At 38.1% G+C, this 72,089-nt stretch overlaps 1 protein-coding gene and 1 non-coding gene across 2 annotated transcripts; both read right to left on the reverse strand.

Annotated features, from left to right (window-relative positions):
* Positions 1 to 6,701: 6,701 nt before the first annotated feature.
* TRNAK-CUU (transfer RNA lysine (anticodon CUU)) lies at positions 6,702 to 6,774 on the reverse strand. Its single transcript has one exon. It is a non-coding gene; the product is annotated as a tRNA-Lys (tRNA).
* Positions 6,775 to 8,908: 2,134 nt separating this feature from the next.
* LOC149840707 (protein PELOTA 1-like) lies at positions 8,909 to 42,328 on the reverse strand. Its single transcript, XM_090004531.1, has 16 exons — positions 42,264 to 42,328; positions 42,091 to 42,173; positions 41,846 to 41,921; positions 41,125 to 41,199; positions 40,984 to 41,040; positions 39,646 to 39,691; positions 39,161 to 39,236; positions 38,504 to 38,579; positions 38,297 to 38,329; positions 38,113 to 38,181; positions 12,745 to 12,851; positions 11,915 to 11,987; positions 11,777 to 11,815; positions 9,518 to 9,612; positions 9,137 to 9,240; positions 8,909 to 9,045 (listed from the first exon to the last, which is right to left on the reverse strand). The coding sequence occupies exons 1-16, from the start codon at positions 42,312 to 42,314 to the stop codon at positions 8,972 to 8,974; spliced, it is 1,134 nt and encodes a 377-aa protein (XP_089860657.1). The 5' UTR covers positions 42,315 to 42,328; the 3' UTR covers positions 8,909 to 8,971.
* Positions 42,329 to 72,089: the final 29,761 nt, after the last annotated feature.

The raw sequence follows: 72,089 nt of genomic DNA on the forward strand, positions 1-72,089 counted from the left end.
GGAAATACCCAATCCCCAAATAGGGTATATACATATGTGCGTGCAAATCCACAATTCTGCATTGGCATAGGATTTGGCCCACTTAGATAGACTGAATAATACTAAGTAGTATACCTGAGACAGGTACACTACAGAATCATAGTAGAACCTACTTCTTTCAAAGCTTTTCTCCCCCTTCTTTTCTTTGCAGAGATGGGATGCAGCTGTGTGCCCTTCTCCAACTCGTGCGACAATGAGAGGAAAGGAGATAAAGAGAAAGTGGGAAAGGGGAAATAATGAAAGAGAGAGTGGGGATGGGTTTTAAAGAGGAGTGTGAGAGAGAGAGGGAAGATGGAAGGAGGTTGCAGAGATCATGGGGAGAGGGAAAGGTAAATCAGTTACCCTTTCCCCGCTGCGTGAATGGCAGTTTCACGCAGCTGCTCATTAGCACCCTTATCTTTATAAAAAAAGCAGTATACCCTACTTAGGGTTTACGTTCATTCTTTTTTTTTCTTCATTTAATGCACATTCATATGCGCATTTGGGTCGACTGTAACCTGCGACCCATATATCTTTTCGGGTCCTCTTTTTGGAACTTGTCCCCGATCCATCATTGGGTCTGAAATATATATATATATATATATATATATATATATATATATATATATATATATATATATATATTAAAGGTATTATTAATAAAATTTCAAATAAGAATCCAACCTATTTTATATGGATTTCAAGTAACTTATTATGGATCCAAGATTCGTTGTGTTGGCCCTATACGAAAAAAAATCCGGATCTAAGGATTCAAACTTTCTTGATTTTATGATTTGGACCCCTGGATCTAAGCAAATTATTCATGTATTCAAATTACACTATCGTGGATTCCAAGCAATTTATTTTGGATCCAAGGAGAATTTTAATTGGACCCTAACCATATTTAGATCTCCAGTGTCCAGGATCCAAATGAAATAATGTGGGTCCAAACATCGCATAGATTGTTACGGATCCCCATAAAGTGTTATAGGTCCAATATAGACATTCTTTTCATTAACATCAGATTGAGACTTCGCTGATCCACCCAATTCATCCTAGGTCAAATATCAGACTTGACCAAGATGTTGAGGATCCAATATCAGAGATTTGATTCATTGACTGACATTCATATTAAATTAAGATGTCCAAGGTTCAAATATTAAAGAATCAAACCAGACAATAAGGATCTGACATTGAATATCCAACCAGACCACTCGAGATCCAAATATGATTTAACTCATAAAATGATAGAATTATCCTTATACTAGCTTAAGGACATGAATTTTAAGTTTATTTAAATCGATAAAATTCATGGTTATTACACCCCAAACATCAGAAAAAAATCAAATCTAAAGGTTTGGCCACTTGATGAGAAGAAGAAACAAAAGGCAAGTTATGACTCTTACTGATTTGGCATGCCTCACAAACTTTATTTTTAAACCATTTATGAAAAAGGTAAATGAAACTGACGAAACACATGATGGACAATCTTAGACAATAGATGACCAAGGCATTGATGTCATTGGTCAAACCGAACACGTTTGCCCACCATTGCTTCTATATGTCGTCCTGCTAGAAGGCAAAAGCGATAGAGGCCTCCATCACTCTTTTTGTTGGCTAGAATTTTCTTCAAAGCCTTGTCCTTAATGTAACAATAATCAGGATGAAACTCAACAAATAAGTTATTATCTTTGGCCAACTTAATAAGTGATATCAAATTCTTCATAATACAAGGAACATATAAAACATCTTTGAGAAGGATAGGAGCTTTATGAAAACAAATCATACCCATATTATAAATTTGCAAACCTGAGCCATTGTCGACTTTAAGAGTGTCATTGCCTTGATATTCAAAGTGCAGGGACATATTGTTAAGATCAATGGTGACGTGATGAGTCACATCAGATTCAAGGTACCAAAAATCATCACCATACATCACAGGAGCAGCATGATAGGCTTGCGGAGAGTTTGATTGATAGAGTAAAGCATATTAAAAGCACTTCCTTGTCGTGTGACCTAGTAAAGCACGCTTGACAAATAATTTTATTTGATGAATTCACAGGGCCTCCATAGTTTTGTTCACTTCGAGGTTGATTGAAATAACCTTTATTTTACCCTCGATGACTACCACGATTTCCATTATTCTTCTCGCAATAGATGCCCCCGCCAATTCGAGTTTTGATTTCAATTTTGGCGGGTAGTGAGATTGACCATGGGCATGGTCATATCAAGGACCAACTTATTTTCACTTAATTGAGCTTCATGAATTAACAAAAGTCCATGAAGTTCATTAAGTGTTATAGGTTCGATGTGAGTAGTAATGGCCGTACAAAATGAATTAAAAATAGAACAGTCATTCTGAAAGCTGCCTATCAGAAGTAGGAGTGCTTAAAAAGATGTCCATGAGAAGTGAGATTTTTGAATAATCTTATCCTATTGCTTTTGCAATCGCGAGTGGCTCAAAATATTTGAGGTGTCATCTCTCACTGCAGGACAGTGAAGGAATTTTTGAAATCCATTAGGGCAAAAATTATTGATTTTATACGAGATTTTATCTCAGGCCATTTGGATAAGAAACTTAATTATGGGTCTTGGTATAGTGAACTCTATTGAGAGGCCATTAAAGATCTTTTGTGATAATGAAGCAGCAGTGTCCTTTTCAAATAACAACAAGAGCTCAACCTTGTATCGATACAGAGTTAAAATATTTTATTGTTAAAGAAAGGACTGAGAATTATCTTGTATGTATTGATATAATTGGAACAAAGGAAATGACTGTGGATCACCTTACTAAAGGGCTAGCACCGGAATTGTATTTTCAACATATAAAGGGGATGGGTCTTTTTTATTCCTTTTGATGTATGACAATACATTATGTGATTACATTTGTGTATATAAATTTGATTCTCTGTGGCTTTGTATATTGTGTATTGTTTATTTTGTATAAAGGATCTCTCATATGTGTTAGAGAGAATAGCAGAATAACAATATTTAAAGGACCAATGAAATAAGTAAGAGACCAACCTATTCATAAAGGTAATTTCAACATGCTTAAGCACTGAAGGTGAATTATAGTGTAGTACATGAGAATATGATATTTCATAAAAGAGTATTCATCTTCATGACTCATATGATTCATCCTTGTGATAAAGGGTAGCATGTGAACCCACATGAAGAATTAAATTGAGATAACGGTTTAAACCTTGATTTAGTGTACTTTTAATGTCAATGGGTCAAGTGAGAGAATGTTAGACATATGGATCGGGTCCAACCCATTGAGTGGCCTGGTTTAACATTAAAAGTTTAGTGGGTTAGTGGGCATGATAGTGGAGGGCAGCTAATGTCATAAGGGAGGTTACGTGATTGTCCACATTCACTGTACCTCCTCTCCCTCTTCCACTATATAAAGAGATAGCTGGCTGCAATGGATGATGAGTAACCATTGTCGTACAGTAAAAGCCTTAGCCTAGCCCACATTCAGTTCATTGAGTTTAGGGTCCTGCTCACCGTCGACCTTAGGTCTGGGCTCATCGTGGGCGTCGACCGGCTGAAAAGAACATTGAATACTCTGCACGCGCACTCTATGGCGACTACAAGAATATTTTTTTGTGTTTGTATTGAATTTTGCAGGAAATGCCAACATGCCAACCTCCATCCCCGATTGCAACGATTCTAATGGAGGATATCCCAGTGAACGGATGGACAAAAGTGAAAGTATTGTGTCACAACTCTAGGTTTGCACATGCATTGATAACAACCTAGAAGTAACATAATATTAAACCATGTCAAGCTAGAACATGTGAATAAGGCATTCTCATTTTCAGCATGTGCTCAACTCAAAATGCACACACTCAATTAAATCTAAAAAAAATTAGATACATCACAAAGAATATATATATATATATATATATATATATATATATATATATATATATATATATATATATATATATATATATATATATATATATATATATATATATATATATATATATATATACACTCTTCCCCCCCCCCCCCCCCCTTTTTTTTGCTGCCCAGCCGAACCACTCGGCTGGGCTCCAACATCATGACAGGTCGGGCCAGCTGAATGGGTTCAGCTGGGCCTGCGGCCTATCAAGGAGTGGCCAAACCTCACCGTGCCTGGCCAACCGAGCTGCACTCGGTTGGTCTGCTGTCCATGCCTGTCGTGCCATCTCTTAAGACTGCAGGGCATTAAAGAAATAATCCATCTCAAAGAACTTAAAAGAAAGAAATCAATCCCATGAAGCCCTTGAATACAAGGCTGATTGAAGTTGTCGTTTGTCCTAAAATCACATCAGATTTATGACCATATTAAAAAGAAACAAAATTTACCTTTACAACCTGAAATCAAGTTTTATTACTATACCTCAGACAAATCCAGATTCATAAGCGAAATCCCAGATTTTATATGTTCAAACGATAACTCAGGTTTATTTAATAAAATCCCAGGTTTACAAATTGAAGAACCTCAGATCTACATGTTTAACAAAAACCCAGATTGATTTAATTACATCCAGATTTAAAATATGTTTTACAGTAACTCAGGTTTAGTTAGTTAAAAACTCAAATTTAACGTGTATTTCAAGTTCCAGTTCAAATAAATAAAATCTCATGTATACTCATGCACCATACAAAAACTTGATACATAGGCATGTCACATTCCACCAAGGCTCATGAAGATTATGTTCATAATCAAAGCTAAAATCTATATACACATTCAATTCGATTCCTGAGGTTAAAAAAACACACGGATACTGTGTTATCTTCATATATACCCATATATGTGTGTATATAAAGATTTTTTTTTTCTCTAAAGGGATTTACGCCGGTTGGGGTTTCCAGACAGGCCCAGTCGGCTGGGTCTAGTCATAAAAGACCCCAGGCCGGGCCTGGCAGTGGACTGTCTGGCCTGTCCCAGTCCTGCCCAGGTCTAGACTAGGTCTGGCCAGTCCCTGCCAGCCCGGGCTAGCCGAGCTAGCCCAGCCAAACCCATCGGCTGGGCCTGACAGCTTATGCACAGGCCCATCCCGGGCTTGTGCGTGTGCTGTCAAGGCTGGACAGACCTCCCAGTAGAACACTATATGTTTATAAAATCTCTCTCTTTTTTTAAGATACTCCCAGCAACTACACTGTATGTGAGTACTTCTAGATGGCGAGTCTGAAAATAGTTTTGATTTTCATCATAATAATGGGCAGCCTCCTATCACTGTTATGAGGATTGACATGTGCAACCTCAATCTGTTTGCTGAGAACACTCGACCCACAAATAACACACTAACTAGTTTTTTTTTTCTTTTCAATATTCCTCATAATCCATCACAACTAAAATACACAAGAAACACAGAAATAAAACCTAGTATGGATCGTGAACACCATTAGAGATACTCCATTGTCCAAACTTTAATAAAGATTACATGTATGCAAAAACGTGTTTCATCACATGTTTATATACGTCTAAAAGATCCCTAACGCGATATCATCACAATGTAGACCCATAACAAACTATTTTTTTGTCATAAAAGAAATTCTGTTTTAGCACAGAAATAGATACGTACAAAATTTTAATTTAAAAACGAATGAAAAGAACCATCAATGCACCCATGGAATCCTCTTCCATGTATGCAAGGGTATCCATCCGTGAAAATCTCACTCATATTCAATACCTCACTCGATTCAAGAGAGGAGACCCATACCTTTGTGTGAAAACAAAAAAATCAATAAAAATCATCGATGAAAGATATTGGATGGCCGGAGAAGAATGTCCTCATTATTCTTCTTCCTCCTTTCACTCCTCTTTCTTCTTCTTCTTCTTCTTCCTCCTTCTTTCACTCCTCTTTCTTCTTCTCTCTCTGGGCCAAACCCAAACTCAAAAATATCGCTCAAACGATATTTCTTTCAAACTTAGCCAAATTTTTGAAAAAACAAAAAAATAACTAAGTATAAAAATGCGTGATATTACATGGCTCGGGTCAATAAACAAGAAACACAAATAATAAAGGAAACCAAAACATGATCATCATGCTCATCACCTACCATTCCAAAATAGACAATGAACTTTTCCACTCTCCCATTTTTTTTGGCAGCCAAGTTATCTAAATTGCCCTCACATGATTAACTAGAACTAAAGATCATTTGCTTAGGACCATAGTTGCATTGGTACTCGATACACCCTTGTCTTAACACAAGATACTTTTGAGAGGTAGGCAACCCACTCAGGAAGAAGCCAGAAGTGACCCAAGCAAAATAGGGGTATGTTGCATAAGAAGGAAGGCCATATCGAGGTCCGCCAGGACGTACAGGGTGGGCCGGGCTTACCGGTCACAATTCCATCGACCACGAAGATCAACAATGCTCGAGAGTAGACAACTCGCTTCGCATTGCGAAGCGAGCAAGTTTGCGCAGCTGTAACCCATTTCTTATGAACCTGGTGCCGCAAAGATAAGATCAAATTGGGATCCAAGCCCCTGTTCTAAGATTTTTGTCCACAGTTGGAATGCGGAAACAGAACCATCCTTGAAAAGTCAGATACTGGACGAGTAAAAAGGAATCGCAAGAGAAGCTACCGGATGGTCTATCTGCTCAACCTTGAACTTTGAAAAGGGGAATTGGGGGTGGGGTGGGGTAATGGAGCAAAAAAAGAAAAAAGAGAATAATAAAAGCGCCCACCGTGGGGTTCGAACCCACGACCACAAGGTTAAGAGCCTTGCGCTCTACCAACTGAGCTAGACGGGCTGTTTGTTGAATTTCCAAATTAAATATATTTAACTAATTATATTTGGTCCTTGAGATAAAATCAGATGCGATCAACTACTAGATCCGACTAATCGGATTGGATTTATGTTTGGATGGTGAAAACTCATACGAGTCTGTTTTTTTACATGTAACCAGATTGAGGTTTCTTGAATCTATCAAATTTGGTAGCACAAAATCAAAACCATATCCAATTCCTATTATCATTGGATATGGTTTTGGCTTACTAAATCCAATAAAAATATCTGGATTCGATCGAATATCAGTTAAAATCTAATCCACTGACAGCCCTACTCAATTTCATCATCTTTTACCAAATATGTGGATCAAGAAACGATACCGTATCCAAAACCAATTACTAGAAGGCCCATCACATGTTCATTTTTTTTTTTGGACTTCCGTTAAGCTGGTCAACAAGCTTATATAAATAGAACACCCTCTGTTCATGCTCGACTCGGTATGCTAATATGAGCTGCTCATGGCTCGGCTCACCAAGCCCAAGGAAGCTTCATTCAAGACAAGCCACCAAGTGCTCACCCTACTTCCTAGACATACTTGCAAAGGACACCCATGCTTGACATCAGATCATTAGGGGGATATCTTTGATGGCAGAAGCCAAAGGTCCCTTGGATGTTGTTCATCTATAAACAACATCAACCACCATGCACGGGTTTTGATTTTAACCTTCCTCCATCCCGGTCCAAACGGGACAAGGCGGGGCAGGACCCGGGGGCGGAGGGTGCATTAATTTTGGCCACCCCGCTTTTAGGGATGACTGTGGATCAGGGCAGGGGCGAGAAACAAGGTCTTCGCCCCTGCCCCATCTCAAAATCCTACTCTCCATCCCCGCACGGGTTTTGATTTTAACCTTCATCCCCACGTCAATCCCCATTTCATGTCCTCCATCCCCAGTCCAAATGGGGCAAGGCGGGGCAGGACCCCATTTCTCCTAGATCCACTGCCATCTCTAAAGAAGGATCAAGGATAGGGCGGGGCGGGGCAAGGATCGGGGATGGGACGGGGAAAAGCGCAAGTCCATCCCTGCCTCCATCCTCGCACGGGTTTTGATTTTAACCTCCATCCCCGTTTTATGTTATCTATCCTCAGTCCAAACGGGGCGAGGCGGGTGGGCCCCCGTTTCTCCTCCGTTCCACTGACATCTCTACCCCTTGTTTGCATACATCTGTGAGCCTCACAGAAAAGGTGGGGGTTTCATGCCAATCCGCTGAAACACCGCTTTTTCCGTGACATGCAAACGGGCCCATAGAATAGATGGCTGAGAGCAAAACAGAAAGGAAAGGTCTTTGCGTGTTGTCCACTGCATGTATGAAGCATGGACTATGAACTGCAGAGTTGAATACAAGACCACAAGTACGTAACAAAGTTGACCCATTAGGCCCAGGATAGCTACATCTGTTCTTCTTGCCCATTCGGGTCTCTACGTAGCACATTGACATATCGTTCTCGAGAATTTCTCAGCAAAGAAAACTTCATGGGACTTTGGTTCGTTTGTTGCACCGTGCAGCGTGCGAAACGGCTTTTGCGTGACACTCCCTTCGGGGATGCGTCCCTAATTTCATAGGAAACACGTTCATGTTTTCCACCTGATGATTGCTTCACTGCTCAGGGGAAACATGCCTTTTTTCATAGGAAGGGCTATCTGTTATTCTGTTTCCCACGTTTTGTGGTGAAACAAACACCCCTTAATGCCTTTTTTCACCAGAAAAAAACAACTTTCACACGAAAAATGGCATGTCTTCCCATGAGGCATGAAACAGATACTCCCACACGAAAATGGTCAGCCTATGTGGCACAACATGGGCCTCATGTTTTTCTTGCATGGGTAGCATTCTACTATGAAAACATAAGATTGCTTTCATACCAAAATTTCAGGCATCAGGACTTCTCCTACAACTTTTAAGGAAAAAAAAAGATGCATATCAAGCATCAATTACACATAAAAGATCAGGCTTGAATAATAAAATTAATTATATTACTGAAGCCATTACTGCAATCTTACAGCAATTGACATGTTTCTGAAATCCAGACTGCATCCCAAACAGGAAGTATACAATCCTTCAGAAACTAGAAACCAAGCTCAAGCATATATAAGGACAAGAGAAGTTGGGCTTCAAATTAGGATCTCTCGTGATGAAAGAATAGGAGATAATTATCAACTTCACATCTCTATGTCTTCAAGGTCAGGCATTGGAAATCTTAAAATAGCTGCAATTCCAGTGAGTTGTGCTAATTCTGCATACGCAACACAGCAGAAACACTGTTAACAAGACTCAATGGGGAGAAAGAAAAAAGACTAGGGAATGAACATGAATTTTAGCCTTACGTTCACCAGAGACATGCATAGAAGAGAACACATGCGCTGTGCCCCCCAAATTCTTGACAGAGTCTATCAAGTTGACATATTTTTTCCTTGTCTTGATACTAGTTCTGTGGATACAAGTACTGAATTGTTACAGCTGATCAAGTTTAGTAGCAGAAATTATGATTTCATGTAGATATCATTTAAAAAACAGCTTTATTCAAGTCAGCTGCTTGGAGAAAAAGAACTTCAGAACTAACTTGAGGGTGCCTACATATGTCAAGGCTAGTAGCTCTTTAAAGAAGACAAATTAACTTCACCAATTCAAACTTTCTGAGGTAACATCCAATAATTTCTACTACATGGAGGTGAGGTGAAAACAAGCATTTCATGTCAAATTATTACCTAAAAAGATTATCAATGATAAGAAGTGTCTGAATAGCCTTTCTCTCATGGGCAACCTCAACATGCTTAGGGCCATAGCAAGCACGATCAGGATCCTAGCAAAAAAAAAAAGAGTTTAAGTGCATTATGCAAACAAGAATAAGCACACAAAAACAAAGTCATGTAACAAAAGGCCTGAACTGTACTAAGAGGAACAATTGGAGGATACATAAATGTTTTAAAGACATGAAAACCCATCTTATAAAGATAACTGACGTGTCTAAAATTTAATGATGCAGCTATTTCCCAGAGATGCCCCACAACTACTAGGATAACCAATAGGATAGTTCTTGCTCCCATAAAAAAGAACAAAACAGTACAGAAATCACGCACTTCTGAAGACGTATTTCATTGAACAAGAATGAAAAGCTATCCATCAATATACAATAGTGAGGATGAAGTTCAAAATGGTAATCAGGCAGGAATAAGAATGGTTCATCGAATAGCAGGTCCTGAGTCCTGACACATACAAGTTACAATAATACTGGTCTAGTAATTCTCATTTTCCTTCTAGCCAGAGCAAAGATCATCTTCTTTCAAAGATGATGGTCTCCAAATAATGTGACTTAGAGGCTTAGATCAAATGATCAGGCAAGAGAAGCGATAAGTTATCTAGAAACCGTAATTTTGTTATTACAGTTTTTGTTCTAGAATATTTTGATCTAGCTAGTTTATCAGCCGAGTATGTGATTCAATGAAATAAATTATATCAGCCAATATTCCATGTTACCCAAGCAAAACTACCTGAATGGATTGATATCATGATTGCAACAGAGGTATTAAGGCAATATCAACTGAAGCTGCCAAATGAACAGAAGCGTTCATCTTCATGCATATTCTAGAAAGTAAGGCTAAGTTTCTTAAAGTGTAATAAATATAACAGTGGATTAAGGCCTGTTAAGAAAATTAGAAGTCTAGAAAGCATCCAAAAGAAGTTTCAACAGTGTAGCTGAGATCATTTAGTCAAAAGAAGCCCAAGATTATCTTTAAAATTAAATCCCTAATAGAATCACATGAATTATGAAAATCAGATTCCAAACTTATCCTAAAGAACTTTGGATCTAATTATTGTAGCAGGATTTTCTCAAAAAGAAAAAATTGTAACAGGAGAATGGAGTTCATAAGCTCCTAAGTCACCAAACAGAAAAAAGCTCTCATTGCTTGACCCCTGCCCTTAAGGTGTACCATGAAGGCTAGAACATGTGTACCCACACACATAAACAAGAAAACTTGGAGAAAAGAGGAAATGAAACATGAGTTAAGATGAAATGGACTTGCACACAAAAACACATCATCATGCACAAGTACACACGGGCACACACCCACACATGCATATGCATTAACCCCATCATTAGTGGGATTTGATCCTACTAATGCCAAATCCAAGCCTGCATAAAGGAGGATGGTGGCATCATTAGCAAACGGTCATGAAAACTGTAGCCACATCTGTTAAATAAAGGCTTCACAATATTGATGATGATGATGAGCCACCAGCACACACGTGCATGCATGTGCACAGACACATGCACACAATTAATGTACTATAGTACCAGTATCAATAATTGTGATTTGTGATAATATTGGTAAGGCACTTTGTCAATAAAACTTGAAGGAAAAAAAGAAAGAAAAAAGAAGATTACATGAAGTGAAATCTAAATAAATTTTAAGCAAAGAAAATAGTTATAAATTTTCAATTTGTAGTACTTTATGAATGAAGCATGAACCGATAAGCTATCAATTATGATGCATGAAGTCATGAACCATGTAAAAACTAACAAGTTAACAAGTAACGAATAAAGCAGACAACGGCTAGAAACCAAGTTATTATAATACACAAAGATGATATAGAAACGAGCAAGAGAAATGTTGTCATATTGATGCTCTTGTTCATAACATATCAATCATGCAAAACCCTTCTCCGTAACAAGAATCATGTGTTTGATACATCCAAGACGATATACCAATCCTGACAAAAAGGATGCATGAATTCTATCATAAATATGATGAAAGGCACGAGTTACATTATTTAACAGACATGAAACTAAAGTTTCCATAACAATTCATCTTCAACAAACTGCAAAAGAAAAAAAAATCATATTGGACATTGTTGATAAGAAAATGTTGCTTAACAGATTATGCAAATGAAATATATCAATGATATTCTAATAAAGACTGTCAAATTAAAAGATAAACCACAAGTATCTAAAGTTCAGAACTAACATTTGAAAGCATATTGAAGAAATCCTTGAGCGCTCGAACCTAGAAAAATAAAGGTCAAAACAACCACAAGGTCAACGATGAATCAGCCAAATAATCCAAAGCAAACAGTAACTTCTGGTAAGATCTCTTCTCCAGTACCTCCTGGGCAGCCTTTGTATTCTTGATCATTGACATAACATTTGGGGCATCCAGAACTTCTCTCAAACTATGCCTATTAATATAAAAACGAAATTAAGAACAAGAGAATTTATTTGTCGCTTGAATTGTTAGTTCTCATGGAAATCTACAAACATCAAAAAGTTGTCATGAACAATGGATATAAAGATCATAGAAAAGAGATTTGATTGATTGGACCTGTGAATAGCATTGAATGTTCATTTTTTCTAAACATGAACAAACCAATTTATTGAAAAATACATATTATTTATATGAATAAAAGCACTAAATGAAAGACAAGTGTACACACAGAGCACTATAAAAGACGAGCTTTAACACTCATGGGGCTGCTTATCTTTTATTCACTTATGTATCCTGGCCAGCTGTACATCAACACAATCACAGACACTGTCCATGTGATATTAAAATCACATGATCATTTATGAGACTCTAGCGACCAATCATCACAACAGAACTGATCTGACCTTGTCCAATTTGGAGACATGATGTGGTGGATAGAACTGGATTGGACTCAATCAGATACAGTCACTTGACAGCCTTATTTGATTTGTAGAATAAGATTTGGCAACTCTATTTATGGTGTTGTATATGGAAGCTTAAGGTTTTAACTTATCAACTCCTACACGTGAATGCATAGAACCACATGGTGTTTCAGTAAATGAACAAGAAAAATATGACACAAAGGAGTAAAACTTAACCTAGAAAGACAAATCTAAACTAGAAGTAAACAAAACATCAATTTGTTCACAAACATAACTAGAAGTAAATAAAGCATCAATTTGTTCACAAACATGTAGCCAGAAGTTGAATGCGCTAGAAGAATGCGGGACTTGTTGTCAGTTATCGACCTCAGCTGTTGTCTTTCAGCCTCTAATAGTAAGAAATTATGAAATTGATCCTGAGATAGCAAAGTGTAAGTTTTACATGCACATAAAAAGAAAAGGATAAATTTGCCATGATATTTGACAAGATGCAAATTAAGTTTTTTAATTATTCAACAAGAGGCATTTGAATTGCATGACAATGGGGGAGAAAAAAAGATCAAAGCAATCAATGACAATTTTCACGAGTGCACTATTCATTCAACAAAGCATTAAAAGAAAGCAAGCATGCATCAACAAAAAAAAAACCATGGAAAAAGAAAAAGAAAACATGTCCCAAGGGTAAAGTCATGTCAACTTTAACCCTAACATGATCTAGTAAAATAGCCTAACCAAAACCAGCACTTTCTAAGTAATTGATGGTCACTTTGCCATATGATACAACAAGGATAATGGAATATTTTGACCAATTCTCGTCAAAAGTTTTCTACTTTTCACTGAAATTTATTGACTTGCTCCTTTCTTTTACCAGTGCTCAGTATGTCAAGATTCCAAGCCAACAATCGGATGTCTTAGAAATTTTCCACTAAATAAAGGAACTTTATTTTGCACAGTCGAGAGTATACAAGAGCCAATTAAAACTAATATATTTCCTGCTTTTAACTCTTGTATAATGCCGTATGCATACTTTTGTTTCTAGTCTTTAGTTAATTTGTCAAACCACCCGTTTGTTAGAGAGAATTGCACTAATGATAACTAAGGAACAAGTGTTTTTACTATTAAGAATCAGATATATTAATCTCCTATCAGAGTGTTGATCTTGATTGAGTTTTAAAATAGATAATTAGACAATGAAATAGATCAGAGTTTTAACTAATGTTGTTCATACAGATAAACTGATAAAGTAAATGTCAGATGTCATATGCTGCAATTTACTAAAAATTCATTAAAATAACGGTTTGTGCACTAAAAGAAATTTTTTGTTGATGTTTTTCTTTTATGGAGATGAAGGAAAACGCTCACCGAGAACTGGGACACTTAAAGGGCCAGCCTCCATGAGGCAAAACTCCTGATTAAGGACACAGCCACCCAGCCTTACGTGCACCAACCATGGTAAAGCAATGGCAGCACCCATGCGCCAACAGGATTCAATCCTGGGCCTTTAGCTTGACACAGGACCCCACTGACCACATGGGTAACCACCGGGCCACCTACATTGTTAAAGGTAATTTCTCAGCAAGGGTATTTCTTGGAGAGATTTTCAAAAGTTGATAAATCTCAGGAATATCTTGGGAGTTAGAAAAATTGAAAAATTATAAATAACAACAAAAAAGCTAAGAAAATAATAAGTTTTGCATTATTTTTCTTCCAAAAATATAAAGAAACATGTTTTAAAGGTTTTAAAATATAACAACAACAACAACAATTACGCCTTCATCCCAAAACAATTGGGGTCGGCGATATGAACCAAAAAAAAAAATCATTCTGGGTCTTCCACATGAATCCTTCTCCTCCAATCATTTTTATCCAATGCCATGTCCTCGGTGAGGTTCAAAGCATTCATATCCTTTCCTATCACCTCCATCCATGTCTTCCTAGGCCTACCCTGACCTCTTTTAACTAATATATTTTCCCATTTCTCCATCCTTCTAACTGGAGCATCATTAGGCCTTCGCCGAATATGTCCAAACCACCGTAAACGATTCTCTCTCATCTTATTTTCAATGGGTGCAACGCCTACCTTCTTACGTATCTCCTCGTTCTGAATCTTATCTTTTATTGTATTTCCACACATCCATCTCAGCATACGCATCTCAGCTACACTCATTTTTTGAATATGATGTCTCTTGGCAGCCCAACATTCTGTACCATATAGTAAAGTGGGCCTAATAGTCGTCCTATAAAACTTTCCCTTCAACCGCAATGGCATTCTACGATCGCACAACACTTCAGTTGCACTCTACCATTTCATCCACCCAACCTTTATCCTATGATTTACATCTCCATCAATTTCTCCATACTTTTGAATGATAGATCCCAAATATTTGAAACAATCATCCACCGGTATTTCTTGCTCACCAAGCTTCACTACACTCCCATCACTACTTCATTGCTTACTAAACCGACATTCCATGTATTCTGTCTTACTCTTACTCAACTTAAAACCTCTTGCTTCTAATGTCTGTCTCCATAATTCTAACTTAGCATTAACCCCAACTCTAGACTCATCAATCAAAACAATATCATCAGCAAACAACATACACCACGGCACATTTTCTTGAATTGATCTCGTAAGCTCATCCATCACTATAGCAAATAGGAAAGGGCTTAAAGCAGATCCTTGATGTAACCCAACCGTTATAGGAAAATTGGTTGTCACCCCTCCACAAGTGCGGACATTGGTTACTACTCCTTCATACATATCTTTAATTATACTAATGTACTTGAGAGAAACACCTTTCTTCATCATTGTCCACCAGAGATCGTCCCTAGGTACTCTATCGTATGCCTTCTCCAAATCAATAAAAACCATATGCAAATCTTTGTTCCTCTCTCTATTCCTCTCAATAAGTTGTCTAAGAAGATGTATAGCTTCCATAGTTGATCTTCCAGACATAAAACCAAATTGATTCTCCGATATCATGACAACCTTCCTCAACCTAGACTCAATCACCCTCTCCCAAAGTTTCATAGTATAACTCATGAGTTTTATACCACGATAGTTTTTGCAATCTTGTATATTACCCTTATTCTTATATAGAGGCACCAAAGTACTCTTCCTCCGCTCATTAGGCATCTTATTTGTCCGCCAAATCTTGTTAAAAAGATTTGTCAACCATTCTAAACCTTTCTCTCCCAAGCATTTCCAAGCCTCGATAGGTATACCATCTAGGCCAACTGCCCTTCCTGATTTCATTTTCTTCAAAGCCTCTGCAATTTCTTTCTTTTGAATCTTGCGCATGAAGTCACGATTCATCTCATGAAAAGGAATGGAGAAGTCTCCAAGATCCTGAGCATGACTTTCATTAAATAACTTATCAAAATAATATTTCCATCTCTCCTTGATCTCCTCATCTTTGACTAAAACCCTTTGCGTTTCATCTTTGATACATCTAACCATACCCAGATCCCTCGATTTCCTATCTCTCATTTTTGCAAGCCTATAAATATCCTTCTCGCCCTCTTTGGTATCCAAATTGTCATAAACCTCCTTATATACCTTATCCATCGCGTTCCGAACTACTTTTTTAGCTTCCTTCTTTACTATCATATACTTCTCCAAATTCTCATTATCACGATTCTTACTTAGATTTCTATAACACTCTATCCTCGTTCCACCACGATGTATCCTTACCTAGCGGTGCACCACCTTTAGACTCACCCAATACCTCCTTAGCCACCTTTCTCATGCCACCCGCTATCTTATTCCACATTGATTCTGAATCCTCCTCGAGACATCAATCAACTTCCTTAACTACCTGCTCTACAAACATTCCTTGTTTAGCTCCTTTCAGTGCCCACCACTTAATTCTAGGATCTATCCTATGTCTATCCTTTTTGCGACATTGTTTAATTCTAAGATCTAAAATTACGATCTAAAATATAAAGGAAACAAAAAAATAGGAAATGAAAACTTAAAATTAAAAAAAGGAGTTTTCTCCCAAAATATCGTGATATTACTGCATAATATCATGATATTTTGTCCCTGTGATATTTTGAAAATATCGCGATATATTCCTGATATTATCGACTACCCTGAAATAGCCAATAATATCATGATATTTTCAATATATCGGCGATATCGATGACAGTGATATTATATAACCTCCTACAGAAAACCTTTTAGCCAACCTTTGAGCAAAATAATTTCAAATACATGTGGTTGAATCAAGAAACTGCTCTACCAGTTCAGAATCTCGAGTTTTCATACATCTCCATCTGTGATATATGGCCCTACCATAATTGTTCTCATGGACCTGTTAACCACACATAAACCACTTTTACAACAATAACCCTCCTAAGTCCTAACAATCATTTTAATAATTGTTATAGTTTTCCTCATATAACCAATTAAAATCCAATATTAGTTTGGAATTAGAAATTAGATCATTTGTTATATATTGGCAGGCCTGCCTTGTTGCAACATCTTTTAGCATAAAATTGAGAGAGAGAGAGAGAGACTCAAACTTCAATAGTTAACGTGAAAGTTGGGAATATTTTCAAAGTATTAATGGTTTCCAATGTGGATATCTATTTCATCAAACAAGCAATGGATAAAAACCACGTTTCATCTGCGCTTTCAGGTTCAAAATGCATGCACCCACATGTATGCAGATGTTAACCACATGAAGGACCTCGCCAAATTCCTCGACAGATTAAAAAGAGTACATCCATCTGTTCTTAGGTTCAACGGATTAAAATTTAAAATCAAACACAACGAAATTGAAGTATTCATGTCCCTGCAAATTAAGACTACCTTCAAAAGTGGATATACCAAATGGAGAACTGTTAAAATTCGTCCACCAATGTTCGGTTGATGCCAAGGATGGAGATGATTGTGAGAGAGAGAGAGGCGGCTGCAACAGATGGTATGATCCTTCATACTGGGATCGTGCCCTATATGTTATATTTATATTGTAAACTGGATTGGGTCTGAATATTACACTATATTACATCAATTCCAGACCCAATATAAACAATACAGAGAAGTTTGGATTAATATATAGGTTTTGGGTCTAAATCCAAACCCATAATGGGTAAAACAACCCAGTCTCAATACCCTCCCTCAAGTTGTGGATGGTCGTGCACCATGGACAACTTGCTCTTCAAGAACCAAAATTGTTAGTTGGTAAGATCTTTAGTAAACAAATTCGCCACCTGATCAGCCGTTCGAATATAGGCTGGTTCAACTTCCCTGTCTTCTACTTTTTGCTGAATAAAATGTTGATCAATCTCTATATGTTTTGTACGGCTGTGATGAACGGGGTTGAAAGAAATCTGGATGGCACTCTGATTATCACATAAAAGAGTAGTGGGTAGAATAGTTTCTCTTAATTCTACCAAAAGATGCCTCAGCCATGTAACCTCTGTTGTAGCTGCTGCCATAGACTGATACTCGGCCTCAGTATTGGATCGTGCAACTGCACGTTGTTTCTTGCTACTCCATGCTATTAAGTTTCCATCAATAAAAACACAATACCTAGAAACTGACCTTCTGTCATCTGGATCTCCAGCCCAATCAGCATCTGCATATACAATTAGTCGATGTTGCTCTCCTTTAGTCTTAGATTGATGATAGACTAAGCCATCCCCAAGTGTTCCCTTTAAGTATCGAAGGATTCACTTGACAGCATTCATATGCTCTGTGTGTGGATCATGCATGAATTGCGAGACTTGATTTACTGCATACACAATGTCTGGTCTAGTGAAAGTGAGATATTGAAGCATACACAAGGCTACGATATTGTCTGGGATCTTCATATGCCTCCCCATCCTGAGCACTGAGCTTATGATTCAATACACTGGGAGTGGATAGAGGTTTACAATCCTTCATACCTGCCTTATCCAAGATATCTATCCTGCCGGTCTATCTCAGCCCCTAAGAAATAACGTAGAACCCCCAAATCTTTCATCTTAAACTTTCGACTCAGGAGAGCTTTTGTAGCTTATATATGTTCATCAAAATTCCTAGTAATGATAATATCATCTACATATATGAGAAATAAAATACTGACCTAACGATCTCGAAAGATAAATAGAGAATAATCGAGGTGAGATCGAATGAACCCATGTCGTTGAACTTCGACAGAGAGGCTATCAAACCAAGAACGAGAGGCCTGCTTTAGCCCATAGATGGTTGTTCGTAATTTACAAACATGGGTGTTGGGACTGTGTTCTGCATAACCAGGGGAGTGCTCCATATACACTTCTTCTTTCAGACTGCCATGCAAAAAATACATTTTTGACATCAAGCTGACTGAGAGTCCATTCATACTGAACCGACAAAGATAAAATTAATCGAATGGTTTTCATTTTGACCACAGGGCTAAAAGTCTCATCATAGTCTTTCCCGTATTCTTGAGTAAAGCCTTTGGCTACAAGTCTCGCCTTGTAGTGTTCAATGGATCCATCAGGTTTATAATTGATCTTATAGACCCATTTAGAACCTACAACATTTTTGTCTGAGGGTCTAGGAACAATCTCCCAAGTTCCACATTCATGCAAAGCTTTCATCTCCTCATTCATAGCCTCAATCCACTTGATTGACATGTATGCCTGCGAGAAATTGCCGGGTTCATCTTGCTTTTCAATCTGAGAAACTAATAATTGCAGGTCCATAGAGAAGTTGTTATAACTGACCCATCTCTCAATAGGGTGGCGAATTCTTCCATTCCGCCTGGGGTGCACATCAATTTGCTGAGCATTATTCTTGTTTCGTCGTACATAGACGACTCTTTGAAATTTTGCGGCATCTGAAGTAGGCATGCTAGGAGCCTGCGCATTTCTCAACCCTTCCATCTGAGGCTCTACATCGGTCTCACTCTGTTCAACAGGTGATGTGTGGCATGAGGGAACATCATGCGTCTCTATCTGGTTAAGTAACTCAGTAGCAAGCCATGGCTAATACCACTCAACGACCCTGTTGTGCCCATCTATACTCCCTGAGTCCTCAACAATGGTTTCATCAAACACAACATTTCGTGAGACTCTGATGCGATGAGTGGTGGGTATTAAGTATAGTGTAGTGCTGGACCCAGTTTGGGTCTGACCTAGACCCAAACTGGGATTGTGCATTGACGTGTTTACTGGGGTACGGATGTAATATTGGAATTTGTTGTAGGACAATCATGTCCATAAATGTAACCTAATGCTTAAATACATTAAACCAGGTCATGATTAAGTTAAGTGAAATATCGTGAACCTGTGCAGCCCCAATGACTCTAAGTTTTCTTCTTCTTCTACCTTTCTTCTTCTCTTTCTTTTCTCTGTTGATGATCAGGTTTGGTGCAAACACAACTTCTAACATGGTATCAGAGAAAGGTTGGATCTAGGGCTTGGTATTGTTCCCAAAAGGTACAACCATAGAGAAAATCTGCTTTTGGTCAGGAAAATATTCTTCTCTCTGTTTTATTTTTTTCTCTCTCTTACACAACCTATACTATCGTATTTTCTTCCAAAAAGGACAAACCATTTTTTTCTCGTCTCTATCCCTTAAAATTGTTTTCGTGTTTTCATCTGAAACATGTGTTTCCCCTTTTAAAGACCTGTTTGAAACCCTATTCGTGACCTATCTTAAAGCTTGTAAATTTTGTTTCCTCTTTGAAACCCTAATTATAACCCATCTGTTCCTTGTGATTCTCCTTTTTAGAATCAAAACTCGTGATCGATACTATATCCCAATCAAAACTCGTGATTCTCCTCTTTTAGAATCTGTTCCTGTGTCACCTCAGCTCAAAACTTATCGCTGATTCATCTGAAATCACGATTTATCGTGATCTTGGTTCACATTAATCGAATAAGGCAAAAACTTTTTTTTAGCCTATTAATGCTAATCAAACACTGCATGATCAGGTGGCTTGATTTATTAATATCGGATTGATATTTTGAATATTTACGTGATCTGATATATGTCAAAAAAAAAGGCAGCAGATCCGAATTCTGTTGTAATCAGTTCTCTTCTAGACTGAACTTAGACAGTCACGTTATCTTGCAGTTTGATTAGTCATTTCATTGATCTCCTCTTAGAGTATTTTCTACCTTATATTCACGTGTCTCATAATCATGGATTCTTCTTCAACCCAGTCCGGTTTGTCATCAAGCTTTCTTAGCCAACTCGTTTATGAAAAGTTAAATAATTCTAATTTCCTGACTTGGAAGAGACAGATAGTTCCTTTTATCAGGAGCCAATATTTCTTTGGTCATCTGGATAGATCAATACCTGCCCCACCAGAGTTCATTGCAAAAGAGGAAATAGACGCACAAGGGGTTGCTTCTACTAAGCTTGTACGCAACTCGGATTATGTCTCTTGGATGAGAAAGGATCAGGCATTAATTGCCTACAACACATCTACCCTGTCTCAGGAAGTACTAGTTGCTATCCCCGACGACTGCACAACGATAGAATTATGGAACAGGTTGACACAGACATACTGTCAGATATCTGAATCAAGAGTTTTATTTCGCAAGCGTGAATTCCAGCTTCTCAAGAAAGGTGGTCTATCTATCATGGATTACTTGAATAAGATGAAAACTATTACAGATCAACTAGCCATTATTGGATGTAAAGTGCCGGACAAGGATAAAGTACGACAGGCATTGAACGGTTTAGGCCCAGATTATCATGTATTGGTGATATCGTTGTTGTGCTTGCCCGTGCTTCCCACATTTGAGGACCTCTGGGCAAAACTTCTACAATACGAAATGTCATTAAAAGGCATCGTTGCAGATTCTGGTGCTCAATCTGACTCCCAAGATGTCTTAGCCACTGGGTTGTCCTTCAGTCGTGGTCGTGGAGGAAATGGCTTCAGAGGAGGAAGAGGTCGTGGTAGATTTGCAGGTCCAGGTTTGCTTCCCACACCCAATATGTCGTTCAACTCTAATGCGAAGAGCCAAACTCAAAGAGTTGTCCCGACATGTTACCTGTGCAATAAAAAGGGGCATATTAAGGCAAATTGTTGGTTTAATCCTCAAAATAAAGGCAAATTGCAAAACACTGAGAGCAAGAAGGAAGATAATGTTACCAAGTCTGATGGGGAGGTGAAACAACTTTTGCTGGCAGCATTGCCTGGATTACACTTAAAACAGAATGATCAAGGATCATGGTATGTTGATTCAGGAGCAACGACCTGATAGAAATCGTGGTTCTCTGCTTCATACACAAGAGGAGGCACCGAATGAGAGAGAGACAAGAAAGCTGCATAATTTCCCAATGGCCGACTGTGGTATTGGGCTTCCCATTAAATACATGTTACAATTGCTAGGGTACGAAAATACCCATCATACAACAAATGTAAATTACAATATGCCTTTAATGAACATGTGCTAATTAGCTTAACTCGAATTGCATTTGGATAAGATCCAAACCCATTCGTGAGTACACGCTTCTTTTCATCCTCCCTCAAGTTGTACATGGTTTTAAACCATGAACAACTTGCCTTTCAACATCCAGAATCGGTCCTTGATAAGCCCTTTGGTAAACAAGTCAGCAACTTGATCAGTAGTCCAAACAAATTCTGGTTCAATTTCCTTCTCTTCGACTTTCTGTCTTACAAAATGTTGATCAATTTCAATATGCTTAGCACAGCTGTGGTAAGTAGGATTCAATGACATGTTGATGGCACTTTGATTGTCACATAGGAGAATACATTTAGATATTGATTCACCTACTTCTGTCAACAAATGTCTAATTCATGTTACTTCAGCTGTAGCAGCCGCCATTGATCTATATTCACCTTCTGTGCTTGATCTGGCAATAGCCCTTTGTTTTCTACTGCTCCAAGAGATAAGATTTAGGCCAGCGAAAATACAATATCCCGACACTGACCTACGCTCATCTGGATCTCCTGCCCAGTCTGCATCTGTGTAAACAAGAAGTTCATGCATGTTATATTCATTCATACTCTTTCTGTACAAAAGACCATCCCCAATAGTTCCCTTCAAATATCAAAGAATACGTTTAACAGCTTTCATATGTTCAATACACGATTTATGCATGAACTGAATAGACAATATCAGGGTGAGTAAAAGTGAGCTGAATAGACAATATCAGGGCGAGTAAAAGTGAGATATTGAAGCATCCCCACTATCCTGTGATATCCTGTAGGATCTTCATACAAATCGCCATCTCTAGAACTGAGTTTCGGATGAAGTACACTGGGTGTGCTTAGAGGCTTGCAATCTTTCATACCTGCTTTGCTGAGAACATCAATAGTATAATTATGTTGGGTAAGTGTCATGCCTTCAATAGTTCTGTCAACTTCTACTCCAAGAAAATATCGTTGTTTACCAAGGTCTTTCATCTTGAACCTGTGGTTCAGGAGTTCTTTGACCTGCTCAATGTGTTCACCAGAGTTACCTGTAATGATTATGTCATCTACATATATCAATAATAAGGTAATTGTGTCGTTACATTTGAATATGAAAAGAGAATGATCAAGAAGCGAACGACTAAAACCATATTTCTCTATTTCAAGAGAAAAAATGTCAAACCAAGATCGAGACGCTTGCTTCAAACTATATATAGCTCTCTTTAATCGACACACATAATCTCTGGAGTTCCCTTCTGCATACCTAGTGGGTTATTCCATGTACACTTCTTCCTTTAGAGTTCCATGTAAAAATGCATTTTTTACATCCAGTTGACTGATAATCCACTGATGTTCAATAGCCAATGATAGTATGATTCGAATAGTACCCATTTTCACAACCGGACTGAAGGTCTCATCATAATCTTGTCCTTGCTCCTGGGTGAATTCCTTGGCAACTAGCCTAGCCTTATATCGCTCAATAGTATCATCTGGCTTATACTTTATTTTGTACACCCACTTGGACCCAACTACATTTCGATCATGTGGTCTGGGAACAATCTCCCAAGTGCCACATTCATGAAGAGCCTCCATTTCTTCATTCATAGCTTCAATCCATCGCTTAGAATTTGCTGCTTGATAGAAAGTCGTGGGCTGATCTTCCTTACCTAGAAAGGTTAAGAAGAGTTGAAAATCCACAGTGAAATTCTCATAACTTACCCATCTATCAATAGGATGTCGGGGTCGAGTGGATCTTCTGGGAGCAGAGGATGAAACAAAGGCAGAAGACGAATTCATCTCTTGATTAGAATTAGGAAGAATCCCCTTCTCACGTCTAGAGTAAACAATGCCTTTATACCTTTCGGGGGGCAAGAGTGGATCTGAAATGACACTTTCCTGAGTCGTCTGTACAACATTAGACATGTTTCCCTCATCTCTTTTATTACATTCTGAAGGACAAACATCATCAACACTAGAGAAGAGGTCAGAGTTCAACCAGGGGTGATAAACTTCAATTTCAGGAAGGGTGTCAATCTTGTGATCAAAATTCAATTCATCAAATACAACATTCCTGGATATTTTGATACGCTTGCTCACGGGATCATAGCATCTGTACCCTTTATAATCATCAGCATACCCCACAAATCTGCACTTCAAGGCTTTATCCTGAAACTTGTGTCGCATTGAACTGTCAACATGAACATAACATACACACCTGAATACTCGCAAATCATGATAATTTGGATGAACACCATGTAAAGAAAGGTAGGGTGATTTGTTTTCCAAAATATTCATGGGCAATCGATTTATGATATGAACGACTGAATGAAAGGCCTCTGCCCAGAAGGTAACTGGAAGGTTACTATCATGCATCATGCTCATGGCACTTTCGACAATATGGCGGTGCTTGTGCTCAGCAATCCCATTATGTTGAGGTGTATGAGGGCAAGACACCTGCCTACGTATTCCATTTGTCTGGAGAAATTTAATAAAGTCATTTGAGGATAATTCACCCCCTCCATCACATTGGAAACAAAGGATATTATCAGGGAATTGATTTTGAACAAAGGAATGAAAATTCTGAAATAACTTGAATGCTTCAGACTTACATTTCATAAAGAAAATCCATGTATACTGAGAATAGCTATCAACAAAAATGAGATAATACCTTAAACCCGACATGGAGGGAACTGGAGCCGGACCCCAAACATCAGAACAAATAATTTCAAAAGGCTTTAAAGCTCTTTTATTAATAGAATGAAATGGAAGGACATGACTCTTACATTGAAGACAACTAGAACATTTTTTATCATCGACATTTAAACCTATACTTGACTTGGGAATAAGACCGCTAGAAACAAGCTTTTCAATAAAACGACTACTATAATGACCCAAACGACCATGCCAAAGATTTGGCTTATTACACTCAGAAAGACAAAACATTTTTAAAAGAAACTAAAGAAGATGATGATGCGAGCTTCAAAGTGGAAGGATTCTCTTGAAACACGTACATATTCCCTTGTCGCTTTCCTTCAGCGAACATTTCCCTCGTGTGGAGATCCTTGACACGAACAGAAAAAAGGAGTAAACTCAACTAAGGCATTGATGTCATCAAAAAGCTTAGAAACAGAAACAATATTTTTCTTAATATTCGGAGCATAAATGACATTTGAGAGAGCAAGAGAAGAAGTAGACATAGGAATGACAGAGTTTCCAATGTGAGAAATACAATGGTGAGACCCATCTCCAGTGACTATACTATTTTTACTAGCATAGGGAACACGAGTTAGGAGCTTACCAACATCACTAGTGACATGAGTGACTCCACCAGAATCGACATACCAAGTGCCCTGATTATTTTGCTTTAAGTTCAATTCAGCTAGAGCAGAGAGTAACAACTCCTTGACTTCGTCACTGTTCTTCAATTTATCTGACCCCTTGCTTGTCTCTGACTGTTTACCTTTATTTTGAGGATTGAACCAACAATTTGCTTTGATATGCCCCCTTTTATTGCATAGAAAACAGGTCGGTATTGATCTTCGCCTTTGCCCACTGGGAGGAATATTAGGTGTAGGTAATATTCCACGACTTGTCCATTTCTTTCTTGACTCCTTCAATCTCGAAAATCATATCTACCACGTCCTTGCCCATAGGCAATTCCTGTGGCAAGAACAGTGTGTGCTCCACCTTGAGAATGAGTATCTTCAGAAAATTTCTTTAAGATCATCTCATACTGCAAAAGCTTGGCACGAAGATCTTCAAAAGTAGGTAAATCTGGCAAACACAGTAAGGAAGTAACCATCATATGATAATCTGATCCCAACCCACTCAAAGTTTGTTGCACCATATCTTTGTCACTAACTGCACATCCAACGATTGCTAACTGATCTGTAATGGTCTTCATTTTGTTCAAGTACTCCATGATGGTCATGGAGTCCTTTCTCAACATTTGAAACTCTCTCTTCAAAAATAATATTCTGGTATGAGAAACTTGAGAATATGTCTGAACCATTCGATGTCATAATTGCATTGCGGAGCTGTCATTTGGAATTGCCACAAGCACTTCCTGTGATAATGTAGAAGTGATATAGGCAACCAACGCCTGATCTCGCTTCATCCAGGATACGTATTCTGGATTTCTGACATAGGTAATAGAAAGATCTCTCTCACCATTCTTTTCTTCTTGTGGTATGAATTCTGGAGGAACAAGAACAGAACCATCCAAATGTCCGGAAAGGTCTTGACTTCTTATGAATGGTATGATTTGTCGTTTTCAAGTTAGAAAATTGAAATTGTTCAGTTTCTTAGACACGAGTTGACTAAGAAAGTTTGAGGAAAGGCCGGGTTGACAATGAGAAAATGAGTCCATATTCTATTGAAACCGAAAACAAGAAGGAATAAGAAATAGGAAACAAGAAAATGGCTTTATGGCAAGGACCCAACTACTATTGAATTCTAATGTAATTCAGAACAGAAATTTAATATCAATGAATTCTGCCTTTTTTTTTTTACAGTGAAAACCCGAGGTAGAAAATCGGAACTGTGCAGTAAAGAATCTATTCTGAATAAAACCCAATCAGTAAGAGAAACGTTATTTAGAAAATAACTCGTTTTCCTTTCACAGTTATGATGAAATAGGCAAACAGAACAAAAAAAGGGGACCCGAAACTGTATTGAGAAAAGAGAAAGATCAAAAACATATGAAACTGGTCTGGGATCTCGTCCAGATCAGAAACTGATCTTACGTTAATATGCAAAAGAGTTTCACGTGATCCTTTTCAACCTTTGAAATCACGCATAGATCAAAATTTGATCTTGCGTGATTGCTTTAGCAATGGATGGGTAAGATCACGTGCAACAATGTGAAAGAAAGAGTGATAGACAGGCAGAAAAATAATAGACAATGAGAGAAGAAAATATTGCAACATGAAGTTTCAGATTTTAGGAAATAGGAGAAAGAGGTTGGCTTGAGAGAGGAGCAGTAAGAAAGAGGGACAACAGAGATCTCAGATGAATCGAAGATTTAAAGATAAAAGGAATAAGAGAAACCGATACCTTAGAATAAGACGACAAGACAGTCATAAAAAGATCCTTAAGCTTGGATCTATTGCTCTGATACCATGATAGAAATCGTGGTTCCCTGCTTCGTACACAAGAGGAGGCACCGAATGGGAGAGAGACAAGAAAGCTGCAGAATTTCCCAATGGCCGACTGTGGTATTGGGCTTCCCATTAAATACATGTTGTTATAATTGCTAGGGTACGAAAATACCCATCATACAAAAAATGTAAATTACAATATGCCATTAATGCCTTTAATGAACATGTGCTAATTAGCTGAACTCAAATTGGGTTTGGATAAGATCCAAACTCAGTCGTGAATACACGCTTCTTTTCACGACCCATGTTATGGGCGATGTTGGTAAGCTCTCAAACTTGGTTCCTTACTTTGGTAAAAATAGTATTGTTACTGGAGATGGATCTCACCATCACATTTCTCACATTGGTAATGCAACCATTCCTCTGTCAAAATCGTCTCTCAATTTGTCAAATGTTATTCATGCTCCTAACATAAAAAAGAACATCATCTCTGTGTCCAAACTTGTTGATGATACACATTCTTATGTTGAATCCACTCTCTTTTTTGTGTATGTCAAGGATCTTCAAACAAGGGAGACATTCGCTGAAGGAGAGCGAAAAGAAAATAAGTACATCTTCAAGGAAGATTCATTTACGCGTACCAGTTCTGTCTTGAAGCCCTTATTGAAGTCTAAGTCCTTTCAGTCTGAGTCATCTAAGTCAGGTCCTGAGTTTTTTTTAGTCTTTCCAAATGTAATAAGCCAAGTCTTTGGCATGATCGTCTTGGTCATTGCAGTTATTCTTTTCTTGAGAAAATTGTATCAAGAAAATTAATTCCTAAATCAAGTTTAACTCTTGAGGATAGTAATAAAAAGTATCCCAATTGTCAGATGCGTAAGTCATGTACTTCCTTTTGATTCTATAAATAAAAGAGCTTCAAGATCCTTTGAAATTGTTTATTCAGATGTTTGGGGTCCTGCGCCCGTATGCTCTTCTTCTGGCAGTAGATATTATTTCATCTTTATTGACAACTACTCTCGTTATACTTGGATATTCTTTATGAAGCATAAGTCTGAAACTTTTTCCATATTTCGCAACTTTCATACCTTTGTTTGAAACCATTTCTCTACCAATATTCTGCATTTTCATTGTGATGGAGGTGGTGAGTATACATCGAAGGATTTTACTGATTTTCTCCAAAGTAATGGAATAAAGCGTAGAGTGTCTTGTCCACATACGCCACAACAAAATGGGATTGCTGAGAGAAAGTATAGACATATTGATGAAACGGCTATGAGCATGATGCATGATAGTAATCTTTCCATTAGCCTGTAGACAGAAACATTCCATTCAGCTGTCTATATTATAAATCGTCTGCCTATGACAGTTTTACAAAATAGTTCACCATTCTCTTCTCTTTTTTACATTCAACCTGATTATAATGCTCTGTGTGTGTTTGGATGCATTTGTTATGTTCATATTGATGATTCTCTTAGGAATAAATTCCAACCAAAGGCTTTCAAGTGTAGATTTGTGGGATATGCTGATGATTATAAAGGTTATCGGTGTTATGACCCTATGACTAAGCGTGTTAAGATTTCCAGGAATGTTGTGTTTGATGAGAATAATCTTGGAAATGTATCGTTTAATACATGTCCAGGGTTTCCCAGAGAAGAGGTTTATCATCCGTGGATGAATGCAGAATTGTTTGCAGATGCTTATGGTGATTGCTCACCTCAGTGTACTCAAGAAATAAATTCGGCTGACCAAAATGATATTGACTCAGGTCAAGCATGCATAACTCAATCTGGTGATTAGGTTGGTGGAGCTTCACACACTAAAGAAGGGGTAGATCCACAATCGCATCCTATCGACAAATCTAAAGGGTATGTGTATGTGCGAAGAGAAAAAGGTACTCCCCCTGCTCCTCACATTGGATCAGATACTTATGTGCCTGTTGGAAACCTGAGAAGTTCGAATAGAATCAGACATCCTATTGACAGGTGGTCAGCTACAATAATTTTTCTATGGATCTTCAACTTTTTCTGTCTCAGGTATGGGAAATTGTTGCCAGACCTCCTAACAAAAATGTTATTGATTCCAAGTGGGTTTATAAAATCAAATACAAACCCGATGGTACTATAGAACGATACAAAGCAAGACTTGTTGCAAAGGAGTTTACACAGGAATATGGTCAAGATTATGACGAGACTTTCAGTCCCGTGGTCAAAATGGGGACAATAAGAATTATACTGTCTTTAGCCGTCAAACATGGATGGACATTAAGTCAGTTAGACGTCAAAAATGCATTTCTTCATGGAGACTTGAAGGAAGAAGTTTACATGGAACAACCTCTAGGATATGTTGAGGGAGATCCAAGCACATATCTATGCAGACTAAAAAGAGTCATATATGGTTTGAAGCAGGCTTCACGCTCGTAGTTTGAGAGTTTCTCCTTAGAAACACAGAGGCATGGGTTCTGTAGATCTCTCTTAGACCACTCATTGTTTATATTCAAGGATAAAGGCATAACCACCATGTTGTTGATATACGTTGATGATATTATAGTTACAGGGAATTCAATGAATCACATTGAAGAAATAAAGGGACTATTAAGTCAAAGGTTTAAGATGAAAGATTTGAGAGATTTGCGTTATTTCCTTGGCGTCGAGGTAGACAGGAAGGATGGTTACCTGACCTTGACACAACATAAATACACACTAGATTTATTAAAGAAATTTGGTATGCAAGATTGCAAGCCTTTGTCTACACCGAGTGTCTTACATCAAAAGCTCAGTTCACAGGATAGGGATTTATACCCAGAGCCTACAAGATATCGAAGTGTAGTTGGTATGCTTCAATATCTTACCTTTACTCGCCCTGACATTGTTTATTCTGTCAATCAAGTGTCGCAGTCAGTGTTATTAAAAATGCACCACAAGGCGCAAAAAGCGCATCCCGCCTTAAGGCGAGGGGCTTTATGCCTTGAGGCGCATGTGTAAAGAGCAAAAGCCTCGAAGCGTGCGCCTCATAGGCCTTGAGGCGCACGCCTCAAGATGAGGCGTACACGCCTCGAAGCATTTGGTCAAATGAGGGTCAAAACCCATATTTGACCAAAAAATAGGGCTTAAACAAAGCACCCCCGACCCTTTATGTTGTGATTTTGGTTTTTTTTTCTCACCCCTCTCTATCTATTTTTTCTCACAGCAATCTCTCCCTCTTGGTTCATATTCATAGAGGGAGAGACTGCTGTGAGAAAAAAAATAGATAGAGAGGGGTGAGAAAAAAATGTTTTTCTTTGTTGGTTCATATCGCCGACCCCAATTGTTTTGGGATGAAGGCGTAGTTGTTGTTGTTGTTGTAGTCTCTCCCTCTTGGCTCTCACAGCATACTTGCTCTCTCGTGGTGGAGCCTCAAAACAGGTACACTCTCTCTCATCTCTGGTTTTTTCTCTTTTTCTCTGGTTCTCTTCTTCTTCTTATCCCTTCTCCTTCTCTTTATTCCTCTAGATTGTATAACTGTTAGGGGTCGGACCAGTGTTGTGAAAAGCGTTGAGGCATAGCGAGGCGCTCCACCAAAATCTGAGGCGAGGCGTAAGCCTCGAGGCGTAAGCCTCGAGGCGTAAGCCTCGAGGCGTAAAGCGTAAGCCTCAAAAAAAATTTTGAACTTAAAAAAGACTAAAAAATATCTAAAATTATGAATAAAAAAGTTTTAAATGTGTTGGGATCCAGTAATAGGTCCAAAATTGTGAAACATCATAACAAGGACTTGGATCCTGTCAATGAACCCTATCCGGGTTTAGAAGAATATATATAGCGAGATCTCTTAAGATACCTGAACCGCTCAAAAAAACTTTAATGTCATAAAACCATATCCATTTGATAGATCCAATCTCTAAAACAGGTTGGATCCAAGCTAGGTCCATATTGATAAGAACTATGGGTCTAGAATTGGATATGGACTCATTGTCAAGACATGCAAAGACCTAACTGTAGATGATATATATATATATATAGTGTAGGTGTGGTTTTGGATTTGGATACAAATCCAAATCCATTTTAAAAATCTATCTCTACGTTATATTGCATTGGATTGAGATTGGATTGGATCTAATTCCAATTCAATGCAATTGTGTTGTATTTAGAATTTGGCTGGGTCCGTTTGGACCCAAACCCAAAGCTATTCAATGTGAGACTCATTTTTGGCTGGGTCCGTTGTATTTAGAATTTGGCTGGATCTTGGATCCAACATGACCAATCCAATCTGAAATAACAACACAATTGCATTAACCGATTGAGTTGGGTCCAAATGGGCCCAACCCAATCCGACCTCATTAACCGATTTCCCCTCTCTTAAGATGGTTTGGATCAAGGTTCGACCCACTTAAATTCAACCCAGATCCAAACACTCTAACCGACCCTCTTAAAACAAATGGGCTCAACCCAATCCTCTCTCTCATTCACTCCTCTCTATGTTTACCCCTACGCTCCCTCTCAGATCCCTCTCTCTGCTCTGCCTACTCCACTACCACCACCAAGAAAGTCGACGTCGCCGCCCACTGCGCAGGTGAGTGCCCTCCTCCCCTTCTTCTTCTTCTTCTTCTTCTTCTTCTTCTTCTTCTTCTTCTTCTTCTTCTTCTTCTTCTTCTTCTTTTCTTTTTTTTTGCCGCTGGCAACAACTGCAGCAACCCTATTGTTGCTGCCACAAGCCAGGTCGAAGGGATTGGCTAAATGCCCCCTTGTTGGGTGAGCTTACGCAGACTGTTTGCCTCACAGAGAAACGAACAGAGAATGAGGGCCCTCGATATATTAACCCTAATTTTCAGTCAAATGGGTGCTTTGACCCCCATTTGACCAAAAATTTGAGGCGTCTACGCCTCACTTTGAGGCGCGCCTCACCCTGAGGCGTACGCCTTAAGGCGTATGAGGCATACGCCTTAGGGTATTTACGCTTTTATGCTGCGCCTCAAGGCACAAAGGCCCTCGCCTTGAGGCGAGGCGCGCTTTTTGCGCCTTGAGGCGCATTTTTAATAACACTGGGTCGGACTAACCCCAACTTGCCTTTCAAAAAAAAAAGAATTTAAGCCCTCGGTGGCTGCTTCCTAACTCGGTATCAAGTTGAATGCATCTCAGAAGGGTAAAGGGCGACCCAATTTTCATTTTACTAACTGAGATGCAGTGTGTTATTTTTTCATATATAAATTCCAAAGTTTACATTCAAAGAAAATTTATTCTTTCACATATTCCTGTGTAATTTATGTCTAAAGTCTGTATGTTCTGCATGCTAGAGATTAGTCGATTCAGCTTGTTAGAGATTATCCATGACTGAACCCTTTACGTATGACATGATATTTTGCCTTTCGAGGGGTGCAAAAAACATTGTTTTCTTGACAGGCATGATGAGATATTTGAGTGCAACATACTTGAGTTCATGCTAAATTGGCAGTGTAGTTTGAACAAAATGAACAAAGCGTCATTGGAGGCAGTGTTGCTTTATTAACATCTGAATGCTTGTGGAATGTGTTCAAGTGCACCATACACCCCCATGGTTCACAAATTAGAGGAAACATTTTCCTCATAATTTTGAGAACTTCCTGTTGAATCCAATGACAACAGTCATATTATCGAGTTGACAGAAACTACACTACACTGACAAAGTTCATGGTAAATTAGCAAGTACTCTCTTTACAGTCATGATGATCTTGAAAACAAGTTGGCTTCCTTGACTGAATTTTAGAAAAGAAGAACGAGAACAAAAAGGTTTATGTGAATGGCTTTCTGCCAGCATCCACTGCCTTTGAATACATTCAATACTCAATGTAAGTATACCTCACACACACACACATGCCAGCATTTGTTAGGGACTACCATTCTTTGGTGGAGAACCCAATGGCAAAGTTCAAGTATGTTTTGATCATTCATTACTTAGTGGCAAAGTTCAAGTATGTTTTTTCAGTATTTATTTGAGATTTTTTATTTTTTGTTGGTTGTTGCTTCATCAATAAAGAATTTTTTATTTATTTATGATTTTAGATATTTTTTATAGTTTTTTTTAAGTTTTTTTTTTTTAAATTGAAGCTTACGCTTTACACCTCGAGGCTTACGCCTCGCCTCAGATTTTGGTGGAGCGCCTCGCTACGCCTCAACCCTTTTCACAACATTGGTGGCAGTTCATGCATGAGCCACGAACATGGCATATGGATGCAGTCAAGAGACTGTTGAGGTACTTAAAAGGTACCATTGGAGATGGGTTGGTATATAAGAAAAGTTGGAAAAGAGGAAGCATGCATGATGTCACGATCTACAGTAATGCGGACTGGGCAGGAGATCCTGATGAAATGAAGTCGGTTTCCGAATATTGCATCTTTCTTGGGGAAAACCTAGTATCCTGGAGCAGTAGAAAACAAAAAACAGTAGCTAGATTAAGTACTGAGGCTGAATATCGCTCAATGGCTGCTGCAACTGCTGAAGCTACTTGAACAAGACATTTGTTGAATGAATTGGAGGAACAGATCTCCAAATCTATCTTATTGTGTGACAATCAAAGTGACATTAATATATCTTTTAATCCTATTTTTCACAGCAAGACAAAACATATTGAGATAGATCAGCATTTAATTTGACAGAAGGTTGAAGACAAAGAGATTGAGCCTTATTTCATTCCTACAGAAGACCAGGTGGCAGATTTATTTACAAAGGGTTTGACGAAAAACAGATTTTGGTTCTTGAAGAACAAGTTGTCCATGGTTCAAGATCATGCACAACTTGAGGGAGGATATTAAGTATAGTGTAGTGCTGGACCCAGTTTGGGTTTGACCCAGACCCAAACTGGGATTGCGCATTGACGTGTTTACTGGGGTACGGATGTAATATTATAATTTGTTGTAGGACAATCATGTCCATAAATGTACTGCCTTGTAACCTAATGCTTAAATACATTAAACCAGGTCACGATTAAGTTAAGTGAAATATCGTGAACCTGTGCAGCCCCAATGACTCTAAGTTTTCTTCTTCTTCTACCTTTCTTCTTCTCTTTCTTTTCTCTGTTGATGATCAGGTTTGGTGCAAACATAGCTTCTAACAGTGGGGTCATAGCATTGATACCCTTTGTATTGATCAGCATATCCAACAAATTTGCACATGCATGCTTTGTCCTGAAACTTATCACGTTGAGAGCTATCAATATGAACATAACATATACAACCAAACACTCGTAATTCATTATAATCAGGTTGAATCTCGAAAAGTGCAAAATAAGGAGATTGGTTCTCTAGCAATCTCATGGGTAGACGATTTATGATATACACAGTTGAGTGGAAAGCTTCCGTCCATAAACTCACGGAAATGTGAGTGTCATGCAACATACTCAAGGCACTTTCTACAATGTGCCGATGTTTTCTTTTCGCCACACCATTTTGTTGTGGTGTATGTGGGCAAGATATACGACGACTTATTCCATTATCTTAGAGAAATTCGGTAAATTCCTTTGATAAATACTCGCATCCTCCATCACATTGGAAATGTTGAATTTTAGACGAGAATTGATCATAGACTAAAGCGAAAAATGAGCAAAAGAGTTTGAACACCTCAGATTTATGTTTCATAAAATAAATCCAAGTATATCTGGAATAGCTATCAATAAAGGTTAACGTAATAGCGACTACCAGATAAAGAAGATTGTAGGACAGGTCCCCAAACATCAGAATAGACAATTTTAAATGGCACTGAAGCTCTTTGATTTATTGAATTAAAAGGAAGAATGACTCTTACATAGTTGACAACTGAAACAAAGTGAAGTATCATACTCAACACTCAGACTAGACTCTGGAACAAGTTCACTCAACACAAGTTTCTTAATAAATAAACTATTACAATGACCCAAACGACAATGCCAAATCTCTGGCTTATTACACTGAGATAAACTAAAACAATCTTTGGACGATACTAGCTGGACTGGCTGAATGACCGACGAATTTGATGAAGCACCACGAACATAAGAAGAAGATTCCTTGAGGACATACATGTTTCCCTATCGTTCTCCTTCAACGAGCGTCTTCTTCGTGAGAAGATCCTTGACACATACAGAAGTAGTAAATTCAACGAAAGAATTAGTATCATCAACAAGTTTAGAGACAAACAATATTCTTGATAATACTGGGAGAATGATAGACATTAGACAAATTTAAGGAAGAATTAGGGAGTGAAAGGTTAACATTTCCAGTATAAGATATAGAGTGAAGGGTACCATCTCCAATTTTAATAGGAAATTTTCCACGATAAGGAATAGGTTTTGAAATCTTACCGACATCACCTGTCATATGTGTTGCAACCCCAGAATCAATGTACGAGGTTCCTTGCTCATTCTACTTGAAGCTTAAACCTGAAAGAGCAGATATCAAAAGATTCTTCACATTATCCTTTTCATCATCCTTCGAGTCTTCTCCTATTCTTCCTCTGTGAGATGATCCTGCACCATTAAATTTTCCTTTATTCTGTGAGTTGTACCAACAATTGGCTTTGATGTGCCCCCCTTTGTTGCATTGAAAACATGTCAGTATATTCCTAGAGCTCTGGTTCCCTGGGAAGGAGCTAGGTGACATGTTGGGCATGGGCAACAATCCTCGTCCTCCTTGACTATTCCTTCTCTGTCCACGTCCACCTCGAAAGCCTCCACGTCCTCTTCCTGACATCATCCTTATAACCAATACATCATGGTTACTGGAGTTCAGGGTCATTTCCTCTCCTCTAATGGTAACTTCATATTGCAATAACTTCGCGCGAAGATCTTCAAAACTTGGCAATGAAGGGAGACATAGGAGGGAGGTGACCAGCATGTGATAATTGGATCCAAGACCATTCAATGCCTATTGAACCTTTTCTTTGTCAGGAATTTCGCAACCCACCATAGCCAGTTGATCAGTGATGGTCTTGACTTTGTTCATGTACTCTATAAGTGACAAGTTTTCTATCTTCAAGAGCTGGAATTATTTCTTTAAATATAGGATTCTGGCCTCTGAAATCTGTGAATAAGTTTGCGTCAACCTCTGCCATAACTCCATAGTTGAGCATTCATCGAAAATGCCCACTAAGACCTCTTGAGAAAGAGTAGAGGTGATGTAAGCAACGACTACTTGATCTTTTCTCCTCCATGTCCCAAATTCTGGATTGTAAATCAATTTGTCGGAAACTTCCCCTTTATCATCTCGCTCCTCCTGCATCACAAACTCTAGCAGTGCATAAAGTGTCCCATCGAGGTGTCCAGAGAGATCCAGGCTCTTGATAAAAGGCAAAATCTGCCTCTTAGGTCAACTAATTCGAGTTGTTCAGTTTTTCAGAGATGAGTTGACCAAGAAAACTTGATGGTAGAGAAGGAGAATCCATGAGGAAAGGAGAGGGCACGAAGAAAGATCAATACAAAACAACAAGTGCAGCAATATCAGAGATTTCAGCAAGCTCGTCCTTTTTTTTTAAAGGAGGACAAGCTAGTTGCAGATAATCAAAAATTCCCAAATGTGTTGATGCTGCCTAGAATTCTGGAAAGGCCAAACAAGACAGCAGTCTGATTTAATTAAAATCGAAACAGATGTGCTGCTGACGTCAAGATTGGTTAGGCATCCAGGAATAGAAGTAACGTCAAAAAAAACTAGGGTAAAGAATTCAGTTTGGGCAAAGGACAAACCAGATCTGATAATCAAAACAGATCTGACATTAATAAAAGGGGTTGATGCAGCGTGAACAGGTTTCAATCTGTTTCACGCGTGCTCATCCAATAATGAAAACCTACAACGTGGACAGATTTCAATCTGTTTCACGTGTGCATAGGTATTGTAAAGAGATGACGTGTAGATATGGAGGAGAAGAACGACGTCAAGAAATAAAAATCGGGTGTGGTAATGCTAGATCTGATGCAGTGCGAAACAGACTTCAACCTGTTTCACATGTGCACAGATGTTAAAAAAAAGGATTGACGTTCAGATATAGAGGAAAAGAACGACTTCAAGAAATAAGATTCTGCCCTTTTTTTTAGTTTGAGTCTGAAGAGAAAAGAACGTCAACAAGGAAGAAGAGAGGGATTTGAAATCAGAACCAAAAAAAAAAAACTCGATTCACAATCAGAGATCAAGACAGTGAAGGATTGAAGTTGAGAGATAGGGAAGAATCACGGTGACCTGTTAAAGTGTTGGATCTCGTAGGGCACACCTTCTGGAACCAGTTTCGTGCACATCGGGCGGTGATCAGAATCGAGCCCGCTCTGATACCATGTTAGAATTCGTTCACCAATGTTCGGTTAATGCTGAGGAAGGAGATGATTGTGAGAGAGAGGGGCGGCTGCAACAGATGTTATGATCCTTCATATTGGGATCGTGCCCTATATGTTATATTTATATTGTAAACTAGATTGGGTCTGGATATTACACTATATTACATCAGTTCCAGACCCAATATAAACAATACAGAGAAGTTTGGATTAATACATAGGTTTTGGGTCCAGATCCAAACCCGTAATGGGTAAAACGACCCAGTCTCAGTAAGAACATCCATGCATATGTAACCTAGTAGTCAAAAGCACCGAGTGATGCCTAGGTGTTGAGCCTTACCTAGTCCACTGGCTTGTCTGGGCACACCTAGGCATCAACTAAAACTATAATGCAATAAAAATAATTCTAAATATTATAAAAGCAGAAGTAAGGGAAATAGGTGTCAAACATTAGATGCTTCATTACTTTTTCTAAACTGACATCCTTGCCATGCTTTTTGACAATGTCATTAAAATTTTGTTTGCCCTTCTTTATATAGTTTTCCAAAAAAAAAGGTCTTACCTTTTGACTTACCATATATAACTCTCTCTCTCTCTCCATTATGTTTTAATTTAAATATATATTAAGACATTTAAAAGGGTATTTATTTTCTTTAGTTATTTAGTTGTATATTTTAAAAATAAATTATAATGTGTTTTAAACATATAAATATTTGTATGTCTTTATTTATTTATTTGTCATAAAAGAATTAATGAACATGATTGATCTAGGCCTGGCCATATGGACGGGCGGTTAAATATCTAGTTATGAATAATAATAATAATGCCTCAGTTGTGCACCCGACCCTCCTAGACCACCCACTTAGGTCCCCTCGGTTCCTTAACCCTTCTCATAGCTTCAAGTGACTCACCAGCAATGCCTTGGTAGTTGGCCTAGTCGTACATAGTATCAAGAAACATGTGAAGGGTGCACACACCTTTGTGAATCCAGGACTTGCAATCACAAGACAGCGAACAACTTTGAAGTCAACATTCTTTACGACTGCCTACAAGTGACAAAGTTGTTAGGTGCAACAAGATTCATCTGTAAGCAAGAAAATTAAAGATACTACTTAAACAATAAAAATGCAATAAAAGGTATTCCTATAAATATGAACTAACCTGAAAAACGCCCCTGAAGAACTTATCCAATGCCTGTCAAGTAAAGAGAACCAGTTTATTGACCCTCTTAAATTGAAAGTAAATTTTACGTGGTCAGACAAAATTGTTCCCATTTCATGCAAACTAAGCAGCACTTTAGGAAGAGAAATTTCAGATTATCAAATAAGGAAATGCCTATCAAAAACAGGATAACAGCATTAACAGTACCTTCTCATAACCAGCAATAGCAGGGCCATGCTTCCGAGGAATTGATAGATGTATCCTGGAACGGCTTCTTGTTATGCTGTCAAAGTATTGGCCCTCATTAATAACCATGGAGTGAAATATATGTATTAACGAATAACAAATTTCATTGTTTTGATAAGGAATGAGCACGATGAATAAGAAAGAATGAAACCATTGTTACTGCAAAATTATAAATATTATAATACCAATCTCACTTTACAATCCCATGACATTAGCTTTTTATTGGACTCTTAGCAATGTTTTTTCAATGAAACTTAAACAAAAAAAGCTCCAGTTCTTCTGAAATATGCAATGAAAAACTGACAACAAGAATTAAACTTGAGGATGGCATGACTAGTGAAAAACTGATCTTATATCAGAAAAGAAGGATAACAATTTTCAGAAACAAAGGAAGAAGATAAAACTCAAGAAGTCGTCCTTTCCTAAATATAAAAGCTTGAAAAAAAAATGGCAGGTAACAGATTTTATTGCCTCCTATAGTTGAACAAGCATGATCATTCTTTGAAGCATTTGCTAATTCATATACAGTAGAGCTTGTAAAAAGTTGACATTATACAGTTGGATAAGCTAGATCATGATGATTAGATAACATAATTTTCATGGAAGAGTTACACCTACCTTTTACCAACTAACAAGATGTGAGCTAAACCTTCCTGCATCAAGACAACTGCCAAGTCTGCCCTTGCTGCAGGATCTGGTATTTGATAAGTTGAATAAGTACAGGATAATAGAAAAAAATAAGAAAAATAACTATTCAATCCGTTACTCAGAGCCAAAAGAGATTTAAAAGAAGCACAAAAACTATTCTTAACAATGTGGTTTATCCAGCACGTGACACCCGGATGTGCAACTCTTAAGAGAGAAGGCCATCTGATTTCAACCGTAACTTGAGACAGGACCCACACATGGGTGATTTTTTGTAACAAGTGATATTGATCCCAGAAATATGTTCCTTTCCCTTTTTCTTTCTTTTTTTCTTTTACAGTTCACAAATCCCAATGGTAGTCAGTCTAAGTCATGATACTTCTCAAAGTTCTAGCTGTAGCACTGAATTATGAAAAGTGCAAAATAATTTCAGTATCTAGACCCTAAAGAGGTCATACCACAAGCTTGCTGCAGTACTTCAAGAGCCATTGAATCCCAAATGTCCTAAAATAACAAAAATCATATCTTGAGTGATACCATATAGTAGAAGATGCACTCAATACATAAAAGAGGAAAACAAAAGTAGTTTGAGCAAGCCAAACATCACATGTTTTAAAAAGAAAAACAGAAGGTAGAACATATCACCACAAAAAGAAAAAGAGGATGGTAAAATGGCACTACATATATCTATATAAAGTAAGAATTATCAAACTAATCCAATGTAACCAACATACAAGTTTTAGTAATGTATACTGCTTGGATAACTGAAAACTAAGATTGCGTTAAGACTCAAGATGCAAGTAATATAAAGTATCAATTGCACATGAATTATTTGTCAGTCCGCTAAAAATATGCCTTTAGGCAACAAGTTTAAAACCTTCTACGAAAAGGTTTACGACTTCAGAAAGAATCCATGTGAGTTCAAGACCATTTGTCAAATATGAGGCCCATCTGAGATCCAATGGATCCAATTCAAACCGGACAACCTCTATAGTTCATAATTTCCTCCACATCCAAGTTGTTATTGTTCTTGCACATACAAACCGCGTCTGCTATATCACAATTTCTTTGGTAGGGTCAGACATTGTCTAAGCTGGGCTGCGTTCAGTTTGGAACTGCAAGGCCCCCCAGGCCTAGGAAAAAGAAAGTCCCACCTAGGCAGTCCCTGATGTTATTGGACTCAAGCTTGTTCTTGGCAGGCCCAAGGAGGAGAAAAGAAAAGAAATTTGGTATCCGCAGATCGTCTCTATCACTGTATCAGTGAAGATTGAGAAGGTAGCTGCTACTAGCGGAAGGAATGCGACTCAGGGATAGATGGACCTACGGAAGCTGGAACATGACCAAGCATAAGAGGTTCTTTACCTTCTGAGCGAGCCAAAAGTTAAGTAGGTGATATAAGTGTGGGAGGTAGCAATCTGGGAACATGCAGTAAATGACTAAAGTTTTGATGCACATAATGACTGTTTAATTTAGGAACTGAGACATAACGGTGAGGGATCACAAAAGTCATTAAATCCCATATAGCAATAAAATTCAATCACTAATCACTATTTAATTTCTTTTATTTGCTACAATTACATAATTGCATATAATCTTTTATTAAGCATAATAACTCAACTAACTCAACAAATAAGTTATGTATATATCATTTTCTTCCATTAGGCCTAAAAAAATATGCATAGCTGTCATGACAACGAGTTACTTCAAAGTTAACAAGAACTAAATGCATATGCGCATAAAGTGTGCACAATTGATATCAACAATAAAGATGAACCAAAAAGTTCAAGAATACATGCCTTCTTCAAAACAAGGGGTCGATGCTGCTCGATTTCTATCGTATGATAGGCCCCAATCTGCAACCACATAACACAAAATCTTCTTAGTGGCAAATCATAAAAACACATAACATCCCCAGAATCAATTTCAGATGATCTCACCATGACATGCTCGTTCTCCATAATGTTCTTCCCGCGTAACCGCAGGACCGAAGCCACATTGTCATAATCAATATCCTAAAGAAACGCACCCACATCATTCTTTCCATGAATTTGCACTCCAATGCGAAAACCAAAACAGATAAAATACCTGATTTTCATTCTCTTCCGGGGCAGGGACAGGGGACAAGGTCTCCACCCTGGCCCCGATTCAAAATCCTGCCCTCCATCCCTACACGGGTTTTGATTTTAACCTCCATCCCCCCCTCCATCTCAGTTTCATGGCTTCCATCCCCAGTCTAAATGAGGCTAGGTGGGGCCCATTTCTCTCAGTCAACTGCCATCCCTAAAGAAGAATCTAAGACGGGGTGAGGCAGGGCAGGGCAAGGATCAGGGCAGGGAAAAGCGTAAGTCCATCTCCGCCTCCATCCCTGCATGGGTTTTGATTTTAACCTTTATGCCCGCCTCCAACCGTTTCATGTGCTCCATCCCCGGTCCAAACAGGCCGAGGCGGTGTAGGGTCCATTCCCAAGTCCACTGCCATCCCTACTTCTATAATAAACTAAAAAATTCATAAAGAAAACTGTTTCATAACATGCAATATTAACAAAATAAATAATTATCGTCAAACTTAGCCTCAAGTTGACATGCATAAAATCTCAAATAAACTAGCCAAAAACAAAGCTAAATACAAATTAATACCAACAAAAAGAAAAAAAACTACCTCAATTCGAATTTTCAGCTTGAGCCTCGCGCGCTCGGAGTCTCTCCCGCCCGAAGCATTCTCCCGTTTAACTTTCCTAAAAAATTTAGAAAAAACAATCAAGCAACTAATTCAACCTCTATTCTCAAAAAACACAAACTACACCTCCAAAAAAAAAACTTTAAAATTATACATAAAACTACTAAACAGATGGATTTCTAAAGAAAAACTCCAAAAAAAAAATAAAAAATAAACAAAATAAATACCTGACGGTATAAGCTAAAACCCTGTCCCGCACCGCGAGCATATTATAAATATGCCACATATCATCAGATTCTTCCGGAACAATCTGAATAAAAAGAAGAAAAACAATCGTTAATGGTACGATTCTAATTATCTACGGCTAAAAATCAAACAAAAAAAAAGAAAAAAAAATCACCTTGATGCTGCCGGATCCGCCTGGAACGATCGACTTGCCAAGAATTCTCATGGTGGCGATGATTTCAGTCAAAAAACGATGCACCAACGAACTTGAAGATGCAAGAAAACACTTAGGTTAATTACCTATGAAGAAATCTACGATTGAGTGGACGACCAAGAAATCGATTCCCACTTGTGGGGAAATCACAAAACACAAGCTCACACAAACGAAGACGTTTTAACGTGGCCTACGTTGACGATGCCTCCATCTTCTCACACTCAACGTTGGATAGCGGGTTTACTATTTATTATGAAAGAGTTACAAGTAGTATGGGAGACTCTCACTGGCGGGCAGAGTCCATTACGTAAGCACTTGTACTAAACTTACACTCTCTCTAAAAGAGTTTATCTGGTCATGAGATTCGGATCTTGACCCAAATTTAAACCTTGATTCAATCTCTGGAATCTTTGGGATCGTGATCTTGATTGTGATTCTGGATCTGGGCCATAATCTTTGGATCGTGATCTTGATTGTGATTTTGGATCTGGATCACTTGCCTTAACAACCTACTCTTATGCACGGAAATCGAAAGAAAACAGAAAAATAACGAGAATTGAATAAAATTCAAAAAAATAACAATATTCAATCATTCATCTCCTTGATACTTCACATAGCATGTATTTATAGAAAAATAAGACCTTAATTTTAAATTGGATCTGAGATAGATCCATTATATGAAAATAAAAATCCAAAACTAAAGTTGGATCCAATGAACCTTTTGAACCCGAATATCATAGAGACCGCTGCGGCATAAAAAAATCTTAAAGAATCAACAACAACAAAAAAAAGGTATATGTGAGAGGAAATCAAAAGAAAAGAGTGCAAAGAAACAAAGAATTCTGGGTTGTGTGGGTTCTATTGTCGCGCTTTACTCCTTTTCTCATCATTTTGGTTTCCTGCGAATGGGAAACGTATTTCATAGGAAAACTTCCATTTAGAGGTCCAACCTTTTGCCTCTAATTCAAAATATGGGCTTCGAGATTCTAAAATTTCAAATTTGGCCATTGTTGTTTTTCGGAAACTGCCAAACAAAGACTTGCATTTATTATAAATCTTTTAACTGAGGTTAAATCACGAGTGAAATTACAACAGTGACCATCATTGAGAGTTCAAACTTCTTACGTTTTTACTTTTTTATGAGTTTGAATGGGTACTTTTCAATTTTCGAGGGGCAACACGAGAAACCAAAAAGGAATCACCTTTTTCCCTTGATAGATGTTGACTTCATGTCCTTATTGGACTGCCTTCAAGAATAGATTGGCCTACATTTAAAATTTTAGAAAAGTGTGGTCCATGTTGGAAATTATAGTCAAAAGATTGGCCTACATTTAAAATTTTAGAAAAGTGTGGTCCATGATGGAAATTATAGGCAAAAGGTTGGCCTCGAATGAAATTTTCATATCTTCTTATCATAGTGACAAATATCGAGAGAATTTATGAAAAACTCGCGATAATATTGCGAGAACTTGCCTGAAAGTTTAAAACGGTAATTTCTTGGGAGATTTTTAAAATATAATGAGATTTATGAAAAAGACATAAACACCGCGATTTAAATGCAATATTTATATTTTAAACTGCTATTCCTCATGAAAAAATCATGTATTTTTATTTTAAATAATTTTTATTAATATTTTATTATAAAAATATTTTTTATATTTATTTATTTATTTATTGTCGAGATTTTGCAGAAAAGTGTGAGATTTATGAAAATTTTCATTTTCTCACAAGTTTTTGAAAAATGAGATTTTGCTAAAAAAAAAATATTTTGTCACTATGCTTATGACCACCTAATGAGGCGAACCCGATATGGTCTCTTTCGATCAACGCCTAACCAATTCTCTAGTAGATTATGGGCTTTCTTTTTTGTGCAAGTGATCTCCGAGTCGCACAAGGAAACCATATCGGATACATGCTTTGCGTTGCAGGGCTGCACAATGAGCTGAGCTAGCTCAAGCTCGGATAGTTTAAGCTTGGCTTGGACTTGTTCAAGTAAATAAACAAGCCCAGCTTGAACACAAGCTCAAGTTGATTAAATATAAATGATTCTCTCTTGATCAATCATTGGAACTTGGTTAAGCTCGATTAAGGCCCCATAAGGGTTTGGCGCAGTAGGATGAGCCTAGGACACTAGGCAGGTGGTCTAGGTTCAAATTTCATGGGTGTCACTCCTTGCGCAAGCTGAAGCGTGGCGGCTAGCTACCGGGTGGCAAGGGGCAAGTCCACAAAGTTTTACGTTGCGAGGACAATGATCGTAAGATAGGCAGAACCAGTGTGGCTAGGTCTCTGATCCTGAGGGCTGTTTCTCCATGTAAACATAAAAAAAAGCTTAATTAAGCTCGGTTACTGTACCTAGTTTTAGGACATGTATAATTGTTTTCAATAAAAAAAATAAAGAAAATGGTTTCATCCAAGTGAGTAATTTATTTGACTTTTGTGTGAGAAGTTGGTGTTTCAAATCCTACCATTACACTTTCTTTAAAAAAGTTTTTTTTTCAAAACATCAACTGGACTCAAGCCAAGAAGAGCCAGACTCGAGCTTGGCTCGAGCAGATTTTGTACACAAGCTATTCAAGCTCGAGCCGAGCTTGAACATGACTTTTTCTAAACAAGCCGAGCTTTTTTTAGCCTAAGCTCCAAGCGTGTGCACCCCTACTTGTGTAGTCGACAGGTTGGGTTGGGTTTGGTTTGGACTTAGGTGGAAGCAGACCCAAACTTGATGTGAGATAATAATATCCGTTTTGGACTTGGTTCAATCGAACTCACCATAAGAAAAACCATACCCAGACCATATAAAGATTACATGAACCACACTCAGCCCACAACCAATATTTTTATTTTTTTACATTGAAAAATTGAGGATCGGGCCCAAGTTTGTCATGAAATGTCACAAACCATGTCCTGATAAATATACTAATTAAACCTTTCGACTCTGACCCAAATTCTTATCAGACCTTCTTATTTATCACCAAACCATGACCCTATAGGGTTTGGTACAGGTTGGGTCCATATCAAACCAGACCCATTGACACCCCTAGTTTTGTGTTAGGAAACCGGTTTCTTAGTGTATCGTGTCTGAGGACCGATGTGGAAACTTGCATTATCAACTTTGCCTTTTTTAATTAGTGGTGGCACAGATGGATCAGATATGGATCGGAGCATACTTGAGACCTGAATCTGAGTCTCAAACCGAACAAGATCCAACGACCAAGAGTTGAATAGGGACCTAAAATTGAATGGTAGTACTGAATCATTAAAAAGAACACTAGAAACAATGGGGTGTAACTAAGGGTTCAAACGGGTTAAATTTGGCCTGGTTCTTGCTAGATCCAATTCTGATTCCAAAATTTAAATAGTAGGTCCATATATGAATTAGGATTCCAAAAACAGATCCGATGAAGTAAGATTGAATCCATATCCAAAATGCACGTGGTAATATTGGATCTGAAAAAAATAAAACATAAGCAAGCTATTTACATGTAAAAATGCAATGGCTCATATTTTGATTTGAATCAACTCCAAATCCAATTAAAAATGTTGATTCTAATCCAAAAGTAATTATATTGAACTAAATGCACATTCTACTTTACTTAAAAGGATTTTATATCCATAAATATCATGTCAGATTCAAATCAGATATCTAACCATATCCGGTCTGTTTGCAAGGTGCAACTGGGTCGAGTATACACCTGAATGGCCAAATCAATCCTTATGTTCTGAACAGATTAAACACGAACCGACCTGATTTTAATAAACTCATGGGTTGGGATAAGGTGCAAAATCTAGACTGATTATAAAATTGAATTGGATTTTGGGTTGAGAATGTAGACAAGAACCTGTTTGAATCTGACATGTTCATACCTGAACCCAATTGATTTCAAGCTATCGGAACCCCAATATACCCAAACTGGGACCGTTTATACACAATGTCATACCTGACCCAAACTCCAACCCATTTGTTACTATAACCAGTCCCAAACCCAAACCCAAACCCATTTATTACCCATCTTGTTATAGAAACAAACACTAGCTCTAATAGGATGGGTTTCCCTTTTTCAATGGATCCTTTTTTTATAGCTTTTCTACGTTCAAAAAGATATAAAATGCCTAGTAAAAGTCAAAATTGCCTAACACCTGAATATGGTGAATTAATGATCGCACTGTAATATTACTTTTTTTCGACAGAGTACTTTCATATTACTTAAAAAAAAAACGATATGATACTTTATAAGTGGTACATGCGAGCGAACTGGATCAAACACAAGCTGCTGTTAAGATGTCATGCATTGAGGGATGCAAAGGGTTGTCATATTAGTATCAAATACAAATTTAAGGATTCTAATGAGAATGAATGCAACTCTTAATATCTTGATAGTGGGGCTAGCAATCACATTAGCAAAAAGAAGATGTTTCGGATCCCAAAAGACAGCCAAATTTTGCATTTCTCTTTCTAGATCCGATCCATTTGCAACCCTACATATGCATTCATTCAGGTAAATGTACTTTTTTTACATTTTCTTGATGTGACTGAAACCAAATAAGGGTGTAATGAAAACCATAAAAGAAAATTGAAATTCAACTTGTTTATACCCAACCCACGTTGTAACTGAACCTATCAACCCATATGAGTTCACATGTTTAAGACTAAGAATCAAATCAAATTGGATCGAGCTAGGTCTATTTTTTATTCTCAATTTGACAAGTAGGTCCATTAAAATCTACTCAAAAAATGATTGCACTGTTCTCTAAAAATGGTGCTATCGCAAAAAACCATAAACATGTCAAATTTTTGCATGTCTTTAGAATCATTTTACTCTTCACAATATATTTGTGCAGAACTCTTGACGTTTTCACAAAGACGTGAACCTCCTAACAATAGCATGCAAACCTCTTGATATTCACATGAGAACTTTTAGATGTTCACACAAATATGTTGCAAACTTTCAAATATAGTTAAAATTCAAGCTATAAATATTTACATGATATTTATAGGACCTTACCACATAAAATATCTTATGAACTTCAAGTTTATGGTGGAATGATTTCAAACTCATATAAATCCGGTTGCATGATTTCAAACTCATATAAATCCATATTTCTTTTTTCTGCAACTCGCTTTGACTGTTAACCTTGACTGTGTTATCCTTCAACTTTATGTGATTCTTGGGTGATTTATGATAATGTTGGCAGGTCTGTGCAACTATTGTGCGAATCTTCTCATTCCCATATTTAGATGTTGGCATGATAACTGAATGTAGAAAGATTCGCACAAATGAAAATGAAAAGTTGTAGCAATTGTGAATCTTCACATGGTGGCTATCATTTCAGGAGAAAAATATCTAAGAATTAACAAAGAAGAGGCTGAAGAAGAAAGAGGTCTATGTTAGAGGAAATCAAAGGGAAATAGTGCACATAATCAAAGAATTCTGGGTGGTATTGGAACTGCTGTTGCGCTTCCCTCCTTTCCTCATCGTTTGAGGTCTGTGCTTTGGTATGAGAGTAAGAAGCATATTTCTTAGGGAAACTTTCAATTTTGGGCCATTATTTTTTTTTAAACTGCCAAACAATGACTTGCATTTATTATAAATCCTTTAACTCAAGTTAAATTATGGGTGGGCAACGGGCTGGGCGGCCCAATGGGCCAAGCCGACCCAGCCTGCCATGGGCTAGGTTGGGTCATGGTTTTAGGCCCTGGCCAAAACCCAGCCTGTTATATACATCGGCCGACCCACGGGCTATTGGATCGGCCTAACGGGCCTGAGCTATCTAATTATTCTTTTAATAATCTAAAAATTAAAAAATTTAATTAATTACATAGTAATTTGATAACTATTACTATTTACTTAATTAATTGTATTAATTTTATGAAAACCTGAAAGATAATTGATTGAGTACATGAAAACTTGTTAATTATTATTATTTACCTAATTAGTTGTACTGATTTTATGAGAAAGAGAAAGATAATTTTATGGGCCTGGGTTTATTTAGAAATTAAGTATTCTGAAATTTTTTCTCCATCATCTTAATCGTGCAAACTACAAGTCCTGCATCAAGTAACCAGCAGGGCAGTGCAAACTACAAGTCTCCATCATCTTCTTGTTTAGTTTCTTGCTGGTGTTGTTCAAGTCTTAAAGATTCATCATGGGTGGTGCAAAATCACTGATATTGATCGATGCTGATTTTTGTTTGTTTTTTATGTTTGTTTTTCTTGTCTTTTGTTTAATGAGGCATAGAGATAGAGAGAGCATCTTTTGTTTAGTTTCTTGCTAGTGTTAGTTGTTCAAGTCTTCACAATTCATCATGTCCTATGCCCACCCCTAGACATACGTTAAGAAATAAAGAAAAAACAGTTTTAAAAAGTTATATGGAGGTTTTTTAATTAGGCAAGGAAAAACTGGTGGCATAGGGTGATTGATGAACATTATTTTTGCTTTGTGTGGGTCAAAAATCATATCAGTGGATTAAAGAAACCATGTTGTGTTGCAACAAAGTAGTGATGGGAGTGTAGTGAAGCTTGGTGAGCAAGAAATACCGGTGGATGATTGTTTCAAATATTTGGGATCTATCATTCAAAAGTATGAAAATATTGATGAAAATGTAAAATATAGGATAAAGGTTTGGTGGATGAAATGGAAAAGTGCAACTGAAGTGTTGTGCGATCGTAGAATGCCATTGCAGTTAAAGGGAAAATTTTATAGGACGACTATTAGGCCCGCTTTACTATATGGTATGGAATGTTGGGCTGCCAAGAGACATCATATTCAAAAAATGAGTGTAGCTGAGATGCGTATGCTGAGATGGATGTGTGAAAATACAATAAAAGATAAGATTCAGAACGAGGAGATACGTAAGAAGGTAGGTATTGCACCCATTGAAAATAAGATGAGAGATAATCGTTTACGGTGGTTTGGACATATTCGGCGAAAGCCTAATGATGCTCCAGTTAGAAGGATGGAGAAATGGGAAAATATATTATTTAAAAGAGGTCGGAGTAGGCCTAGGAAGACATGGATGGAGGTGATAGGAAAGAATATGAATGCTTTGAACCTCACCGAGGACATGGCATTGGATAGAAATGATTGGAGGAGAAGGATTCATGTGAAAGACCCAGAATGATTTTCTTTTTTAGTTCATATCGCCGACCCCAATTGTTTTGGGATGAAGGCATAGTTGTTGTTGTTGTTGTTGATGATGATGTTGATTTATTAGTTCAAATGATATGTTGTGGCCGAAATATGAGCTTTTGATTTAGATACTTTGAATATTATTAAATGTGAAATTTTGAATTTCATGTTTTTTTATTTAATTCATTTTTTGGTATTTTAAGAATTAATTTATTAATTTTATTCAAAATCACCTACAAATGATTTTGGGCCAAACCGGGTCAGACCCAATCCGACCCGCTTTACATTGGCTCATTGGCCGGGCCAATGGGCTGCCCTTCAAACCTGAGCTCATTAAGAATCAGGTCAAAATCTGATCCTTTAAGTAAATGGGTGGGGTGGGTCCCATGCTCACCCCTAAGCTAAATCACAAAGTTCAAAACGATTTACTATTTTTAATGAGTTTGAATAAGTACTTTTCAATTTTAAAGAGGCAATAGAAGAAACCAAAAAGGAATCATAGTTTCCCACTTCAGATTTCAAGAAAAGTTTGGCCTACATTTAAAATTGAAAAAAAAAAGTGTGGTTATATTTGAAATTATAGGCAAAAGGTTAGCCCTAAATGAAAATTTTCATATTTTCTTACGACCAAATGCGACAAACTCGATACGGTCTCTTGAGACTCGGTTAGCTCATACCCGATTCTAAAGTGGATTATGCGCTTTCTTTTTTGGGGAAGTGGTCTCTGAGATGGATGAGGAAACCACATCGGATACAAATAGACATGGTTTCGTGTAGGGGTGTCAACAGGTAGGGTTTGGTTTGAACCTAGGTAGAATCACACCCAAACTTGCAGAGTTCAGACCTAGGTCCAAGCAGACACACTATAAAAAAACCATACCCAGACCCTATAAAGATTACATGAACCAGACTCAAACCATAACCAATACAATAATATTTTATATTTTTTTCAATTAAAAAATTATGGATCTTAATTAGTTGAAACTCTGGTTGAACTCGGGTTTGGTATGAAATTTCACAAACCATATTCGATTGAACCGACTTCATATATTAGTCGGGCCCTTCAAGTTCGACACAGATTTTAATTGGACCTTCTTCTTTATCACCAAACCCATACCATATAGGATTTGGTACGGGTCGGGTCCGGGTCAAACCTGACCCATTGACACCCCTAGTTTCGTGAAACTTGTTTCTTACGTGTCGATCGTGTCTGAGGACCGTTGTACTTTTCGAACCGTTTCATTGTTTTCTAACTTGGTACAAGATGTTATCAACTTTGCCTTTTTTAATTAGTTTTCTAAAACCAACTGACTCGTGGGCACAGGTACAGACCAGAGCATATTTGATTCGAACTGTATGCAACAGACCTGAATCTGAGTCTCACACTGAATAAGATCCAACGACCAAGAGTTTAATATGGACCTGAAATTGAATGGTAGTGGGTGCATTTGGTTTCAAGAGGTGGGTTGCTCCCATTGCAATCGAGAGTGAGGTGACCAAGGCAACCCTCGTCCGCGGGTGCAGATTCCTGCGAGCTCGGTGGAGCAGTTGAGGCACGCCAAATGCAAAAGGGCATGGAGAGTGGCCGGTTGGACCCTTGTCCCTATCCAGTGGAGGCCAGGAATGCGTATTAAATTTGAAGTTTTGATATGGATTCGCCAGTTGAATTTTTTAAATCCATTGAAAAACTTAATAGATTGTTAACTTGTTTGTGCTAAATCATTGAATGAACAGAATCTAAAACTTGATGTTGTAGCGTACCTGAATTCTTTTGTACTTTAGTAGATCTTCACAGATATGATCTTTCATAATCTCTATATATGGCTTTGCCTTCTTCTCTAAACTTAATAAGAGATGAAAAATTTTCTCTTGATGATGATGGGGAGCCTGAAGAGAATCACCACTATATATGATTTGGGGACCATAACCTAATTGTAATCAAATTATAGTTTATTTTTAATTCAGCCTATCATAAAATTGAAAATTAGCAGATAAGGGCACATGAGGTCTCTACACATAATAAGACCATATCATATGAGATACCATATGACCCAACCGTATGTGATCACTTTATATGGGTCTTAACCTTAGGCAACATATAATGTGTGATTAAACATATGTAGGCCTATATGATTTATCTAACAATCTCTCACTTGGGCTACATATGTCATTTTACAATCACATATTATAACCTTATGAGCTCAAAAACATTGTCTTATCAAACGATATCTCTAACAATTTGGTTTATTGATCATGTCAACATAGAACCAAAGTAGTCTTCATTACAAATATCATAATTAGACTCATAAATGATCACATATATTAACATAACCAAACAACATACATCGAGTATGGATGTGAAGCATGAAAATTACATGTAATATGATTCAAACATGCCTATTTCCAACTGGTCCTTATTCAATAGTGAGATCACAACAAATGAGTACAAAACAAAACTGAAACCTGAACTTTATACTGATGTGGTAAAATAAAATTTTATTATATCATAGAATGTCCAAATACAAACTTTCACTAAACGAGCATATCATTAAATGATATAACACCCATTGGAGCAGTATGCCCATGAAAGACCTTGGGTGGCAAACCTTTGGTAAGCAGATCCGCAATCATGGAGTTTGTGCCAATATGTTCTATAGATATCTGATCATTTTGTACTCTTTCTTTGACAATAAGGAACTTAATGACAATATGTTTTGACTTCGATGAGCTGCTATTGTTATTAGAATATAGTACTGCCGAATTATTGTCACAAAATAATTTTAGCGGTCTCTCAACATTATCCAAAATCTGCAACCATATGACAAAATTATGTAACCATATTTCATGATTGAATGCCCCATAACAGGCTACAAACTCTACTGTCGTGAAAAAAGATATGAGTTTCTTCTTGGCACTCCTCCAAGAAATAGCTCTCTCGACCAACAGAAAAATATAACCTGATGTATAAATGTGACTATCTTGGCATCCAGCAAAGTCAGAATCAGAATACTCATTGATGTTCAATTAATCTGACTTCATGTATATGAGCATATGACATTTTATTCTTTGCAAGTACAACATAACCTATTTAGCTGTTTTCTAATGATCCATACCTGAGTTACTAAGATATATGCCTAACATCCCAACAATGTTTGTTATATTCGGATATGTACACACTTGAGCATACATAAAACTCCATACAACAAATGCATAGTGAATCTTTTCTATATCCTTAATTTCAAACTGGTGTTTGGGGCACCGAGCGAGACTAAACTTATCTTCCTTAGCAACAGGGGTGTCACATGGTTTACAATTCTTCATGCCAAATCTACCAAGAATCCTTTCGACATAGCTCTTTTGTGATAACCCAATAATACCCCAAGAACGGTCTCAATATATCCGAATTCCTAATATAAAAGAGGTGTCACCAAGATCTTTCATTTCGAAATTCTTTGTCAGAAATCTCTTGGTTTCGTGCAATATACCTATATCATTACTGGTAAGTAATATGTCATCGACATATAAAACTAGGAAAATATACTTACCCTAACAAAACTTATCGTATATGCATTCATCAACCATATTTATCTTCAAAACAAATGAGAGGACAACTTGATGACATTTAAGATACCATTGACGAGAATCCTGCTTAAGACCATAGATGAATTTCTTTAATTTGTAAACAATTGCTTTTGCATTGCTTAACATAAAATATTCTGGTTGCACCATATATAGTGTCTTATTAATGTCACCATTAAGGAATGCAGTCTTTACATCCATCTGATGCAACTTTAAATCATAATGAGGCACAAGTGCCAACATAATTCTAAAAGTGTCTTTCGTAGAAACTGAAGAGAAAGTCTTTGTATAGTTAATGCATACCCTTTGAGTAAACCCTTTTGCAACATGACCTGCCTTATATTTTTTCACATTACCCATCGAATCTCATGATTTTAAATATACATTTGCAACCAATGAGCTTTACACCTTCAGGTAATGGGATAAGATCTCATACGTCATTGTCTTTCATGTATTTAATCTCCTCATGTATTGCATCAATCCACTTTTGAGAGTTAGAAATCTTTATAGCTTGATGGAAGTTGATTGAATCATCTTCCCTTAAGCCAATATCACCCTCATGTTCTTAGAGAAAAATGATATAATCATATGAAATTGCTCTTCTCCTCTCTCTAGTAGATTTTCTTAATGTTACTTGTTCTTGTGTTACTTGAGGTGTTTCTTGAGGTTGTTGAGTTTGTACTTCAGGAGTAAAAGTATGATTTTGAATAGGGAGATTTAAAGAATTGTCGTGTTCTGGATTTGTTGGAACAATGTCAGGAATAGAAATCTAGTTATTGTCAACAATAACTATATGAAGAGAAACAAATTCTTATTCAAAAGCAATGTCTTTTACCTTATCACTCTCTCCAAACTTAGCATTCTCGAATAAACAAATGTTTCTCGTCTCAAAAAATGACTTATTCATAGAGTCATAAAATTTATTACTCGTAGATCTTTCAGAATCCCAACAAAATAGAAGTTAACCCTTCTTAAATCTAGTTTTTTTTATGTGTCCTGTAGGGCTTAGTCTCAGCTGGACATCCCCAAATATGAAAATGCTTCATATTAGGCTTTTTACATGTTCACATTTCACATGAGGTCTTAGTTATTGTTTTAGATGGTACCATGTTCAGCATATAAGTTGTAGTCTTTAATGTCTCTCCCAAGAGAGACTCTGGTAAAGTAGAATGAGAAATCATACTTCTTACCATATCCTTTAAGATCTTGTTTTGTCTTTCAGAAACACCATCCATGCTAGAAGTGTTTGACATGGTGTACTGAGGGACGATACCACATTCCTCTAAGAATTTAGCAAAGGGCCATGGACGTTGTTTACCTGATCCATCATATCTATCATAGTATTCACCACCACAGTCAGATCTGACGGCCTTAATCATTTTGCCAAGTTAGTTTTCAACTTTAGCCTTAAATGATTTGAACATATCCAAGGAATGAGACTTTTCATGAATTAAATACAGGTACCCATAACGAGAATAATCATTTATGAACCTAATAAAATATTATTGACCATTCCAAGAAGCTGTAGGAAATGTCTCATAAATTTCTGTATAAATTAATTCTAAGATGTTTATTCTCCTTTCAACATTTAATTTTATTATATTTGTTCATTTTCCATTTATAAACTCAACACAAACCTGAAAGTCAGTTAAATCAAGAGAATCAAGAATTTCACTTGTCACAAGCCTTTCAATTCTTTGTTTAGAAATATAACCTAAGTGTTTGTGCCATAATAAAGCAGAATTCTCATTTGTTAATTTTTGTTTTGTACCACAGAAACTAGAATACAAGGTTTTCTTATATGAGACAACAATATTAAGCAAATAAAGGTTGTCAACCATATATAAAGAACTGATCCCAATAAGATTTGAATCACGAAACAATTTAAATTGGCTATTTTCAAATAAACAAGAATAATCAGATTTATCTAATACAAAAATAAAAACCAAATATCATCTAAAAGATGGTACAATGAATGTTTCTTTTAAATCTAAATAACTATCAGTCTTTAAAATTAACCTAAAGGTCCCTATTGCTTCAACTTGAACTAATTTGTCATCGCCCACATAGATGAATCTTTCAGCAATAATTGGTGTTCAGCAACTCAGGCAGCCCTACATAGACACATTTATGTGAGTGGTAGCACTAGAATTCATCCATCAAGTATGTTTGGGTAGAGAAGTTAAATTAACCTTAGAACAAACCAAAGTAAGGAACGTACATTTCTTTTTATGCCAAGCATGATATTTGGTACAGTCCTTCTTTATGTGATCCTCCCCTTTGCAAAAGAAACAACTGGACTTTGGATCCTGATGTCTCTTCTGTTTTTTCTGGAATTGAGGGTCCACTTCAGCTTATTCCTTTTCTTTTTCTTAAATTTTTCCTAAGAGGCTACTGCCAAGTGAGCACTTTCTATTTTTTCTTACTTTATCCTATTCTCTTTTTGCACACAGTTTGAAATGAGCCCATTAAGAGTCTATTTATCCTTCTAACAATTATAATTGACCTTAAAATGACTGTATTATATAGGAAGAGATATAAAAAATAAGTACATGAGTAAGTCCTCAGACAACTCTAACTTTAGTGCCTTTAGTTTCGAAGCAAGATGTGACATTTTCATAATGTACTCCCTGATGTTTTTGTTATCCTTATACCTCATTGAAACAAGACTTAAAAGGAGAGTACTTATCTCAACCTTTTCATTTTTAGCATAATGCTTTTCGATTTCCTTAAAGAACCTATTGGCATTAACCTCTTCAAACATAGTACCCCTAAAGGATTCCAGAATTGCATATTACATGATCATAAGACTCATGTGATTATATCGATCCCACCACTTAGAGTTTCTTTTATCCTCAGTGAAACTCTTATCTGTAAGAACATGTGGTTGATCCTCTCAAAGTGCAAGATTCAAATTCATACATCCGAGAATAATCATAACAGTTTCTTTTCAGTTTTTGAAGTTAAAACCACTCAAAACAAAGACCAAATTTATATTTGCAAATATCGTAGAAGCAAAAGTATTAACTGAATCAAAAATAAAATAAGCTCACAATTAACATATATTTTCATATGCATTTAACATAAAATAATATATTTAAACTGTGGTGAACCCCATCACAAGATACCCAACACAATATTTATATTTAGTCTTTGGACAAAAATATCAACTTACAAGTGGTACTCTTATTACAATAATTAAACATTAACAATTAATCCTAACAAACAATGAGCCTTTCTTTGGACCGACTCGTTATTCACATGAAAAACCATATAATTGTCTCATATTTATTACTGAAAAATATATATTTGAGATCGTCCAAATAGTAATCTTTCTTTGGGCCGATCACTATTGGCATGGACCCCAAATATATAAACATCTCAATATTAGAAATGAGTCAATCTACGCAAGAGAGGTTACTTTGATAACATATTGTTTCAATAAACTCAATTAGAATATCGAGCCCTTATTTTGAAAAAAATATCATGATTCAAATATTTAAATACATGTATATGAACAAAATCAAAACATATCTGTAATCCATTTAGGGTTGAAAAGTAATCGAAGACAACCCTCCAAAGAGACCCAAAAGCATACTTAATGGCCCTAAATCTCATAAAAAAATTCTTTATAAAAAAATTTATGTCCCCTCCTTTTTTTTATAAGTTTCAAAGCACATGCGAGGGTCCGGCCCACGGGGATCATGCCAGACCTAACTGGTGGGTCAAAACAAGCCTGACCCAGCATGGGTCATACCTCAACACTATAGTTGGGTACAAGGTTTGGGCCTATCGGTAGGAGCTGGCAATCGGGTCGGGTTGGCGGGTCGGGTCGGCGGGTCAACATACCTCAACACGAACCCAAGCCGTTTATTAAACAGGTCGGCTATGGCAAACACGAACCCAACCCATTTATTAAACGGGTAACCCGACATGACACGGTTAACCCCTTTAATACACGGGTCGGGTCGGGTAAACGAGTTGGTGGGTTGGCGGGTCAGGTTAGGGTAAACGGGTTGGCGGGTGTGTTGGTGAGTCAGGTACGAGTAAACGGGTTGGCAGGCGGGTCAGAGTCGGGTAAACGGGTTGGCAGGTCGAGTTTGGGTAAATGGGTTGACCCGCCCACCTAACCCATTTATTAAACGGGTCAGCCGGGTTGGCGGGTTGGCATACCCCTAACACGAACCCGACCCGTTTAATAAAGGGGTTAGGCAGGTCAACCCGTTTATGGAACGAACCCGTTTAAGCCAAACCCGAACCCAGCTAAGAAGCAGGTTGGCGGGTCGTGTCAGATTTTGCCACCCCTACCTATCAGGTCGGGTGCATGTCAGGTCAAGCCTGACTAGACACGGGTCTGGCCATGCCCCACCCGAGCCAGTTCAGTCCCCTTTGCTAATGGGGATAGAACCGATCAACCCATAAGGCCTAACCGGCCAGGCCCGACTCAAGTTGGCTAAAGGGCGCCAAATCGGCCTAAAGCAGTTGGTTGAACCAGCCACAACTCAGTCGGCTGGAGGACGAATCAACCTTGGTTTGGTCGGTTGATAATCGAACCGAAACTAGACCTAATGGTCGAATCGGCCCAGCCGACTGAATCGACTGAGTGCTGATTCGTCCTGAGTCGCTGGTATAACTGAAGGTTAAATCGACCCTGCGTTTCAAACAGCCAAACCAAGCTTTGACTGTCGCCAGCTCTGAACCACCCGATGATAGTGGTTGGGGCGAACCGAATGCCTCACCGCCATCATCAGACGTAGCCAGCTATGGATACTGGACGACGGGTGGGGCAAACTGGATGCACCATTCGCCGACATCCTTTATCCGGTCACCCATCTGTGGCTAGGGAAAACTGAAAGCCCAAGCCACCATCGTCGAGCCCCATCCAGCATCCAGCATGGATGATCAGTCAAGGTCGGGCTTGCCAGCACCCCTGCCCCAGTCGCCTGAAAAGTGGAAGGGTCGATCGACCCTTCCCCTGACCAAAAATGAAATGGGGAGGGACTGATCGACCCCTCCAATATTCGAATCTTGAGTGGGAGGGCCGAATCGGCCCTCCCTCTATCCGGGCACCATCCGAACGACGTGAGGAGAGCTGATCAACCCTCCTCCGCCTGCACTGTGATGAACAAATAAAAAACCGAGGATGGTTCAGGCCTCACCGAACCGACAAGAGGTCAGTGAGGACCATCCAGTCCTCCCTCCTCCTCAATGACTGTGCAGGCTTCCGATGATGCCTGCGCGAAAAGTCGGTCGACATCCAACAAACTGTCTGACGTTGTTCAGTGGCCTGCGGCCATAGAAGAGGGCGAGCCATTGGTCCCCTTAGTCTTCCAGCGATGTTGTCGACCGCGGCAAATAAATGGAAAAAGACTGGTCCCGATGTAGTCTTCCAGCCATTGGTCCCGTTAGCCCCTAATGCTGATAATCAAAAAAAGGAAAAAGACTGAATCTGACGGGATACTGGTGACCCAATAAAGAACATACAATGGCAAAATCATATTTCAACGATTCAATAGGAACAAGGTGATCTAATAGCAATTGTTGGATTTTTTAAATCCACTAAAACAACTTAATAGATCGTTAACTTGTTCATGCTAAATCATTGAAAGAATAAAATCTAAAACTTGATGTATAAGCGTACTAGAATCCATTGGTGCTCCAATAGATCTTCACGGGTATGATCTTTCAGAACCTCTATATGTGGTTTTGCTTTCGTCTCTAAACCTAATGAGAGAGAGACCGTTTTCTCTTGATGATGATTGGGAGTTTGAAGAGAATAACTATTATATATGGTTTGAAGACCATAACCTAATTGTAACCACCTTATGGTCTATTTCTAAATCAGCTTATTGTAAAATTGAAAATTAATAGATAAGGGCACATTAAGGTCTCCACATAAGAAGATCTCATATAGCCCAACCATATCGGATCACTTTATACGGTCCTTAACCTTAGACAACATTTAATGTGTGATTAAACATATATAGGCCCACACTATTTATCTATCATCGTCTGTCCAACCATTTTGTCGAGTTGTGGTTTATGAACATATTCACCAAATCGAGAAGGCCTTTTGGGGTGGAGAACTCATGGAAAACGACTACACCCAAACCAAAGGAGAGGTTGCAGTTCGCACGACTGAAGATCGAGGTTCCATTGGATTCTTAGCTGGCCCCTTTCATTGTCATTGCGATCGAGATTGGTCTGATTTCTCACTAGAAAGTGATGTATGAGAACATTAAATATTGTGCACACTATGGGGGGCGATAACGCACTCATTGTATTGGTTTAGGATCAAACCGGATACGATAGAGGCAACTCCAGCAGTCAGGAAAGAAGGTTGGTAGTCGATTAAAGTCACCCACAAACCCCTCAAACAGACAATGAAGAGCATAAAGGAGGTGTGGGAGAACCAGATCTCAGCACTGATGGAGGTTGTTCACACAACGAAGGAGGTGAAAGAAGAGGGCCTTTCAACGGCCAGAACCCAGCAACGTGAGATAGGTGTGGACCATAGAAAGCAGGAGGCAATCAGTGAGGGCACAACGGCCATGGACGATGTCCCTACCCGATCAGATGAGGTCGCTGAAAACTCACAAACATAGGATACTTCCAACGCCATGGAGGAGGAAGACAAAAGTCATGTCCTCGGTATGGAGGTTGAGACGAAACTAAGGTTGAGACACACAACATGAGGGACAACGACCAAGAAGTGATAATAGGAAGTACAGGCGTCGACTCAGATGACCAGGACCTCATTATCGATCCCCAAACCCCAATCCAAAAGGGAATGTCTTGGAAGGTTAGAGACCAAAATTTTGGTAGGAAAATTGGAGGAATGAGAATGGTGTGCTTGGTTAGACACCATTAAGGCTTCAAGTACTTAAGGGAAGGTGATCCTCGAGATGGGTAGAGTGGATGTGGCAGGGAGTATAGCCCTCAGCCTAGAAGGGAGGGGACCTATGATGAGTGTCCCTTCACCACTTGTTAACACCTTGAAAGACTACAGGTTAGACTCAATTATCATAAATCTGATATTTTTGGGACACTTAGTTAAGTTAGCTAGAGGGAATGCACAAATCATGGAAAAAGATTGCCCCAAGATCAGCACAAAGGGTGATTTTGTAAATAAATTATAGTTTTTACTTCATTCAATAAACTGGTAGGGGTCTGCTACTCGCTGGAGACGTCCAAGGAGTTGTTGTACACCAGGTAGGATACCAAGACCATCCAGGTCTGCAAGAACCAACAGCGAGCTGGTGAAGTCCATTATCATTGTCGGGAAGAAGATTTTTATGGGGTAGCAGGATGGGAGGATCCGCGTGTGGAAGTCCCAATCGTGGAGCCCTAGTGTCCCCAAGAGTGCGAGCACCCTCCCCACGCTGAGGGACCTCCTTAAGGTGTTCACTCAACCCCAGCAACTATGTCTAGATTCAACACCACTGCAGTGCATTGTGGATCAAGCACCAAGACACCATCTCTTGCCTCAGCCTCAACAAGGTTGTGATACCACTGCTGGAACCCTGCAGGTTCCTGAATATGGTTTAGGGTGTGCTTATGGACGGTGAGGCAGGAGAAGGAGAAATCAATGTTGGAATATAAATCTATCGAAAACTAAAAGAAGGATTGAATCCATGTTCTCGTTAAACCATTAAAACAAAAATGGAAACCAAAATTGAAGCGGAAGTGTACTTGAATCTAATGGCGCACTGGTAGATCATTGAAGGTATGATCTTCCAGAACCTATATATCTGGCCCTTTTTCTTTCTCTCGATCTAATGAGAGATGGACTGAATTCTCTTTCTGACTTATGAAGAGCCTGGAGAGAGGGCCATTATATAAGGTTTGAGGATCATAACTTAATGTATTTAGGAGTCTGTCTCCAATTCAACCCATTACAGAATTGTAGACAGGGCAGGTCTCTCCACATAGTGTACCATACCATATGAGACATCACAGGGCCCAACCGAATTAGATCACAAAAATCAGGACTGAACCTAAGACAGTTTTACGATATATGGTTCAACGTATGTAGGCCCACATGATTTTTTAAAAATCTCCCACTTGGGCCACATACGTAACCTTATAATCACACATTGTAACCTTATGAGCTCAAAAATATTGTCATATCAATTGATATCTCTAACAATTTCATCCATTGATCATGTCAACGTAAAACCAAAGCGATCTTTATTACAAATAACGTAATTGGACTCATCAATGATCATATATATCGACATAACCAAATGACATGGATCAAGTATAGATGTGAAGCATGAAAATTACATGCAATGTGATCAAACATGCCTATTTCCAACCGGTCCTTCCTGAAACTTTAGTGAGATCACAACATAATGAGTACAAAATGAAACTGAAACTTTAACTTTATACCAAAGTGGCAAAAAAAACTTGATTATATCATAGAACGTTCAAATACAAACTCCCACTAAACTTGCACATCATAAAATGATAAAACACCCATAAGAGCAATATGCATGTGAAAGACCTTAGGTAGCAAACCTTTAGTAAGCAGATCTGTAATCATGGAGTTTGTGCCAATATGTTATATCGATATCTAACCATTATGCACTCTTTCTTTAACAACAATGGACTTAATGTCAATTTGCTTTGACTTCGAGGAACTTCTGTTGTTATTGGAATATACCAAGGTTGTTAAATGCGCTGAGGCGAAGTGAGGCGTTGAGCCTGCGCTTCGCCTCTGAGGCGTACACCTCTCACAACCAAACCAGTGACTGCGTGAATTTAATGGATTGAATTTAATGCGGCATTTTTGTAAATATCATAAAAATATGTGACATTTTTGTAAGGATGTTAATGTATTGAATTTAATGCGTATTCTACTGCATCAGAACGACCTTTGTTTAATGATCAGTCAGATTTTTTTTTATATTTATTTTAAGTGCATCACAGCAACGCCTCAGTACCTTGAGCGTGTGCCTCACCTGTGAGGCGTACGCTTCAGGTACTGAGGCGTACGCCTCTCACAACACTGGAATATACCACTGCTGAATTATTGTTGCAAAATAACTTTAGTGGTCTTTCAACATTATCCAAAATTTGCAGCCCTGTGACAAAATTACATAGTCATATCCCATGGTTGGATGCCTCATAACAAGCCACAAATTCTACTGCCATGGTAAAAGAACCAATGAGTGTCTGTTTGGCACTCCTCTAGGAAATAGCTCCTTCGACCAACAAAAAAATATAGTCTGACGTGGATATACGACTGTCTTGGCATCCCGTAAAGTCAGAACCAGAATACCCAATGATCTTCAACTGATCCGACTTTCTGTATGTGAGCATGTAACCTTTTGTTCTCTACAAATACCACATAACTCGTTTGGTTGCTTTCCAATTATCCATACCTGGGTCACTAAGATATCTGCCTAACATCCCAAAAATATATGTTAAATTCGAACGCGTTCATACCTGAGTATACACAAGAATCCTCATAGCCGATGCATAGAAAATTGTTCTATAGCCTTAATTCATACTGGTGTTTGGGGCATTGAGCAAGACTAAACTTATCTTCTTTAGCAACAAGAGTATCCCCTGGTTTGCAATCCTTCATGCCATACCTTTTCAGAATCCTTTCAATATAGCACTTTTATGATAATCTAAGAATACCCCGAGAACAGTCTCGATGTATCTGGATCCCTAATACAAAAGAGGCATCCCCAAGATCTTTCATTTTAAATTTCTTTGTCAAAAATCTCTTGATTTTGTATAGTATGCCTATATCATTGCTAGAAAGCAATATGACATCCACATACAAAACAAAAAAAAATATTTACTCTCATTGAACTTATGGTATATGCATTCATTAACCACATTCATCATAAAACCAAAAGAGATGACAACTTAATGAAATTTATGATACCACTGACGGGAAGCTTGCTTAAGTCTATAGATGGATTTCTTTAGTTTGCAAACCATTTTCTTGGCATCGCTTGAGATAAAATATTATAGTTGGACTATGTATATTGTTTCATCAATATCTTCATTAAGGAATGCAGTCTTAACATCCATATTATGCAACTCTAAGTCATAATGAGCCACAAGTGCCATCATAATCCTAAAAGAGACTTTCGTGAAAATAAGAGAGAAAGTCTTTGTATAGTCAATGCCTTTCCTTTGAGTAAACCCTTTTACAATAAGACGGGCCTTATATCTTTCCACATTATTCTTTGAATCTCTTTTGGTTTTAAATATCCATTTGCAACCAATGAGTTTCACACCTTTAGGTAATGGGACAAGATCCCACACCTCATTGTCCCTCATGGATTTAATCTCCTCATGCATTGCTTCAATCCACTTTTGAGAGTTAGAACTTTTTGTGGTTTGATGGAGCTTGATTGGATCATCTTCCATTAGGCCAGTATCACCCTCATGTTCTTGTAAAAAGATAATATAAACATCTGAAATTCCCCTTCTTCTTTCTCTAGTGGATTTCCTTAATGACATTGATTCTTAAGGTGTTTCTTTAGGTTGTTGAGTTTGAACTCTAGGAGTAAAAACTTGATTTTAGATAGGGAGATCTAAAGCATTACCTTGATTCAATTTTGTGAGAATAATATTAGGAATAAAAATCTGATCATTGTGATCCACAACTGTAGGAAGAGAAAGAAACTCTTATTCAAAAGCAATGTCTTTTACTTTATTACTTCCCTCAAACTCAGCACCCTCAAAGAAACAAGCAATTTTCGTTTCGAAAAAAGAATTATTTGCAGGGTCATAAAAGTTATAGCCTCTGGACCTTTCAGAATATCCAACAAAATAGCAGCTAACTGTTCTGAAATTCAATTTCTTTTCATATGACCTGAATGGCTTAGCCTCAGTTGGGCATCCCCAAATATGAAAATATTTCAAACTAGGTTTTCGGCTTGTCAACAATTCATATGGGATCTTAGTTACTGCTTTAGAGGGTATCCTGTTCAAAACATAGGTTGCAGCCTTTAATGCATCTCCTCAGAGGGACTCTGGTAAGGTAGAATGAGAAATCATACTCCTTACCATATCCTTAAGAGTCTTGTTCCGTATTTCAGCAGCACCATTCATGCTAGGGGTGCCTGACATGGTATACTGAGGGACGATCCCACATTCCTCTATGAATTTTAGCAAAAGGCCCTGGATGTTGTTCACTTGATCCATCATATATGTCATAATACACACCACCATGGTCAGATCTGTCAGCCTTAATTCTTTTGCCAAGTTAGTTTTAAACTTTGGCTTTAAACGATTTCAACATATTCAAGGACTGATACTTTTCATGAATTAAATATAGGTATCCATAACAAGAATAATCGTCTATGAACATAATAAAATATTGTTGACCATTCCAAGAAGCCATAGCGAAGTATCCATAAATATCTGTATGGATTAGTTCTAAGACGTTTGTTCTTTTTTCGATACCTAATTTCTTTATGTTTGTTCATTTCTCTTTTATACACTCAACACAAATCTGAAAGTCAATGAAATCAAGAGAATCAAGAATCTCATTTGACACAAGCCTTTTAATTCTTTGTTTAGAAATATGACCTAAGCGCTTATGCCATAACAAAGCATAATTCTCATTTGTCAATTTTTGTTTTGTACCACAAGAACTTAATTGCAAGGTTTCATTAAATGAGGCAATAGTATCAAGCAAATAAAGGTTATCAACTATATATAAAAAAATCGGTTTCAATAAGATTTGAATCAAGAAATAATTTAAATTTATTATTTATAAATAAACAAAAATAATCGTATTTATCCAAAATGAAAATAGAAATAAAATTTTGCCTAAAAGACGACATAATAAATGTTTCTTTCAAATCTAAATAATTTTCAATCTTTAATAACAACTTAAATATCCTTATTGTCTCGACTTTAACCGTTTTGTCATCGCTCACATAGATGAATCTTTCAGTATCAATTGGCGGTCAGCAACTTAGACAACCCTGCATAGACACACTTATATTAGTAGTATCACCAAAATTCATTCACCAAGTGTGTTCAGGCACAGAAGTTAACTTAACTTCAGAACAAACCAAAGTAAGGAGTGTACCTTTCTTTTCACACCCAGCATGATACTTGGAACAATCTTTCTTCATGTGACCCTCCTCTTTGTAAAAGAAACAACTAGATTTTGAGTCTTTATATCTTTTATGTTTCTTCTGCGATTGAGGGTCAACTACAACTTCCTTAGACCATTTCTTTTTCTTAAACATGTCCTTAGAGGTTACTGTCAAATGAGTATTCTCAGTCTTCTCTTGTTTCATCCTATCCTCTTCTTACACACAGTGTGAAATGAGCTCATTAAGAGTCTATTTTTCCTTCTAGTAGTTATAATTGACCTTAAACTGACTGTATTGTGTAGGAAGGGATATCAAAACCAAGTGCACGAGTAAGTCCTCAGACAACTTTAACCTTAGCGCCTTGAGTTTTGAAGCAAAATGGGACATCTCTATGATGTACTCTTGGATGCTTTCTTTGCCCTTATACCTCATTGAGACAAGACTCAAAAGAAGAGTACTTGTCTCAGCCTTTTCATTTTTCGTAAAATGTTTTTCAATTTCTTCAAGAAAATATTTGGCATTTGCCTATTCGGACATGGTGCCCTTGAAAGATTCAGGAATTGCATGTTTCATGATCATGAGACTCATACAATTAGATCGATCTCACCTCCCGAAGTTCTTTTTATCCTCAGTAGAACTCCTATCCGTAAAAGTCGGTGGTTGATCTTTTCGTTGTGCAAGATCTAGATCCATACATCCAAGCACAATCATAAAATTTTCTTTTCAGTTCTTAAAATTGGAACCATTCAAAACAGGGACAAAATTAATATTTTCAGATATCATAGAAGCAGAGGTATTAACTGAATAAAGAACAAACAAACTCATGATTAACATATATTTTCATATGCAATAATATAAAATAACATATTTAAACAGTGGTGAACCCCAATACAAGATACCCAGCACAACATTGATACTTAGTCTTTGGATAGAACTATCAACTTGTAAGTGGTACTCTTAATACAGTAATCAAAACATGGACAATCAGTTTTGTCAAACAATGAGCATTTCTTTGAACCGACTCATTATTCACGTGGAAAACCAAATAATTGTCCCATATTTATTACTGAAAGTATACATTTGGGTCCGGCCAAATAGTAATATTCCTTTGGGCCGATCACTATTCATAAAAACTGCAAACATATAAACATCATAATATTTCAAAATGAACTAACATACACAATAGAGGTGAATTTGACAATATGTTGATTCAATTAATTCAATTTAAAATATTAGATCGAGAATCAGAAATAATGCCAGTGTTCAAATATGTCAATTGATGCACATGAACAATAAAACAAGCATAATAACATACATGGGCCAAAAAGTAATCGAATATAGACCCACCAAAGTAACCCATAATGCATGCCAAATGGCCTTAATTTTTTTTAAGGCATAGCGCACAAGGTCTGACCAAACCCAGGTACAGACTTGTGCCGACGAGTTGAGTCCAACCAGACCTGTCCCACAAAATAGTGCAGCTTGACCCGGTTCAGTCTCCCAAACCGAAATGGGGACTAAACCGATCATGTGCCCCATGACTGAACAGGACCTGAGCTAGTCCAATCCGACTAGTACTCGCACTCGGTTTAGGTCACCAAAGCGGGGTTGTACCCAGTAATGTGCAGGACTGAATCAACCCTGAACCGGTTGAGTCTACTAAAGAGGATGTTGAATGGGCCCTGGCTTGGCCGAAGAGGGCACCGAACCGCCCCAGCCCGACTGAGCTGCCAATGGGTCGCTGACTCATGTGACTGCTGACCGAGTCAATCCCAGCATATAGCCAAAACAGCCTCGGATCAATCAACCAAACTGCATGTATACAGGTGACCAAACTGGTCATGGCATATGGCCGAAATGACTTGTACCTAATGGTCGAACTAGTCCTAGAGTGCGATTCACCTGGATCATAGTCGCACGCTGATGCCCACTGGCAAACATCTGAACACGATGCCAAACACATCCACCGATGGAGGGCCACACCGAGAAAACCTGTTGCTGTCGACGGAGGGTTGAAGAAGATCCCAACGACACCTAGAAAATAGTACTCAATCATTGATGGACCGGGAATATCCGACGCCGGTCTAAACAAACGATCCTGGATGCAGCCATACAAAGGGCTAACCAGATGTTCACCTTCCTGTCGGTCGGCGATGGCCGAATCTGGCCAGAGTACCATCGACTCCAATGATTCCGGTGGATACCGAATATGGCTCTAAATGCAGAAAATTCCACTGAACAAACGCACCTGACAGAAAGGATGGTTGGTCGAGCACATCTGGCGATGGCCGAAATAAAAATGGCCCTGGATGCCGGTGATCTCTCGTAATCCGGTTGTTCCCACTGTCCAACAGTTGGTGGAAGAGAAGAGCCCAACGGCCCTTCCGGTCTGGAGTTCTGAAAAAAAAGGGGAAGGGCCCGACGACCCTTCTGATATGTGCAATCCAGTATACCAAAGAGGAAAGGGCCGAATGATCATTTCCACCCAATCGGCTGACACAAAATAACCCAATCACCAATCGTACAGGATTGGCACCGCCAAAAGAAAAATTCAACAATAAAATCATATTTTCAGTTATTCAACGGGAACAAGATTGCTCTGGTATCAATTGTTGGAATATAAATCTACAGAAAACTAAAAGAAGGATTGAATCCATGTTCTCGTTAAACCGTTGAAATGAAAACAGAAACCAAACTTGAAGCGGAAGCGTACTTGAATTCATTGGTGCTCTGGTAGATCGTTTACGGTATGATCTTTCAGAACTTGTATATCTGGTCATTTTCCTTTCTCTATACCTAATGAGAGAGAGACTGAATTCTTTTCCTGACTTATGGGAAGCCTAGAGAGAGGACCATTGTATAAGGTTTGGGGACCATAACTTAATGTATTTAGGAGTCTGTATCCAATTCAGCCCATTACAGAATCATAGACAGGGCATGTCTCTCCATATAGTGTATCATACCATATGAGACATTATAGGTCCCAACCAGATTAGATCACATAAACCGGGCTGAACCTAAGACAGTTTTACGATGTATGGTTCAACGTATGTAAGCTCACATGATTTTCTAACAATCAAACCTCCATCTATGTGAAGACACATGCTCTCTATTGAGTTATTCCAACCCTTCTCCATGTGGTGATCCCCTTAATCCCCTTGCAGAGAGCTCTCTTAATTTTTTTTTTTCATTTTTATCAACTAGTAATCTTGGGGGATTGATATAATCCACCACTAATTATAGAGAATCATAGATCATTGCCCAATAACCACCTTCATAACTGCCCTTCAAGGGCCCACTACCTTAGTAGTTTATTGGATTCCTGTGTGAGACCCAGTGGCCATACTTTGGATCCAAGACGGTGAATGGCGAGTAATGTTAAAGGTGCATGAGAAAGATGCAGTAGCTTAGAACGCTCATCCAATGCGTGTTGTCTTGGGATGTTGAACTGTTTCATGGGATGATGCTTCTTAAAGTGAGGCCCAATTATTATCATGTGTGTAGTGCTTTCATCCTGTTCACAATTGGGTTCTCTTGTGTAAGGAAAATGAATGCATGCTTTCATTGTTCGAGCAAAGATTGAAGGTTCTGTGGTGCCGAACAATTCTCTAGTTCATATGTGTGCTAAATGTGGCAGTGTAGATTTTGCATACTGTTTTTTTGGAGGGAGATCCTACAAACTTGGAATCATGCAGTAACACGGATGTGGAACCTGTTCCATCTCTCTCTTCACACAAACGATCAAGTTAGGCTTATATCTTGATAGGATTATGTTCATGGATCCCCTTATATAGCATGTAGTCATACGGATATGGTTAATGATGGTTAAAGAAGCTTGCTTATCATGAGAAGGGCGTATAAAATACGACCAGGTCAAAACAGTATGGATGCGTGATTGATATCCGTTTTGGTAGAGGGTATCTAGCAGAGGCTAGAGTTGCATGTACAATTTGTTTGATACAATTGCTTGAAAATGATTTTGTGTGAGGTTGAATCATGTAAACGCCACTTTGATTTTGAATCTGGATGATGCATGCATAATTCTTTATGTCGTCGCATTGTAGGAACCAATTTGTGCAGGGTCATATGTTTGATTGAGCTAGTTCAGAAAAAATGGTTTTATTGGCATGTTATGTGTTTGATTGATTTACTCACCGAAAACAATTGTCTTTTTGTTGGGAACCGCTGCATGCAATATGTATAAGAAAAATTATAATTCAGTTTTGTTTTGATTTGTTACAATAATTTGATTGTGCATGCATATGTTTGATGAAATTATCAAGTTTATTGGTTATAGACACAACTCGCAAGTATCTAATCAAATTACTACGTGGATTAAATCTGATGATATGGCAGCTCTCATTTTGCCAAACTCTGTGAATTCAATAAGAATCACAAAGTTTGAATATCTTGCTGTACAATTTTGCAGGAAAATCCATGGGAGATGACTAGCTCCCGTCGTCGCCCACAGGCAGAGCCGGACCTGTAAAGAGGCCAATGAGGCTTGGGCCTCAGGGCCCCTGGGCCCAAAAAAATTTTAGGGGCCCATTTTTAAGGCCAATGAGTATTGTTTAGGTAGTTTATATAAATATTTTATACATTTTTATTTAATATAATATAAATATTAGAAATATTATATTTTTTTAATGTGAATGCAAATTTTATTGTTATTTTGATTCTTTAAAAAAAAATCGGAGGCCCTGGCCATGAACTCCTAATATTAATAGGAGGCCCATTTTTTCCCTCCGCCTCAGGCCCCATAAAACACAGGTACGGCTCTGCCCACAGGTCGATATTCTACTTCATTGTGTACTGTAAAGTTCACCCGTCAACACTCTTTCACATTGTATGTGATGTCTTGCAGTTTCAGTTCAAGCCAAAAGCCCTTCCACAAAGACCACCCAAACCGGTTGCACCTAAATCGTATGTTCATCTAACTCATAGCTTTCATTGTGGTTCATTGTTTTGTTTGTTTATTTTGTTCGTTTGTTTCTTATTTTTTTCTTCTTTCAGTGATGCATCTGAGTTAGCTGACGCAACTTTGTTTGATGAATTTCTCAAGCTTGTGAAGGTATTCAAATTCTTCCCCTTATAACTTTTGTCACATGATGGTCAAGCTGGAATAGAGCTGTTTGGACCTAAGAACTCTTGGTTAGGATGGTGCGACCTTAACCAGTCCAGGCGTCTCATTCACTCACCTCATTCCATTCTTATCGTTTTGATTTGGGTTACTGGTGCTTAGTAGTGTTGTGTTAAATTGAACTGTGCAGCAATCTCAAGAAGTGTCTGGAAGTAGAAAAAACAAAGCTGAACGAAAAGGTACCTTTTCCCGTATTCTCACAGTCTTGAGAGGGTTGTGTATGTTCGCCCCCGATGATTCACTGAATCCCACGTCTGTGTTCGGGGCTTTGAATGAGCACCACGTATACAAGCACATGGGGCTCGTATTCCCGTGTATGTTAACATAACTTTGCATCAGACTCTGGTGTTGTTGCAAAGACTTAAGTACCTTTTCTTGCTATTCTTCTCATAAAGTGATGGTTTGAGAAAATGACAAAAATGCCCTTCATTCAAAAAAGAAAAAACAAACAGTTCAAAAAAAGGACAAACATGTCCTCCATCCAGAAAGTCGAGGATGATGTTGACTCTTCAAAGTCTTCTTCTTTTTCTGTTCAAAAAAAGGACAAACATGTCTTCTTCTTCTTTCTCCGTAAAACACTATAAAACCCTCTCTCTCTCTAGAGAAAAAATCAAGGAAAACAAAGAGTTCTTCCTGGAGAAGGCCATGAACATCAACCCTCTCACTCTCTCTCCCTTCTCTCTCTACTTCTGTGCACATCCAACAGACGATCCTACATTGCTCCATCGTCATCTTCTTCTTCATTCTTCGTAAAACACTGTAAAACCCTGGAGAAGGCCATGAACACCAACCCTCTCACTCTCTCTCCCTTCTCTCTCTACTTATGTGCCCTTACAGGAGGGGGGTCCGGGGGCTCCCCCTCGGCGTGGATCCCGCTGCGCGGTCAGCGGGCGGGGGTCCAGGGGGGCAGCGCCCTCCGGACCAAAAATCTTTTGGGCCTTCCAACAATGATTTGTAGTATTATCGGGCTTTCCTACAGCAATTTGTAGTATTTTCGAATCTCCAACAAAACACTATAGTGATTTGCAGAAGACACTACAAATCGCTATAGCGATTTGCGGAAGACACTACAAATCGCAAATCGCTATAGCGATTTGTAGTGTCTTCCGTGAATCGCTATAGCGATTTGTAGATTCTTCCGCAAATCGCTATAGCGATTTGTAGTGCGGAAGACACTACAAATCGCAAATCGCTATAGCGATTTGTAGTGTCTTCCGTGAATCGCTATAGCGATTTGTAGATTCTTCCGCAAATCGCTATAGCGATTTGTAGTATTTTCCGCAAATCGCTATAGCGATTTGTAGTGTTATTCAGTAAGCAAATCACTGTAAATCGCTACCTGAATTAGGACCAACTTGTCAGGGCCATATCTCCCTAACCGGAGGTCATATTCCAAATCCGTAAAAAGTGGTGTCTTCGTTATTGAGTCTAGTTTATTTTTGTAAATTTTCAGCAATTTCTATTGTCATTTCATTCCCTATTTTAACTTCAACGATACATTACAACCATAATCATCAAAAGAAAGATTGCCCAAGCTAAGAGTCACCGTTCTCGCCCTCCTCCTCGATAGCAACTCAGTCGGTGCAGTCGCGCTGAGGATGGCCAGCAGAAGCTCCACCACGTCGTCTTCCTCTCCCTAGCGAGGAGGTCTCAGCGGAGTCGTCGTTCCGGTGACGGGTGTTTATCTCGTTCCGGTGATGGGTGTTCTACGAAATATAAATCCCCCCTCCTGTAAGGGCAAAAGACCATGAACACGCTGGGAGGAGCCCTCAGACCCCCCTTCTGTAAGGGTAAAAGCTCTGAATCAGACTCCATAACTCTTCAAGTTGAATGATGCTACCCACGCTGGGAGGAGCCCCCAGACCCT

The sequence above is a fragment of the Nuphar pumila genome, chromosome 4 (assembly GCF_984573655.1).
Source record: "Nuphar pumila chromosome 4, dmNupPumi1.hap1.1, whole genome shotgun sequence".
In the NCBI taxonomy this organism is placed as follows: Eukaryota; Viridiplantae; Streptophyta; class Magnoliopsida; order Nymphaeales; family Nymphaeaceae; genus Nuphar; species Nuphar pumila.

Excerpts from the sequence above, each read along its gene's own strand:
- LOC149840707 (XM_090004531.1), bottom strand. The coding sequence starts at position 42,314 with ATGAGAATTCTTGGCAAGTCGATCGTTCCAGGCGGATCCGGCAGCATC. Across the intron at positions 12,852-38,112 it reads CAAGTCCTGGATTCACAAAG|GATCAATTTCATAATTTCTT; the intron begins GTGTGTGCACCC and ends TTGCTATCTCAG. Across the intron at positions 9,046-9,136 it reads TATGCATGTCTCTGGTGAAC|AATTAGCACAACTCACTGGA; the intron begins GTAAGGCTAAAA and ends TTGCGTATGCAG.